The sequence below is a fragment of the Ursus maritimus genome, unplaced genomic scaffold, assembly GCF_017311325.1.
Source record: "Ursus maritimus isolate PB19 unplaced genomic scaffold, ASM1731132v1 scaffold_1, whole genome shotgun sequence".
Taxonomy (NCBI): domain Eukaryota; kingdom Metazoa; phylum Chordata; class Mammalia; order Carnivora; family Ursidae; genus Ursus; species Ursus maritimus.
Genome location: NW_024423343.1, coordinates 55,150,424 through 55,217,582, shown reverse-complemented (window position 1 = coordinate 55,217,582; position 67,159 = coordinate 55,150,424). Strand labels below are relative to the sequence as shown.

Sequence of the window (67,159 nt, the reverse complement as noted above, 5' to 3'; positions counted from 1 at the left end):
AACGGGGAGGATGGGACTAGAGAGCGCGGCAAGGGCGGCGCGGTTACCTTTGCCATTGTTTTCCTTGAGCGGCGCGGCAGCAAGGCCGCCAGGGGAGCGCAGCGCGGAGCAGCCCACCTCCACGTCGCTGCTCATGTCCGCCTGGGCGGCCGCCTCTGAATAATGACCCGGCTTTTTACGGCCTTCGGCGGCGGAGGCGATTTCGGAGGAGACGGTGCTTTCGCTGCCCGGGTGCTGCAGGTTGAACAAAGTGTCTATTTCGAATTTGCCCTTGGCAGGGAGGTCTCCCAGAGCGCCGTGCAGAGGGGCGGACGGCAGGCGCGGGCTGAGGCGAGCCGGGTGCTGCGAATTTTCCAGGGCCTCGAGCACAGCATTGCCAGCCGAATCGGACAAATTGGAGAACCGCTTGCCGGCCGTGGGGCTGTGCAGCCCCCTCTCCATCAGAATCATCTCTTTTCTTATTCTTTCCATCATCTCAGCTTTCTAAAAAATGTCACAGTGGCCCGCTGTCCCGTCCTAATGATGGGCTGCGCCTAGGGCTAATTCTCATTCAGCCCCAGCGAGCGCCTCTAAATATTATTATCTCTTTTGGAGGGAGGCGGAAAAACTGTGGGATGCCAGAGCGAGGGAATGACTGGTCAAAATGACCCATACATCCTTCCGAGCCCGAGATGTCATTCATCAAAAAGTAGCGCTCGCTCGTCATTAAGGTACGAATGACGCCGTTCGAATAATCATTTATTGTAACAGGTTTATAAGCAAATAAATACACGCTCTTGTCAGTGGGTAATGAAGGCGGCTTCGGAGCAGACAAATAGATCCAGGTAGGAGGCGAGAAGAGACAAGAAGTGAGGAGGAAGGCTCCGGTCCTTTGCCCGCTCAGAGCCGGTTCTGTTCGCCCGGGGGTTTGGCCTCGGGGGTGAAATTGACAGTCTGATTAATAGAGCGCGCCGCGGCACATTTCCCCCTTCATTTAGGGGCATCATTACGCTCTCAGTTTGCTGGGTTGCCCCTTAGGTCCTAATCATGCAGCGCCTTCCTCATTTTTCCTCGGACATAGATACATGTTAAATAATAGATAATGCTTTGATTTTCCAGAGTAGATCGTCGGGAAGGTGTTTTTTTTTTTTTTTTAACATTTACAAGCGGGAGGGGGTAAGGGAGGGGACAAGAGGGAGGATGTAGGACGAGTTGGGTAAGGAGACCTTGCGCTCCTGTCTGGATTACTTATCTTTTGAATTTCAGAACCAAATATGTATTTTATTTAACAAATAGGACGCCGAGTTTTCTCTCTCCCCACTTCTTCGCCTCAGCCTGGCTGCTCTCCTCCCACCCCAGCTGAGAGAGAGAGAGAGAGAGAGAGAGAGAGAGAGAGAAAGGGAAAGGAAATATCGTAGAGTTTTGAAAGCACTTTAGTGCTACGTGGCTGGGGAGGTGCGTTGGCCCCGCGCCTCCAAACGGAAATCATTAGGTCCTCTCTGATTTTTTTAACACCGTTTGCAGAGTGAGTTCTGAACTTGAAGTCCTGGGTTTTTTACTTTTATAACCCTGCTGATGGATAGGCTTCTCGCCTACGCATTTTCCCTGGGGGAAATGAACTCGGCTGGACGATTTCATAGTAGAATTCGACAGCTAACTTTAAACACAGTCGCGATTTACAACGCCATATGGGCTGCCCCAGATCCACTTTTTACGTTGCCAGCTTTCCCCCTCCCTCCTCAAATCCAATTATTTGTGGCAAAGTTGCCGAATTTCTAGGTCAAAGGAGGAAAGAAGGGACTTAGCCTCCTTCCCCTTCCACCCGCTGTCCTCCCTTCTCCACTCTGCTATTCTTCTCTCTTTCCTCTCCTCCCCCAACCCAACCTCTTACCTGTGGCCCTGAGTATGCCGGGTGCTGAGTCTGGGCGCGGAGAATCTCGGATCAGCCTTGCTGCTGCTTCTTGCGGCCTGAGTTTGGCGGCTGAGCCTCTTGGCGATAACTTTGATGGTCATAATGACGCCGGTGGCAACCATTTTAACGAAGATCAATCTTCACTCAAGGCCTTTGCACGTCTCCTCCCGCGCTTGCGCCCCACCCTGTCCGGACCCCCAATGCACTGTGCGGGTCCGCCAGCCAGCAGCAAAAGAGGAGAGATCCGCGGCCACAGGCGGGGACACGAGAAGATAGGGACAGGACTCAGAGGTCGGCCTGCGAGCTTCCGAAGCGGCCGAGAGACCCTGGCAATCTGGGCTCTGGGCGCGGGTCCTGCATCCTCCCCTCAGCGCCCACTCAGACCCCAACCCAGCCCCCCCCTTTCTCCCTGCCGCCACACCCAGCACGTTGGGGTGTGTTAGGGGCAAACCCAGAATCTATTTGCCCATCTCTCCGTTGGCGCTTTCCTTTTAACCTTGAACCCGTTGGGGGCGCGTCAGGAATGTAAGGAGACACGAGGTGTTAGGTATATTTATATACATTTATACACATAGTCAATGCCAAAAGTTTCTCTCCTGTTCCCCTCGGCGCCAACTTATTTCAACAACGTGAGCTTTGCTTAGAAAATCAATTCCACCTCTTTAGGTAATAAACGGAATTCTCCCCCAAGGTGAGAAATGCAAAGCTGGATAGGCACGCGGTGGCTGGAAAGGTGAGAGGGGGGACGCGGAGTGAGTTTCGGGAACCCAGAAGAGGACCTGCCCCAGCGTCCGCCTTCCACCCTGTCCCAGAGGCCACTCGACTCCGAGCACTAAGTTCCCTCCCCGAGGCGGCTTTCTGGCCATTAACGTGGTCAAAGATTAGCCTTGCGGGTGCTCCCACCTCTCCCTCTTAGCTCCACAGTCTAGGTCCCCAGCTCTACCACCCCTGGTAGGGTCGTCGGCAAAGAGGAGTCGCTGTCCCAGAAACCTGGGAAGGGTACTCCCCCCGCCCAGTCCCCCCGTCCCACTTGCTTAGGGAACTGAATGGGACACGGGTCCAGGCTCAGGTCCGTGGGTGGCCAGGGCCCTGGCGGGGGAGCGGGGGGGATCGGTCGAGGCGCGACCCAGGCGGAAGTCACTGATGCCTTTATTGCTGTCGTTTGGCGCCCCCGTCTGTTTTATTCGCGGTTTCGGCAGCTGTGAGCTACTTTCAATCGCAGAAGCCGCCGCTGGGGGCTGGGGTACGGACGGCAACCCCTTTCTCCTTCAGTCAATGCTTGTTCCCTTCCTCTGGGACCTCACGCCTCTGGTCCCAAAGCCTACGCAAACCCGGACCTCAGTCTGTTGAAAAGGTAAAACACCATTTCTAGGCGATACCTTTATTCATCAGTGGTTTTGAAAACTATTTTACACCTTTTAAATAACACTAGTATTTCGTATGCTAGCAAGTTTATTATAAAAGGTACATTGGAGATCATGTCAGGGAAACTACTCACAGTAAAAGAGGTATAATTTTTCACTGAACTGCGTTTAGCTGACAATATATCACGGGAGACAGTGAACATCCCATTACAATATTTAATTTCCTTAATTTATTTTAGATTCCACGCCTACTAGTATAGTAATATTGGCCAACTTTTATTTAGCTTTTACTTTAAAATTACAAGTGCTTTTTACATATATTATAACCTCTAAAGCTGAAGCAACTCTAGAGATGGATTCTATTATCCCTTTTACAGAGGCGGACTCCTTCCACACAGAGAGGTTGAAGGACTTGCTGATTTAAACCTACCTCTGAAAATATTCAAGTTATAAGGTATTTAAAAGCTTTGGGGAAGCATTTTTGGTTGATTTTTTTTTATTTTGCATATGTCTTCTTTAAATACAGGCCTACCTCAAAAACATTGAATCCTTATGGAGGGTAGAGAGATTAACAAACAGTTCTGTTGATGTTTATTAATGAAATACCCAAACCTTGTACCTCTCCCAAACTGTGGAGGCTGAAACTGAGAACGGGCCTGTCAGATGCCCCCAGTGTTTAGCGTAGCTACCTCTGGGCCAGATCGAGACCTCCTACCCACTACCAAAGCACAGGACTCACTCAATAGAACAAGACAAGAATCCAGCCCATGCCCCCGTGGTTTGGCAAAAATTTTAAGTGCATTGGGGGTGAGGGTGTGGGAAGGACTTTCTCCAAATGGACTGAAAAGCACTTTTAGGTCGAAAGAAGGAATTACATAAAAGAGGTCCGATATTTTATTTTATTTTATTTTATTTTATTTTATTTTATTTTATTTTATTTAGTTAGGCCTCCAGACTAAATATTTGTTTCTTGAGCAGCAGCGGGTCCTCCGAGGTGAAGTGGTAAACACTTTTGGCCTTCGACTGAAGGTAATAAAAATGTGTCCAGGCTGCCCGAGGGGAGGGGCGCGGGTGAACCTGGAGTTGTAACGGAACCCCGCGTCCGCCCGGGCCTGGCTGCGGTCTTCCGCGCGGTCGGCTCCTGGACAAGCGGGCCCAAAACCCGCGCGGGCCCGCATCCGGATGCAAGCTCGCTCGAGGACTGGGGCCGCCTGGATGTAGTGGGACAGCAGAACCGCTAAAGCCTGGGCTTCGAACCTCTGGTACATTTTCTTTAGGATAAATGCAGTCCGCACGGCTTACGGCTTGGAGGTTTCGGTTTATAAGGGAAGGAGCCGCCGCTTTGGCGACTCAGGCCTGACTCCCTCCTGGCATCTTTTTGCGGCCATCCCTAGGCTGGCGGTCCTCGCGCTGTCTCTTAGTCCCTCTGGCTGCTTCTAGTTCTCCTCCTTCCCGCTACAGTTGCGCACCCTACTAGGGACGGCCCCAGATTGGGGGGGGGGGTACTTTGTCTCTGGGCTCTGGGGCTACCCAGACCCACTGCCTGCCTGAAGCTTGTGCGCCTTCAGACGCGACAGGAAAACTTGCAGGGACATCTAGCGCCAGGCCTGAGGAACTGCGCGCTGCCCAGCCGGGAAGCTAAGACTGACCACTTGCCTCTCAACCTCACTCCCTTCGCGCCCCGCCCCCCCCCGCCCTCCATCCCCCCCACCCTCGGCCACCTTCGTGGTTAAGCATTTCTCAAGCCTTCATCCCTTCATCCACGTGTCCACACGTGGATTCCTCATAGAGACCAAGGGCTCTGCGGAATGGAGAGAGACAGAGAGATGGAGAGGGAGAGAGAGAAGGTGGGGAGAAGGAGGAACATTTACTTTCTTTCATTTCCAAAGGCCAGCAGAGTGAGCACTTTCTGGACTTCAGTTAACAATGACATTACTAGAGAAGTGTATAACAAGGACAAACCTACACCTTGAAACACTGAACAAAACAGCAGAAAATTGTTTGCAGTCCCAGCTTTTGTTTTTCGGTGGGGAGGGGGCAACAAGTTACTGATGTCCTCCAGCTCTGGGCCCACCTTCCAGCCTCCCCATCTCAGTGAGATTAGTGCTTCTCTAAGAGGGAAGACTTGCTGTGTTTAATTCCCACCAGGACTGGAGTTCTCTCCATCCCAAACAAGGGCCCGCTGCTCTGTGGGAGGCAAACCTAGGTTCGCCAAATAGCACTTTGGGTTTAGAGAGTGTTTCGTTGTTGTTGCAAACAATTTACATTTAATAAAGCCTAATTGTGTTCATCAAATTCAAATGGAATACATCTGAGATATAGAAAGTGCCTAAACTGAGGATTCCACTGTCTGGCTTTTGCTAGAGACCACTTTCTTTACCCTAGGTTTGTTGTTTTTAATTTTTAAATATATTTCCAACCTGAATGAAACTGGGTATTGCCTACAGAGGGAAAATTAGCTTCAAAGTTGGCAGGGCACAGATTTGGTTAAAACAACACTGTCCAGCCAGTCCCGTTGGATTTAAGGCTTTACTCTGGAATAAAGACTTTATTTCTACACTTCATCTTTGGCTTCTTACAAGTTAATTAGGAGGGTGTCCTGCACTTCCTGGTGTGGCCATCAAGGAAATCACTTTCAAAGGAATTCCCAGCACCCCACTCTGATAGGAGTTGGTAATTGTTCTCTGGCAGTAACCGCCACTGATTCTGTGGTTAATTGAGCTCTTTGCTGTTTTGGCAAGCAGAGGAACTTGTGTTCTTCAACAAATCTAAATCTCAGACTTCATCCACCCATTCTCCAACCCAGGACAGGGACATGATTTGAAAGACCATCTACAAGGACGACAAGAGAGGATGTGATTTTCAGAACATTACTGATTCCCAGAAAGGGTACCTATGGAGAGAGAGGAGAGCGAGTGATGGGAAAAGAGGGAGAGCTGATCTCTCTCTCCCTCTCTCCCTCTCCCTGCCCAGCCCCTTTTGAATAGGACTTCGGGCAATGGGGTTTCTCGCCCAAATCAGGAAATGTGACAAAACTGGTTTCACTGAATAACACATCAGTGTTTGGAGACATTTCTGAAAACCAAAAAGACATTTCTGTCTGGTTGCAAAAGATTTTCATTTAACAAAGATTATGTCTGTTGTTAAAGCCCCAACGTAATATACCCACACACATACACAAGGTTCAGTCTGTGCTCCTGACCACTCGAAGAAAATTATTCCCGTTGAGTTTAAACCTAAAATCAACTCGGACACAGGGTACACAAACTAAATGAAATGTTTCCGCAAATTCAGCCTCAAAATTCCTCCACTACCTACCACCCCTGGCTTGTAAACTATGTGTCTTATTAGTTCATAAACAGAGCAGCCCTGACTTTGCCTGGTACTCAGCCACAGTGCTATGATCCAATCGCAGCAGCTGCCCTGGGGTGCAGGGTTTAAGGGCCTTCATAAGGTCCAGTCTGAGCCTCTTTCCTAAGGGGAATTCCCTCCCCCAGGGCCAGGACCTTGAAGGCTGTACTGGAAGCAGATTCAGCGGCAGGAGAGGCAGGATAGCGAGAAGCAATGCTCCTTATTGTTCATAACCTCCTTCGTCTCTGAACATTCTCTAGGATGGACAGAGAAACCCCAAGTCCTGTGAGAGTCCCGCAGGGCAACTGGAGGCAGGGCCATCATTGAGAAGTGTCTTTCAACTAGAGCATTAATTCAACTTTCCTCCCAGTCCTGCACAACTTAATTTGCTGCATGGACAATTAAGCCAAAATTGAAGGGCTGTCTCAACTTGGCAAAACTTGACAAATTCTTCCTTCCTAGCTTAATTTCATTGTCTTCATCTTTTGGCATATAATCAGCTAGTAGAATGTATTTATCAGTTAGAATAGGGCACAGAGGTCTCTTAGTTTTAAAAGACTAAAAGTCCATTTGTTCCAGTTACGTCTTAGAAATTATTTCAACAAATTTGCTTTTTGAGGTCACGGGGAAAAATGTTTAACAATGTGTTTTCCCTCTCTGAGAAAAAGCAAGGGAGACAAAGGAAAAATAGGAGTGTTTTGGGGTGGCATTCCATGACCCATTTGGTACCAAAATTGTTAGGTGAAGAGGACCCAGCCAAACTCTTCCAAAAAAAATCAGCAACTCTGTCACCTGGTCCCAGCTGGTGTTTTTAAAATGCCGATTCAGCTTCCGTTACCAACTTTTGCCTCCATCTTTCAAGTAGCCAAAACTGTTCTCACCAGCAAACTTCTCTATGATTTTCTGCAAAGGCTCAAGCCCCTCTGACTCAAATTTGATCATGAACACATCTAGGACTTCAAAAAGGTCAAATTCCCCTGCTTTTCCTTTCCAGCAACCCTCTCATAACTTTCTCCTTTATTTGAGCCTTTTATGGTTACTGGGTTTTGCGTGTCAACACTCCCGACACCAGCAGCCCACCCTGCAATGCCAGGCCAGGCCCAGGAGGGCCTCCTCGGCTTTTTTACTTGCCCCATCCAGTCACGTCTTAGGTCCAGGAATGCCAGGACTGGGTGACAAGCCGACTTCACAAATCACAAGCTCAGGGGAGCGATTTTCTTGGAGATGGGCTGGGCTGGGGAGTTGATGCTACAGAACCAAATAGGCTCGCTCTGAGGGCTCCTGCACCCACCCCAGCACCGTCGACTGCTCAGATGGAATGTTGCTTCTAAGGTTGAGCCTTAAATTTACCGCAGGACACACACCAGCTCCCCACCTATGGCTAAGATGGGTGGGGGGCTGGGGCTCTGTGGCTGAGAAACGGCACAAAGGGATGAATCGAGTCAGAGTTGTGATGCTTGACACCAAGAGCCCACTCTATCCCCTGGAGGCCAGACCCAGTTGCTCCGGGCTGCTCCTATCTGGAGCCCCAACTTTGCTTGGGGGAAAAAAAACACACACACCCTCTTAATTTGCCCCTCTCAGTTCTCTGCAGTTGGCAGCTTGGAAAAGAAAGCGAAACAAAGGTCCCTGGGAAAGTGAAGTTTTCAATTAATTGGTGTGAGTAATGGGCGGGGGTGGGTGGTGGCTGCAAAATGCAAGAGGCAGTTGGGCTGCAGGGGAGGCGCAGAAGTTTCGTGGAGGGCAGCAGAGTAGCTTTCTCCAGGTGCCCTCCACAGGGTCTTTCTGCTGGCCAGGGGAATCTGCGCCGGGGTTGGGGAGCCCAGTACGGGAGGCGACTCCCGGATGGCCCGCGTGTAGAGACGAATAGTGTGGACCAGCCATCAGGAGTTTTCTCGCGGGGGCAGATCGTCAGGTTCGCCGCTCGATGGCGGAGTCTTTTCTTCTACTTGACTTACTTGTAAGTCTCTGTCCCGGCTCCGAGGATGCTTCATGGGCATTTTCCTGGTGGACGGGGTGTGTGTGTGTGTGTGTGTGTGTGTGTGTGTGTGTGTGTAGGGAGGGTTTGTTCCAGTTGGTCTTAATTCGGAGGATCCCGTATGACAACCTGTGTGAAATGCTTTTGCCCCGTAGCAGTGTTCAAGGTAGGGAAAATAAGGTCAACTAATCCAAGGGATTAAGCAACAGGATCCAAAATCAGTCTGTTTTCAGATCATTCTGACCATCTCTGTCCTTCGCCTTGGTTTAGTTGTGCCGCTCGGGGATCCGAGGAGAGGTGGCAAAAACAGCCGTGGCCGAAACAAGGCGCAGGCCTCGGCGCCCGTCTCAGTCGCAGACAGGGCCTAGGATGGGCGGTCGCGCAATCAGCTCGTGGGGGTTGGCTTCGGCGCAAACGCTTGGGTCCGGGGGAGGGCGGGAAGGGGCGGTGGGCTGCGCTAGGGGCTGGGAAGGGGTAGGGGCCGGGGTGGGTGGGTCCAGCGGGGCCCGGGCCAGGAGCCAGGCTCTCCCGCGCCCCCACCCCCACGTGGCCCCGCGCAGCCAATGGCGCGGCCCCGAGCGGGAGCCCTCGGGGAGGGAGGAGGCCCCCCGACCGGCCCAGGCCCCCTCCCAACCTGAACTTCGTTTTTATAAACGTCCCGCGATGAGCTAACCTGTTGGAGGGCGGGCGGGCGGGCGGGAGGCGGGAGGCTCGCAGAGGGAGAGAGGGCGAGAGGAAGAGGGCGGGAGCGAGAGAACGAGAGAGAAAGGAGAGGAGGGAGGAAGCGCGCTGCGCCATGGTGTCCTGCGCGGGGCCAGGGCCAGGGCCGGGGCCGGGCCGGGCCGGGCCATGAGCCGCGCCGGGAGCTGGGACATGGACGGGCTGCGGGCGGACGGTGGGGCCGCCGGGGCGGCCCCAGCCTCCTCCTCCTCCTCCTCTGTGGCGGCGGCGGCGCCGGGCCAGTGTCGCGGCTTCCTCTCGGCGCCAGTGTTCGCCGGGACACACTCCGGGCGTGCGGCGGCGGCGGCGGCGGCGGCGGCGGCGGCGGCAGCCTCGGGCTTCGCATACCCCGGGACCTCTGAGCGTGCGGGCTCCGCCTCGTCGTCGTCATCTTCGGCTGTGGTCGCAGCGCGTCCGGAGGCTCCCTCCGCCAAAGAGTGTCCGGCGCCCGGCGCGGCCGCTGCAGCGCCTCCGGGCGCCCCAGCTCTGGGCTACGGCTACCACTTCGGCAACGGCTACTATAGCTGCCGCATGTCACACGGCGTGGGCTTACAGCAAAACGCTCTCAAGTCGTCGCCGCACGCCTCGCTGGGAGGCTTCCCGGTGGAGAAGTACATGGACGTGTCGGGCCTGGCAAGCAGCAGCGTACCGGCCAACGAGGTGCCCGCGAGAGCCAAGGAGGTGTCTTTCTACCAGGGCTACACGAGCCCCTACCAGCACGTGCCTGGCTACATCGACATGGTGTCTACCTTCGGTTCCGGGGAGCCTCGGCATGAGGCGTACATCTCCATGGAGGGCTACCAGTCCTGGACGCTGGCCAACGGGTGGAACAGCCAGGTGTACTGCGCCAAGGACCAGCCACAGGGCTCCCATTTTTGGAAATCATCTTTTCCAGGTAGGAGCGGTGTGGGGGTGGGGTGGGAACGGGGAGGTCAGGAAGGAGGGAGTGGGGGGAGGGAAGAGACAGAGAACGGAAAGAAAGCACTAGGAGTGTAGGTCCCTACTTGGGAGCTGCGCTGTCCTCCTCGCCCAGGCAGGGTTAACCTGATGGAACAGTTCCTGTAGTTTGCCTGAAATTTGTAAATTTCTCCTTTGATTTAAACTGCCCCTCTCACAACCCTTTTCTTCTTGTGTGCGGGCATAAGCCTGTTTTTCTCCCACAGTTGAGGGTCTTTGCGTGCCCTTTGCTCAGGCCTTGGCCCCTCCTCCCCGAAGAAGTGTCACAGAGTTGGGTCCCACTTTTGAAGGATATGACTGCCCCAGGGTCACCACTAAAACTTCTAAGAGCTCACAAACTCCAAACACAGGAACACAAGAAATCAAAGTTTGAACAAAAAAAACCTGGATTTTTTTAAGTCTTTCGTATGTTTGTATGTGTGCAACCAGCATTTGCAGAAACTATCCTTGTAACTGTCCCCAATAACCATGCCATAAAATTGAAGCCTTGTTAAGATGCTGGTTTGAGAAACCATGATGATCCATCAAATGGCCTTCACTTTGAAGTGTAAATAATCTTTCTTTAATAATGTCTAAATAATATGTCTGTGTAAATACTAATAAAATGCAAACAACCTGGTTTTCTTTATTCCGCATACCCCTTCCAAACATACACACACAGCCCCCGGTGGTGCTCCAGAAACCCTGGTCTAATTTTTTTTATGCTGTTTTTTATACCAGGGGATGTGGCTCTAAATCAGCCAGACATGTGTGTCTACCGTCGGGGGAGGAAGAAGAGGGTGCCCTACACCAAACTGCAGCTCAAAGAACTGGAGAACGAGTATGCCATTAACAAGTTCATTAACAAGGACAAGCGGCGGCGGATTTCGGCTGCCACGAACCTATCTGAGAGACAAGTGACCATTTGGTTTCAGAACCGAAGAGTGAAAGACAAGAAAATCGTCTCCAAGCTCAAAGACACTGTCTCCTGATGTGGACCAGATTGGCCAAAGAAGAGTTTAAATGCTTTCAGTTGTCTCCAAAAGGCCTTTGGAAAGACTTGAATATGTATTTAATTTCCCCCATCTCCCTGCCAATGATGGCAAATTTTGTGAATTGTTTTTCTCTCTTCCCCTTATCTGGCTCTAAAACCTTTTGCTGCCCTACCCGACTCTGTAGTTCTGTTTCTTACTTGTTTATTATTGATTTTGTTCTTGTCTAGGTTTTTTATGATGTTTTTAATGTTCTGTTTCTCCCTCCAGGCCAGTATAAAGGACTTGAAGTATTTTTTTAATAATGCCCCCCCAAAGAATTTCAGAAGTGCCATTATGATTTTAGTGTTTTATTTTCTTAAATCACTTAATGTGCCTGTTTCCAGCACTGATTATCTTCATAATCTATTAGGGTAGAACGATTTGCAGTCATTCATATCCTGTGATTGGGCAATTTAATCATTAGCTCTCAGCAGTCACCCTGAGGCAAGTGGAAACAGCTCTGGGCAGGCCGTGCTCTAGGGTCACTGGGAAAGTCTAAAAACAGGCGGCTGGAGGTACTGTGATGGCTTTAAAAGCAGCTACCTTATTAAATAGGGTTTGTATCGATATTGGAATGAAGACAATCCTTCCCACTTCGGGTCTTTCATTTGCTGTTGTAGTTATATGTTTTTAGTATACCTTGTCGATTTGTGCTTTTATAATCTTTAATTTGAAAATAATGTGTCCTCATGGATGCCTTCATTTCCCCAGATCTAGATGCAGATATTTCAATGGCTGCAATTGTGAGAGTGATCCGTGGATGGTGTATATGCACACCTTCTCCTTGACCTTGGGTCTGTGGGACTAGAAATAAGGTGATCTCCTCAGTCCCCTGAAAGAGACTGAATCAATGTGGACATGGGTGGGAACTTTTACCCAGAACCCAATGAAGAACTTGACTGTCTGAACAAATGTATTAAGCCTCTCGTGGAGTTTTAGAACACCTAACAAATATGAAAAATGTGGAGCTCTACAGTTCAAGATTTTTAAAAAAAGATGTTTCTGAAAGTGATGACAAATAACTACTTTTAAAGTGCTGCGTATTTATACAACTGAGATTATTTTTGTAGATGCAATGTCTGTGAGCTGGGATATGTGTGCAGTGCTTCAGGCATTTAAAAATCACTTTTTTATTCCTAGGGAGATGCAAATAAACAGAACTCTCTTGTCTCTTCTGTGTCTTTATATATTTGTTTTCTTTTTCCAAGCTTGTATTACCTCTTGTGTTCTTATTTATTTTAAAATCTTGTTGTCTTGAAGATTACGATGTTCCCTATAGATGAAGGAAACTCAACCCCAGTTCTACTCTCTGAAACATCAATTTCTGCTGCCCCCTCCACCCTTTTCCCTGTGGCTTTAACATAAGTAGTGATGTCTTTAAATGAGAATATAATTTGTGGCGTCTAAAATGATATTTTTTACCAGACCAAAAAAAAAAAAGTCTCCAATAAAAATTTTACTTCTCTTTCAATATTATCACTTTATTCAAATAGTTTTATTTTTTAAAATCATTATGTATGTTGGTGTCTGGGTATAGGAAATTGTGCTCACTTGAAGGTGTTCTTCCTAGAAAGGCTGTTATAAATATCTACTCTTGGAAGGTCTTGCAATTAGACACATCCATATTTGGGAATTGAAAAAGAAACATTTCAAGCTGATCTCTTATCGCCTTCTCCGAGCAGCCTCCAAACAGCATTTGAGGACTGAAACCATAATTATACACCCTAAACCTCTGGTTGCAGTTTTTAAGCACTATGAACTTTCTTTTTGAGGCCTTTTTGCCACTCGGGGAAATGGCCGCTGAGGAACGGGTGCCTCATCGTTGTTAGCGCCTGGACACAAATCAATTTAGTGGTTGCTAACTTTTTGGTATGTAAGTTAAATACACATGTTTCAAACCTCCCACAATATGTAAACTCTTCTGGCGGGAGAGCTCCCTTATGGATCTGCCAGAGAAAGCGCAGAGACCCAAGGACCAAAGCTACTTTCGTTTTCTCTGGCCCAGCTTGGTTTATTTCGTATCTTGCACCGATGGTTGACTGTGGGCCGCCGACTTCGTTTTAACTGACAGAGAGAGAGACAGAGAGAGAGAGAGAGGGACAGAGAGCGAGAGAGAGAACGGACTACGATTCAAATTGGAGAAGAAATAACCCCTGAAAATGGGGACACATCGACCCCGACCTTCCTCTGTCAGGAAGAGTTTCTAACATTTTCTCTGTTTTCCTCACAAGATGTGCTTTCATGTGAAACGGGCCTGTTTTCCCTTCTTTTCCTTCGTCGTTTTCCCTCCTTTTTTGTACATTCCAGACTCCAGGGCCGCACTCCATTCCCAGGTCCATTTCTAAGGTTTCCTGTCGGATGGGAGGATTGCCTCGAGGTTTTCCTTTCATCTGCAGTTTGCCGGTCAGTTTCCCCCGCCTAAGAGAAATGGGGGGTTTGCTGAAGATTAAAACTGCTCGAATGCTCTCCAGTGGAATTTGAATTGATGGCTAAATCAATAACAGATGAAGACTTTGCTATTTATATGCATTCCTTTTATATTCCGAATTGAGGAGGGAGTAGAGGATCTGGTAAGTGGCCGAAGCGCTGGAAGGGAGGCCCGCGGGGAGCCAGGGCGAAGGGAGCTTCGGAGAGAGGCCTTTCCTTCGGGTGGAAACCGAGAGGCCGCAGGGAGAGCGCTTCCGAAACCGGGCAGGTTTCGAGCGCAGCTGGTGGAGACTCCAGGCCCGCGCGTCTACGCGTGAGTCAAGAGGCGAAGGACGCTTTGCAGCCGGGACGCACTGCCAAAGAGGCGGCCGCAACGCTTCCCCGTGTCTGGCAGCCTGCTGGGTGCCTCTGACTCCGCCGTCCCGGCCAGCCTTGCTGCCACGATCTCCGGCTTTCGGAGACACTTGGCGGAGCCTGGCAGCGGGCCGTGACCGCACGGGCTGGCGACCCCAGGCCGGCTGTGCCGCCCTTCACTGTTGATCTTGACCGTGCGCCGGCGCGTCGCCAGGCGTGGAGCTCGCTCGCCATCTCCTGGGCGGTCGGCGGCATTGGCAGAGCTCGCGGTTTAGCTCCGCAGCCAAATCCTCTCCCATTCCCCAGCTCACCAGCCAAGCCTCCTGCCCTTCCCCCAACCCGCCCCGCCCCCGCCGCGCAGTCTCCAGATCCCAGCTCCCAGCGTACAACTTTGCTCGCTGGACCTCGGAAATTATAAACCCAGGAGATAAGGTGGGGCGGCTGGGGCACCATTCTGAGCCAAGAAATGGACGGAGTCTAGTTGTTCTAGTCTTTCTGTTTCTCACTTAGTCCCTTTATATCTTTAGTCCCCCGGGGTAAACCGCAGCCGTGCGGCTGCCTAAGGGTCCGGAGAAGACACCCCTGGACTTGGAAATACCGGAGCATCGCTGTGTGCTGAGGCCGGAGGAGACGAGACTGCAGGGATCTCTGGAGCTGGAGCTTCGGGCCTGGGGAGGCTGTAGCTCCTGGAAAACAGGGAGAGTTTCCCAAAATGAGAGCCTGGATCCCTCAAGTCCTTAGGAACCGAGGTTGCAGCTTATGCCTACACCACCCCAACCCCCCAAGGACGGGGAGTGGAGTTCTTGTCTCTAAGTCTGAGCTCCTAAGGAAACTCTGACAGAACCCTGAAGAGCCCCTGACAACCCCATCCCCACCCCCTGCCCCCGCCCTAGAGCCGGAGGAAGACCGACGGCGTTCCCCAGAGCCGCCCAATTGGTCGCCATAACTCACACAATAAAGTCGCAGCGCGGTGGTCAGCCTTGCCCTCCGGCGGCGCCTGTGTGGTCTCCGTGCCGGAGCTGGCAGTCTAACCAATTCCAGCTTGGCTCGGGGACCGGCGAGGCGGGCTGCAGGTTGGGGCGGGCGCCAGTCACGAGGTCGCTGGGGTTCTTGGGACCAAGGCAGGAGAGGAGGACCCATAGCCCTCTGGCCAAACTCAATCGGAGGGCCTGCAGAGGGGGGCTGCCACACTGCTCCCGGCGAGGCAGAGCTGCCCCGCCCGCATCCCTGTTCGCCAGAACCCCGAACCCGTCAGCCGCCTTGGAGGCGCTGAGCCGAGGAACGCCGCTAGCCTGCTGCCTCGGGGTGCCCCGCTGTTCCCGGCCGAATGACTCTGGCTCTTCTGTCCTTCCACACCAGGTCGGGGGAGCTCCTCTTGCTCTGCCGGCTGCAGAGGAGTTGAAAAGCTTGGAGTTCTGGTTGGCACGATGCAGTCGCCAAGGTGACTCCTGGCGATAAAAGGAATGTAGCCTTTGGCCACGATTGGCCAATGCAGCTGCCCCTTCCCCGGCCAGCATTCTTCATGGACCTGGATGGCCGCAACTTTCCTGGGAGCAGAGGGCTTGGCCATGGAGAAGCACACCAGAATTGGTGTGAAACCACCTTCCTGGGAGCCAAACTTGGGCAGAGTTTGTGATGCATTTCTCCTCCATCAGCACATTTCTTGGACTGCGCCGGGTTCAGGCAGTGTGTGGGTCTTCGCTGCTAGACCACTAGTGCAGAATCCTCTCCAGAGGGACAGGGCAGGGAGGCATCATCGTAGGAGAAGCATTGCTCAGGCCTAGGGACAGAGCTGGTGGCCCCACCATACGGTGGGCTCTCCCTGCAAGCCTAGAGGTGCAGAGTACTGGAAAAGGCCTTAGCTACAACTTAAAGCCGGTGGAAGCAAGCCTGGCCCAGGCAGCCAGTGGATAAAGGGAGTGCAAAGCTAATCAAGACCAAGAAGGATCCCAAGGGACACTTGGGCAAAGGCACCCAATGTCCCCAGCTCCTGAAGCTGAGCCCAGAAACTCCCAGTGGTTTCACCTTCACTCAGCATTCCTTGGTTCTGCCTGCCAGCCTCGTCCTTTGCCATCGAATATTGCGGGTGTTATCATAATACCCTGAAGGGGGGGAAACGGGTCCGGGGATGTAGGCGGTGCTGAAATGACCGGCTTTGAAGAACCTGCAGGCAAAGTTTCGTCCAATCGTCTGAGCCTGTCCTCTTATTCCCGGTTGTAACTAAATACTGCTGCGAGCGCAGCCGAAGCCCTTTGTTGGAGATGTGTGAGCGCAGTCTCTACAGAGCGGGCTATGTGGGCTCGCTTCTGAATCTGCAGTCGCCTGACTCCTTCTACTTCTCCAACCTGCGGCCGAATGGCGGCCAGTTGGCCGCGCTCCCCCCCATCTCATACCCGCGAGGCGCGCTGCCCTGGGCCACCACGCCCGCCTCCTGCGCCCCAGCGCAGCCTGCCGGTGCCACCGCTTTCGGCAGCTTCTCGCAGCCCTACCTGGCTGGTTCCGGGCCGCTTGGCCTACAGCCCCTGGGCGCCAAGGACGGACCCGAAGAGCAGGCCAAGTTTTATGCGCCCGATGTGGCTGCCGGGCCGGAGGACCGTGGCCGTGCGCGGCCGCCCTTCGTCCCCGAGTCTAGCCTGGCCCCCGCGGCCGCTGCTCTCAAAGCCGCCAAGTACGACTACGCGGGTATGGGCCGTGCGGCAGCGGGCTCTGCAGCCCTGCTCGAGGGGACCCCCTGCGCCGCCGGCTTCAAGGACGACGCCAAGGGCCCGCTCAACTTGAACATGACAGTGCAGGCGGCAAGCGTCGCCTCTTGCCTGCGACCTTCGCTGCCCGACGGTAAACGGTGGCCATGCTCCCTGGGCCAGTTTGGGCTGGGATGGGAGGTGGGGTGCAAGGGAGAGTGTGTAGGGGGAGGGAGCCCCTGGGGGCGGGCAGACTACAAGGAGCGCCCTGCCGGGCTGACTTGGGTTGGGGCTGTGTTGCAGGCCTACCGTGGGGGGCGGCCCCAGGGAGAACCCGCAAGAAGCGGAAACCCTACACCAAGCAGCAGATTGCGGAGCTGGAGAACGAATTTCTCCTTAACGAATTCATCAACCGCCAGAAGCGCAAGGAATTGTCCAACAGGCTGAACCTCAGCGACCAGCAGGTCAAAATTTGGTTCCAGAATCGGCGTATGAAAAAGAAGCGCGTGGTCCTGCGCGAGCAGGCGCTGGCGCTATACTAGACCCCCGCGTGGTCGCGGCTGGCCAGGCCTACCTTTTAAAGCCGAGGCCTGGCGTAAAGGAAGAGCTGGGAGTAGGGGCTTTGCCTTTCGCTCCTTCTCCGCTGGTCCTAAGTACCCTTCCGTTCAGTCTGCAGCCCCAGACGTCCGCAGAGGATTTGGAGACCAGGCCAGTTGGGCCTCTACGATTCCAGCTCTCTGGGAGGGGCCTGCAGAAGTTGAAGTATAACCTTGGCCTTCAGGCTTCCTGAGTGGGGGCCTGCGGTCACCTGTCCTAGCTCTTGTCTGGGGTATTTACATGGACGCTCCCTGTAGCACCCTTGTACTTAGATTTCTGCCTCCAACTACACTCCCTTTCCTCTTCTCTCCAGACTTTTTTGAATTTAGTAGGCACCTCACTAGAGCTCAGATTGGAATTAAATTTAGGAAGTCCTTCAGGAAGGAGTAGAAAAGGGCTGCAGGCACAATTCTCTCTCCTTGCAGCCAAAGCCCCTTGTGGCAAAGCCAGAAACTTGGCTCTGGAGAAAGAAAGGGTACCGCCCCCCTCCTGTCTGCCCTGGCTGGTTCGGGAGGACAAAAGCCACCCTAGACATTCAGACTTCGGGAGGAAAGGGGAAGGGAGGGATGGTGTGGCTGGACAAATTCGAAGACACCTCGGAGTTTGGGCTGGGCTGGCCCCTCCAGCTGGACAGAACGGTGTGGATACTTTCTTCCCATGGATTCCAGGGAGGCTGAGGCCCCACAGCCAACTGCAATCTCTAGATAGGACTGGTAAAATTTTTCCTACTTCTCCTATCTCTTCACATATGTCTAGGCCAGAGCCCTGCACTCTGTAACTGGACTCAGCTCTGCAGAGGACAGCTGCTAATCTGCTCTCAGGCTGGGTTGCACTAGGAAGTGGGGGAAATATCCAGGGGGAGAAGGGAGTGAGAGAGGAGAGGGGTGTCCCACATTCCAACTGTAAATATGGCTTTCCTCTTGAGGTGTGGACATGTCTTTCTTGAATTAGGGTAATGGGCCACCAGTGGGAGAGGTGAAAGCTTCTCCATCAGTCAGGGAGTGAAGAAGGAGGTCCCTCCAATCCTTAGCCCCTGGTCGCTGCTGTTGACCAAGTAGAGAGAAGACCCCTCTTTCACCCTCTTCACCACCAGACAACTCTACCAGGGGCCTTTCTGTGCCTCAGCCACTGTGCCTTTTCTGAGGCCATGTCTGGCCTGCCTCAGTGGAGCCTGTAAAGCCCTGAGCCCTGCTGGGCTTGCTTTGTGGAGGCTGGGGTTCGGGATGCCACATGGAGTTGTTTTGCATGTGCTGGGGTGTCCTGTCTACCCTCAGTGAAACCGACCCCCCCCCCAGCTCCCTCTACCATCCCTACCTCTTTTCCCTCTCCTTCTGAGAAGTAGCGCCCCCCAACTCCTACTGAGATGTATGACAGCCAAAGAGTTGAACATTCCTTCCCCAAGTCCAGTGATTTATTTTCAGTGCAGGACTAGGCCCTAGATCTGGAATGAGCACCTCACAGAGAGCCCCAAGCCTCAGTCCAACTGACCGCAGTTTATGTTTAGACTAATCGCATTTTCTTTGCTATGTAACAGTTGTTGTGCATGTTTTATGTTGTTTTGATTTTGTCAAGAAAACCGCAATAGCTTGTATATATCAGATACATCAAAATGTTTTGAGTGGAAATAAATATCCAGGTCCCAGCCAAGCTGTCAAGGGACTGATGTCAATTTTTCAAAACCCTTTTGGATTCCCTCCTAATGATTTTAGGCCAACAAATTCGTTTTTCTTTCCTGGTTGTGGTTTCACTGCAGGTGTTGACTGTTCATTAAAGGAGAAAATGGCTTCCAAGTCAGTCAGCAAATGGTGTATAAAAGCCTATGAACAAAATGTGTATGAAACATCTAAGCGGAAGGTGAGGGGACTGTGTGCAGATTTGACGGCATTAAGTGAACTCTCAGCCTGTTGCAGGCCAGGGCTTCTGTATTTTGCCTAAATTATAAAACTTTAAGGCTTACTGTTGGGGGGGGGAGTGCTGTCAAGATATGAGGTTCCTCAGATTTCAACACAAAACATCTCTCTCTGCCATGTTTCGGTGAGGCTACTTTGGAACAGGCTATCCCCTGTGGAAATCCTGCATACTGGCGCCTCTGCCTGGAGCCCAGCAGGTTCCCTTGGGAAATGTGGCCTCTGCACCCTGCACCCCACACCCCGTAGGCCTTAGGAGCCTCTAGCCGAGGCTGGGAAATTTAAAGCCTGCTCAGTATTCACCATCCTCTTGCAAACCTCAACTCCCAGCTAGCTTTGAAATGGAAACAAGAGAATTGTTAGCTTTTAGCGAGTGGAAGAATTAGCAAAACCATCAAATCTCTAATGCCAAGTACTCATGGGCTCCAACTCCCCTTTCCTGAAGCAAATTTGATGTGTATTTTAAAAATATTTTTAAAACGGCTCCTTTAAGAAAAATACAACAGTGGGGAAAAAGAAGCAAGAGACTGCCAAAGCCCTATCTTTAGAAATGTTTTCCCACCTGATGGGGCTCAGGGAGGTAGTGGTACCCGGAGCTGGGTATCTCCCCCAAAAGAGCCGAACAAAGGCGGAGGCCACACGCAGACCTCAGGTCCAGAGAGCTGGGTAAAGGACTAGGAAACCAGACTTAGATGCAGGCCCTAGGATAACACAGAGAGACAGTTTCTTTCCAAAGTATACCATTAAATCATCGTGTTCTTTCTCTTTAGCCTGGGAGGTGGGGTGGGTGGAGAAATTCATGGAGACCACTCCCCAAAGAGATTGAAATTATTGTAAGTGTAAAATCTCGATTGTCCGTTGGGGCTTCAGCAGTGTTTTTCAAATTCATCCCCTTTACTGACCCGCAAAAATACAAAGGCGGTGGTCTCATCTCTTTTTTCCTAGCCAAGATCCTGGCAGGGATTTGGAACCACGACGAAATTCCTAAGAAACAAATGCGGAGAAAAATGATGCTGAAATCTGAGTGCTCAACATTCCCTCGCACAAAGACAAATGCGTCCTCCGAAATGCTGCAGTCCAGGCAGGCCTCTTGACCAAGAAAAAGGGTTTTAAACGAGAAAAAATGGCTTCGGCTGGCATTCAACCGGCTGCAAGCTCAGAGGGCCGACGGGGGGACTCTTAAGGCCTGGGGGCTCTCCCCAAAGGAGGCAGGCTAGGGAGGCTTCCGGGAGGCCACAGGGTGGAGGAGAAATCCAGAACCGTTGTAAATATTCATGTCTGCGGGGGGGGGGGCTCTTCACCCCGCCTCTCCCAGCTGCAATCACCCCCCCTTCGTGGGGAGGGGGGTGCACAGCGCCTGTCCGACCGTCCTTGGACAAAGGTGATCTCCCCACATTTTTGTTCTCCAGCCACTTGACTTAGGTAGCCCTTTCCGAAGGCTCTGCAGGGAAGGGACTGGCTCTGGGTGTTTTCCCCCGCGTTTCTCCTCTTCTTTCGTTTCCTAAAAGAGCATAAATAATTAAAGTTTGGCAGGGAGGAAAAGCTTTCTTGCAGAACTGTAGTGGCAATAAATGAAATGACTCAGAATCCCTTCCCCAGTCAGCTTTTACGAGGGCTGCCAGACAGTGTCTGTTCACGTTCTCCAGATACCAGGGGCGCCCTGACAAAGTTAAGGTCAAGTTAGTGTCTTATCTTGGGTGGCTCAAAATTACCGCATCGCGTCTGGGCGCTGCGCGGAAAGCTACCACTCGCGGAGCAGCTGGATGTGCCGGAAGAGTCGGATGCGCTCCTTGTGCTTCGAGTGGGGCCGCGCCGGCAAGGACAAGGCCACAACGCTGGAGTCTTCATGGTAGGTTCTCGCGGGACCCGCGGGTCAGGAGGCTGCGGTTTTCCTTAGGTTTTGGGGTGAGGATCCAGGAGGGAGCGGGGGCAAAAGGCCGAAGCGGGCTGGGCCCAAAATGAAAGCCCAAGGTTGGGTGTGGGGGCGGGGATCCGCGCTAACGCTCAGAGAGGGGTCCGCTGCCCCTTCCCCTATGCACCCGCGCGCCGCTGCAGATGGCGCACCCTCCCCCGCCAAAGCGCGGCTCCAGCCCGAGCCGCCAGCGCCATGTCGTTGAACTTGAATGGTTCCGTCCTCCCCATTTCCCTCTTCAGCGGTCAGCAGGCTCGGCTTTGGGGGCAGCGGGCTGCCTGCGCCCCACCCCCTGCAAAGAGAAGGTGCGAAAATTTTGCGCACTCCCAGACACGTAAAGACCCCCTGCAGCCGCTGCCCTGGGTCCTGAGCTGCCGCAGGGCCAGTGTGTAGTGTCTGGGGAGCCATTTTAGGAGAGAGATCCAGGGGCGTCGACCACAAGCCCGAAAGGGAGAGGCTGGGGTGGGGGGCGATGGAGATGGGAGGCAGATAAGTGTGCTGGCGGAATGGACCGAGGAGAAAGGGGCGAGCGGGAATCTGGGCGAGGGTGCCAGCTGGGAGGAGGGTGCACAAAAGGATGGGCAGTTCTGGGGCGGAGGGAGCCTCCTTGCCCTCCAGTCGCCACAGACCTGTTTGCGCAGTGTTCGGAGGAAAGCAGAGGTGGGAGGGGGGCGGAGGAAGAAGAGTGGGAGGGAGAAAAGGAGGGAGGAGAAAAAGAGGAAGGGGGGGGACAACGGCCAGAAAATAGATATGAGTTCCGATCACCCGCCTTTTCTCTGTCTGTCGGCATGGTGGGCAGAGCTCGCCACACGGGCACTGCGGCGGCCGGGGCCAGGGAGGGAACCAGCTTCACAGCCTGCACCGCCTGCCCTGGGCGTAGGGCAGAGGCCCAGAACCCAGTGCTGGGATTGCCTGGGCTGAAGAATCTTGGGGAGAGGGGCAACTTCCTGCCCTCGGTTCTGGGATTTGGGTTTGGGGAGCTTCTTTGTGAGAGACCGATTTTACCTTTGGAAAACGCTGGCTCTCCTGGAGGCCAGGCCTCGCCTGGACCCCCGGACTAGGAAAAGGGACCCGGCTGCCGTGGAGGAAAGTGAGGTCTTGGGGCAAATGGATGGGGGGGCTCTCAGGGCCAAGTGCTGCAGAGAGGCTCAAGCAAGGAGGGAAAAGCTGCTGAGAGCATTCCGCCTCCCTCCCCAGAGCCAACGGACCTCCAGGGGGCTTCCCCCGCAGTGACCATGCCGGCCCAAGGGCACCGCAGGAGCCTGGGGGAAACCGGGCGGCGTGGATGCGTAGGCCTTGGCGGGTCTCCGACGCAGGGAAGGGGCTGGTTGTGAGGCGGACTGGTCCTAGTCCAGGCCAAAAAGCAGAGAGGGTGAGGAGGGTAGAGGCGCCCGTGGTTTGTCTCCGTTTGGTGGGGAGTGGGAGGCCAGGCACCTTTAGAGTAGGACTCCAGATCCTTTTGTTCACCAGACCCCCCAGCTTCTAGAGGGCCACGGGCGTCTCCGCTGCCTGAACTTCCTCCTTGCTTTAGCATTGGGAGAGCAAAGGCAGAGAGGCGACAGGGAGAGCACAGAGATGGTGACACACAGCTAGGGGAAAGGAAGAGATAGGATCAGGGGACAGAGAGGAGAGGAAACGAGGAAAGTAAGAAGGACGAAAGCAGGAGGGAACAAGTGAAGGGAGTGGGAAAAGAGAGGACAGGAGAGAAAGAAGTGAGAAGACTGAAGGGAGACGAGGAAGGAGAAAGGGAGACAGAATAGAGGAGGAGAGAGGGCGAGAGATCCGAGTGGGCACCGAGGCCCTGGCCTGGGTGAGCTCCTGGTAGGGTTTTGGTGTGGTTTTTTTTTCTTTTTTGTGGTTTTTTTTGGTGCTTTAATGGCTTAAGATGTTGCACATTTTTTTTTTAACCTATGCAGTTCAATTTTTTTCTAGGAATAGTATTTGTTGAACAGTAACACTTTATACATATATATGCATGTTTATTTTGTCCTCCTCGGAGGGATGCTTTTAGTCTTGTTTGCAAAAGGGCAGTTTTCTTTTTCCTTTGCTGCAATTGTCTTTTTTGCAGAATATTAGTGTGTGCAAATTTGTGAGCAAATGAAACATGCAGGTTCAATCCATTGATTTTGAATTTCATATCTATATCTATGCCGGAATCTGTATTTCACGTAAGTTATTTATTTTAAATGGATATAGTGAATTCACAGCTCTCATTTCGACCTTTACAATAAACAAACCACTAGGCTCTATATCAGGGAGCGCCCGGGGAGTGCTGGCTGGAGAGGAAGACTGATCCGCCCCCAGCGCGCGCGTGTCTCAGCGCCAGGAGCCGTCCCGGGGCGTGTTGGCGAGAGCTGATATAGATATAAGGACATTTCTCTCCATGGCGTCACGTGACATAATTACCACCAGAATCAATCAAGATGAATTGCACGTCAGCGCCCGGTGGGGATTTTTGCTTAGTTGATCCTGGCCCAAGCCTCTTGTGCAATCGATGGCTCAGGTTGGCGGCGCGGGGAGCGGCCCGGGGCTCGCCGGCGCGCACGCCGCGGAGCCATGAACGACTTTGATGAGTGCGGCCCGAGCGCAGCCAGCATGTACCTGCCCGGCTGCGCGTACTATGTGGCCCCGTCGGACTTCGCCAGCAAGCCGTCGTTCCTATCGCAACCGTCGTCCTGCCAGATGACTTTCCCCTACTCTTCCAACCTGGCGCCGCACGTCCAGCCCGTGCGCGAAGTGGCCTTCCGCGACTACGGCCTGGAGCGCGCCAAGTGGCCATACCGCGGCGGCAGCGGCGGCGGCGCGGGGGGCGGCCGGCGGGGCGGCTCCCGGCGGCGGCGGGGCGGGGGCCGGGGCGCTCTTACTACGCGGGCGCGGCGGCGGCGGCAGCGGCGGCAGCGGCTGAGGAGGCGGCCATGCAGCGCGAGCTGCTCCCTCCCGCGGGCCGCCGGCCAGACGTGCTCTTCAAGGCGCCAGAGCCGGTGTGCGCCGCGCCGGGGCCGCCACACGGCCCCGCGGGCGCCGCCTCCAACTTCTACAGCGCCGTGGGCCGAAACGGCATCCTGCCGCAGGGTTTCGATCAGTTCTACGAGGCTGCGCCCGGGCCCCAGTTCGCCGGGCCGCAGCCCCCTCCACCTCCTGCGCCGCCGCAGCCCGAGGGCGCTGCCGACAAGGGCGACCCCAAGACGGGGGCCGGTGGCGGCGGGGGAAGTCCCTGCGCCAAGGCGACCCCCGGCTCGGAGCCCAAGGGAGCGGCAGAAGGCGGCGGCGGCGATGGCGAGGGCCCCCCGGGGGAGGCGGGGGCTGAGAAGAGTGGCGGCACAGGTAGGCACCCGGTGCGGGGTGGGCGGCTGGGCCGGGGGGCCGCGGGCGCGGGGGGGCGGCGGGGGCCTCCCTCTGCTTGCGCCGTTTTATGTGCTACTTTATAAGCGTTCGAAGGGGTTTATACATCCTATAAGATTTCCCGGGCCGTTGTAAAGTGTGTTTACGATAGGAAACCAATTTAGGTGGGCTTAAGGTAGACTTCGAAGGGGACATTAATCGCTGCAGAGAGCTTTTCCCCAGTTTGGGGGTGGTGCTAGAGACCATGGAGTGTGGGGGGGTAGATTTCAAGCCACTTTGTGAGTGTGGACACTCGAGCCTCCTGCTTTTAAGGGGGGTGGGGTGGGGAGATCCTTGAACTGGACTTTATCCAAGCCTCTGGCTGACGCGCGCTGCTGGCTGGAGTAGAGCAGATGCCTGGCGCGCTCGTGTTTCTCTCCCTTCGGGTTCCAACTCAGAGCCGGCCTTGCCCTCTGCTTCTCCACCTCCGTGCCAGTGTGTGTGTGTGTGTGTGTGTGTGTGTGTGTGTGTGTCCGGGCGTGAACACAGGCCCACACCCACACTCTCTCCTGTGCCCGCCCATATATCATCTCCCACGACGCAGGCAGGGCCTTTCAGTGGCGGCGGGGGACGTCCCCAACGGGCCGAGGCCTGGCCCTCGCGCGGGCCTGGGCCGGCGGGCGGGCGGGGGTGGACAGCCAGCGGTCTCTCTCACCTCTTGGTTTCTTTGCCTTGCAGTGGCCCCCCAGCGGTCCCGGAAAAAGCGCTGTCCCTACACCAAGTACCAGATCCGCGAACTGGAACGCGAGTTTTTCTTTAACGTGTACATAAACAAAGAGAAAAGACTCCAACTCTCTCGGATGCTCAACCTCACTGACCGGCAAGTCAAAATCTGGTTCCAGAATCGCAGAATGAAAGAAAAGAAACTGAACAGAGACCGTCTGCAATATTTCACTGGAAACCCCTTATTTTGAGAGCTCCAGGAAGCACCCCTCTTCCCGAGCCCCACTCGCCCACCCACTTCCCCACCAGCCTGCCCTCGGCAGGCCCAATGTCCTTGGGTTTAATGACGCCTCTTCTCTGTGGAACACCACGATTCCTTCCCACGGTCAACTCGGGACCTCCCAGCGACCACTGCTGCCTGCGGACGAGGCCGGGGACTTGGCCGAATGGATCCTAATAAGGGGAAAATGGTAAATGAAAACGTCCCTTTACAATTTTACCGCCAATGTGCTGTTGTTCTCCCTCCCTCTCTCCAGTCCCCGTGGGGACGCTGTGAGATCTGTAGAGAGTTAGGCCGCGGGGCTGGAAGGCTCTTGTTTTTGTTCTGAGTTTAAGGGACCCGACCATCCCCCTTGGTGAATGCAGATTATTTAAACTCTGGGAAATGTATCTTCGGTCTGTCGGTCTGTCCTATTGAGGCGTAAGTCACTGTGTTTTGTGTGAATAAATGGTTTCTGGTAAAATGGAGGTTACAGCTTCAACACACTATATGATTTTTTTCCTCTTTAAAGAAGTTTAGTGTCTGATTAGGGGATTTTAGTGGCCAGAACCTTCTCCCATATGCAAATGAAAATCAAGTGAAATTCTTTTTAATCCCACTGAAATAAGAGTAGCTCTCTCCCACCCTGTCTAGGCTACCCTGGTTTTAAAATCACTTTAGGGATGAATTTCTGAATTGAGGATGTGACCCAGCCATTCTGGTGCTGCTTTCTCCAGGCAATGAGGCTGGGGCAGCAGGAACCTAAGAAGGAAGTCTCCTCCCCCCATTCCCAGTTTAGTGAACTTGGAATTTCTGAAAAGACAAAAACCATTTAAAAAAAGTTGTTAGAAAATCTAAATGTACTCTTAACAAGGTGTCAAGGAGCCAGGGTCCCTTAAAAAAAGAAATCAAAATCAGAAACCTTCATTGAAAAAAAAATAGTTTGCTAAAAGGAAGTTACCAGTGGTGGAGAGGGCTTGGGATCCTTGCTAATGTCACAGCAGGCATAGGGTAGAGAAGGTAAGACCTCTCGCTGGAATAGGGCCTGAGGCTGCAGACCCACTTCTCATTGCATTTATCGCTGCAAGTTAAAGAATGTGGTGGGGGCTGAACTGCACTTTATGTTGCAGGGCCAGGCCAGGCTGTTTACAAAACCTTGAACTGTCTAGACAACACCATAAAAGCCAAAGTTCTAAACAGCTTAATTGGGTTATATTATACACCTTCTGGTGGGCCCAAAAGAGATTTCCGCAATGTGCAATAAACTGTAGGAGTGAGAAAAGCATCTCTTTCTCTGAAAAAAGTAAAGTGAATCATGACTCTTAACCTCTCCTAAGCCCAAAGTAAAGAAAAACAAATCCATAAGATGTACAGTACCCCATGCACCTTCAGAGGGGGTATGCATTTCCAAATACACAATTTTTTTAATTGCCAAAGTTTGGTGGTGGGGCGGGAGGAAAAACATAAGTGCATAAGTGTATGCCTTTGAACTTCCAAAATGTCAAGGTCATCACCTTTAACCTTTCTGAATAATTAGGCGCCTTAAGGTTCTTCTGTGATATTCAGCCGCCACCCACTCACACACACATGCTTACACACATCCAGACCCCCACATACATTTATGACCACACAGCATCATATCAGAGGCTCACCATAAATCTAAGCAAATGCCTAATTTCAGGATCAATAACTTTAATTTCCCTTCAAACATTTGTGTAATTCAATAGCAGTTGACTTCTTTTTAAAATACTGGTTAGATTTAAGTGTCTACCAGCATGTTTTTTAATACAGCTAGTATATAGTGAGGTGGGTTTTTTTGGGGGGTCATAGACAGCAGTCCCCTTTGCTCTAATGAAGAACCACAGCTTTCAAAGCAGGCATTTGAAAGAGGAAGCTTTAGTCAGATTTACACCTTTGCTATATTTGAAAAAAAAAAAAAACAACTGTTGTACCGTCAGTTAAGTTATTGTACTTTCTATGATATGGAACAAAACTAAAAATATTTATATTGTTTTCCAAAGTGTCCCTCAACCGTTGGTGAAAATTGCAAGAGAAACAAAGCCTACAATTGAATAATTTCGTCCGGAAGGGGATTCCTTTGTGTGGAATTCTGGGTGTCTGTTAAAATGTCAGTGCCCTAGTAGTATGATCATTGCAGGAGCTTAAAACTGTTTTATTTCTTTCTCTCTCCATCTATCTTTTTTTTTTTTTTTTAACTGCATCTAAATGTAGCAAGCTTGTGTGTCCACCACCTTAGGTAAGCCGAGCCTAAGGATACCATTTCCCGTTTGCATGGCCTTGGAGAGCCACACGGGGGCGTGCTCACGTTCCAGAAGCCGCGTTTGGCGCTGAGGCCACAGTACCGTATCTTTCCAATACTGATTCTAATAGACAATCTCAACCCGTTAGAAACAGGCGGCCACTAAGGTATTTGTTTGCTGTTTGTTTGTTCTAAGCAGCCACGAGGTGTGGAAAGTTGCATAAAGACAGAGAAAACGGAGCTACCCAGATTCCTGAAACAGATAATCACCTAATCGTTGTCTCCTGAAAGATAACGCTGTTGCAAAGAATACTTTGGCATAACCTGGTGGTGTCAAGGAGAGATTTTTTAAAGACAAATATGTACATTTCAAAATAGGTCATGCCACTGAGAGTTAATTAAATTAGAGAAATTAATTTTCTTGTTGGTTTGAGTACGGAGACCGATAAGAGGGTAGGATCAACTCCTCCCAAAAACAGCGTCCGCCTTGTACGCTCTCCGACCGCCTGGGATGATTAAAAGGCTTTTGTTTAAGACAGATCGGGGCGCCGGCAACTTAGCTGAATGTGGTCTCAGAGAAAATGAGACGCGTTGGGACTGAGGGGCTCGTTCTGGGCGAAGGAATGCCCTCCAACCAGGCCATGCCCGGCACCCAGGGCTACTGGTAGCGAGAAGTGCAAGTGGAACTATGAGTTGCGGCGTCTGGGCCAGGCTGGGCTGATGCGGCTGCGGGAAGCCGCAGGCTGTCCAGGGAAACATTTATACTACGAGGCAAGGCGGCATAGAATGGGGATTGCATTTGAAGCAAACGAGCTTTGCGTTTGACGGAACCCTGGACACTCTTCGCAGCCGCCTGCTGGCCTTGAGCATGGAGTTTGATTTTTGCACCAGCTCTTGGAAGCAGTCTTCTTGCTGCATGCCCTCCTAGTCCCCCACCCCCGTTTTGCAAAGCCCCTGACTTTGGGGAGGGCCTGTGTCGCTATCCTCTGTCCAAAAGGGAGGGCTCCAGGACATGCATGGTCTATTCTAAGGGAGGGTGACTGTTCCTTCTTTCCCGAAGTTCATTGTGAAGCTCCTGCAGCCCCCAGAATTAGTGCTGGCCTCCTCAGCTCGGCTGTCTCTGTCTCCTTTCTCCAAAGCCTGGACCAAAGACCCTGGGTCCACCCCTGGGAGCTGGCATCAGCTTCAAAGGAGGCTGGGGCGCCGTAAGCCCCCCAGTGAGGCGCCTGCCAGAGGCATAGGTGTTCCCCACGGGCACCCCCGGCTCCCGCCTGTCTGACTGCCGGTCCTGCTTAGCTATTGTGAAGCGACATTTCTCAGAGCCTAACCTGGGTGTCAGTCCAGGTGGGGAGAGAACCCTCCTCCCCAAATGTCGTGTTCCTCTTTAGGCGGCTCCAGCAGGGGTGCATGTGGCCTTTCAGGGCCCCTTGGCCTTGGCTGGCAGCCTTCCTCAGACAACGGGTGCTCAGCAGTCTGCAGTTCCTTTCCTACCAGCAGCGCCCAAGATGGGCCTAAGAAAGGGCAAAGGATTGGACCAGGACTTCTGGGGGCTGCAGATCCGACCCCTCCTGGTTGTTCAGAGCCTGTAGGGCTCGTGGAGTGTGGCCATGTATCTTGAGTCACCGAGATCTCAGATGCTGAAGTGGAGGGAAAGTGCGCCAAGTAGGAGTCTTTTGTGTCTGTAACGGAAAGAGGCTCCCCGGCCGCCAGCCCTTTTGCACAGTCTCCACAGACTCTTCATTGAGTTGGTGGTGGCTTCCACAGCCTGCCCATTTGTCCCCTGATTTCTTTTCACATTGGCTGGAAGGTGCACAGTGCAACCCGGAGGGGTTCCCTGGGGAAGCAGCCTTTAAAATTTGTCTCCATCCGCTCTGCCCCCAAAGAATGGCACAGCCCTGAGGCCACTCAGGGCCCAAATTCAGAGTGAACCTAGGAGTCCCCAGGTCTACTCAGGCCCAGAGTCACTGTTCTTCCTGGTGACAGAAGAGCGCAGATGCAAGCCGCTTCTTGATTACAAATGCTAATTTCTTGCTAAAGCGACCCTATTAATTTTTCTCTGGAAAGAGCTGTGCCAGGGAGAAGGATGTCTTGGTACAAATATGGATATTCATCTCCTTTATCGTGCAATATTGATTTATTATTAATGGTAACTGCTCCAACTGAGATCTAAAGATGATCGAAAACAGCGGCTGTGCAGCTACATTAAATACTCCAAAGCAAAATGCAGGCTGGCCTTGAAAGCCACTGCCCTTTCATCCCATTTGCTTCATCTCAGCCTTAGAGTCTTAGCCAAAGTTTCCATCCTCCCAGGTCCAGATCATTCTCTTGTATTATTTCTATTTTGCTCCATTTTTATTATAAAATCCCTCTGAAATATTGGAGTCTCTGGCCTCAAGGAACTGGTCTGAAGACAGATATTTGAGAAAGAACAAAATAGAATTTTGTGATAATAGATTCAAAATTATAGCTGATACACATATTTGCTGTGAATGAAGGAGAACTATTTCAGGCCAAATCTAATGTGGGGGTGACTTAGAGCCTGAAGCCCCTGAGAGTTGAAACAGAAAGGCCCCCAAATTCGGAAGGCAGATCCTGCTTGTGCTGGCTCACCGAAGACCTACTCGCTCCGCGAGGAATTGCTGGGTTTTAGCCTGAATGTTTTCTTCATGTATAAATAAAGATTATGAAAGGGCATTTGATGGGCATAAAATTCCCGATTAGATTGAACAGTCTTGCCTCACGAGTGGGGTAGGGAGAATTGGACAACCGAGTTCCAGGCAGTTCCCTTGGCTGAGATGCAAAGGGACGACAGTCCTGGAGCGCCAGGGTGGCGTCAGGGCGCCTGCCGAGAGCGCGTGCAGCGGGCACTTTGTCCAGCCCTGGGCACGCTTAACTGGCCGGGATCATGATCTCCACCTTCGGATAAAACAATTTTTGGGGTGCTGGTCCGTGGCTGTTAGCTTTGAACAGGAGCGGTAGCAGACTAGAGTCGAAAGTTGGATTTTTTTTTTCCTGCCTTCCTCACGCCCCCCCCCTCACCCATCCTCAAGCTTAAAAACAGCCACCCCTACGGAAAGGTAATGTTTAAACTCGGGCTTCGCCGCCGGCATCCCGCAGCCGGAGCAGTTAGAGGCGTCAGGCTTTTAACCTGACAATGATGTTGTATTTGAACAGCTGCGTAAAGGTTTAAAAGGTCTGTCTCATTGCCACCGCGGAGTTTTTTAAAAGGGGTTATTGTTTGGGCGAGGGCACTTCGAGGGGACAGGCAAAGTGGTCCCAAGGCCGAAAATAATGTTCAGTGCCTGTTTCCACCAGGCCAGGGGAGATTCCTTTTGGGGAGGGGGGACAGAGGGTTTGTTGGAAAAGGTTTTTGTAAAGGAGTGAGCAGACTCGTAGTTCCCCCCCAGAATGCTGAGGCGCTTTAATGAGCATTGGGCTCCAAAGAAATGTTCTGCTGAGGCGGAAACCCAATTTGCTCACAAGTTCAGTCTCTGGGCCTGAAATCCAAGGCCAGCGCATGACAGGGTGAGTGTGGGGAGAAGAAAACACAGACGCCTTTCCGGACAGAGAACTGGTTCACAATCAGGGTTTCTGGGGCCTTTTTCCTCTCTCCGATGCAGGGAAGGGGATCTGGGAAGCCCGAGGACAGCTCCTGTGCCCTGGCCTGGCCCCTCGACCAGGGCAAGCCTTTGGAAATCAAGGTTAAAGCTCCCGCTGCTTCCCCGAGGCCGGGTTTCCGAAGGGCGGCTCACCCGCCTGCAGCCAGAGAACAAGAAAGGAAGTTGTTGGAGAAGTTTCTCGTAAAACTCTGAATTTCCATGGTGGTGATGGTGGTTATTCTTTAATGAGCTCGACCACAACCCCAGACCAAATCCTCTTTATAGAACTTTCCGTCACCAAAGGAAACAGAGGACCAAGGTTCTCTCACCTCCTTTTTTTTCTCCCTCCCCTTACCCAAGCAAAACAGTGTCAAATAATTTTAGGAATTGTCCAAAACTATAAAACTCAACTTCTGACAAAAGTATAGCTTTTAATATTTGACGATTTGTGTTAAAACAAAAATTGACCTTCTTGGTTAGTAGCGAAGGGGAAAAATCAATAGTATAATTTTCAATAATTCATAAAGCGAACGCCATTATGCTAAATCTTAACTATTAATCTTATCCTTTACAAAGTCTCGATTGATTTGTTAATAAAATATCTTCCCGTGTGTGGCAACAGCGGGTATAACTCTTTAAAAACCTTCAGAAGCAAGAAAATTACCAAGTAGCCCAAGAATGTAGATGAGAATTTTATTGATCGCCCTGATTCTTCTTAATATGTATTAATAAATTCCACAACCTTTTGTACCTTGCACTTGTCAGAAACCAATGCTTTTACAAAATCCATAAAAGGAAAACATATTTTTCTTTGCAGAAGAAGCAAATGACACCTTTGCTTCTCTCTCTCTTCTACTCGGCCCAGTCAGTTTTCTAAAACTTCTGGCGTCTGAGGGCTAGAGTTTTCCCCTTTCCTTGAAAAAATTATCTTCTTTCTCTCTTCCTTCCTTCCTTCCTCTTTGCTCATTATTGTCAGGGTGTGTAGGGAGGGAAACCTCGGTTTAGTTCTCCCGCTGGGAACCGGAGGGACGCTTTCGAGGATAGCCAACTGCTGGCGAGGGATTGTCTCCGGGCTGAAAGCTCCCAGCGGCCCGGCCGCAGAGGTCGGGGTGTGGTTCCTCCGAGAGAACCGAAGGCTCGGATAGCCCACCGGGGCGCCGAGGCGCCGGGATCCCGCATCTCCCTCGGGCTGGAGGAGAGAATGGACAGCGCCAGGGCGGGCCAGTCCTCCGGGCTCAGGGCCGGCCAGCTGCTTGGCCTCTTAGCCCTCGCGGCCCTTCTCGCCTCCGCTCCCCACGATAACTTGGCCACGTCTTTGCGTGAGAGATCTTTACTGTGGACCCCTGGGGTGGGATGTCTCAGAGCCCAGAGAATCCGACTCACCTTCCCAGGCTGCCCGGGAGAAAATTAACCAGCCGGGCCCCCGCCCCCCGCCCGTGCCCCGGCTCTCGGGCGCGTTCTGCCTGGGTGTGTGCGGGGAATGCTTCTGTGTGCTGGCGCCACGGCACTCTGGCTTCCCTCCCCGCGCGTGTCCTCCCGGACGCCCCTCTGGCCGAGACTTTCCTTCCGCCAGCGGGGCCCGGAGGCCGGAGCGGGGGACGCGAGTGGGGCCGGCGGGCTGAGCGAGCCCCGGGGAGGCTGGCGGGCGACGGAGAGTGCTGGACCGGTTGTCTACAGCGCGCACTATCGCGGGCGCGTAGTAGATGTCGCTGTTGTCCGTGCTTACGCGGCCGGCCGGCCGGGCTCTGGAGCACGTGACCTGCGAGGAGGCTGCGGCTCAAGGCCATTTTCAAATCTCATTGGCTTGGTTGTCATGTGGTCGGCAGAGGCATCCACAATTACACGGGGAATGTTTTCCTAGAGATGTCAGCCTACAAAGGACACAATCTCTCTTCTTCAAATTCCTCCCCAAAATGTCCTTTCCCAACAGCTCTCCTGCTGCTAATACTTTTTTAGTAGATTCCTTGATCAGTGCCTGCAGGAGTGACAGTTTTTATTCGAGCAGCGCCAGCATGTACATGCCACCACCTAGCGCAGACATGGGGACCTATGGAATGCAAACCTGTGGACTGCTCCCGTCTCTGGCCAAAAGAGAAGTGAACCACCAAAATATGGGTATGAATGTGCATCCTTATATACCTCAAGTAGACAGTTGGACAGACCCGAACAGATCTTGTCGAATAGAGCAACCTGTTACACAGCAAGTCCCCACTTGCTCCTTCACCACCAACATTAAGGAAGAATCCAATTGCTGCATGTATTCTGATAAGCGCAACAAACTCATTTCTGCTGAGGTCCCTTCGTACCAGAGGCTGGTCCCTGAGTCCTGTCCCGTTGAGAACCCCGAGGTTCCTGTCCCTGGATATTTTAGACTGAGTCAGACCTACGCCACCGGGAAAACCCAAGAGTACAATAACAGCCCCGAAGGCAGCTCCACAGTCATGCTCCAGCTCAACCCTCGCGGCGCGGCCAAGCCGCAGCTCTCGGCCGCCCAGCTGCAGATGGAAAAGAAGATGAACGAGCCCGTGAGCGGCCAAGAGCCCACCAAAGTCTCCCAGGTGGGGAGCCCCGAGGCCAAGGGCGGCCTTCCGGAAGAAAGGAGCTGCCTGGCTGAGGTCTCCGTGTCCAGTCCCGAAGTACAGGAGAAGGAAAGCAAAGGTCGGTATGAGCAAGTTGCCACCCCAGCGGGGCGTGCAGCCCGGGAACCCGGCAGAGAGGGAGCGCCTGGGTGCCCAGCGTCGAGCTCGGGCAGCTGAGGCGGGGCCGACTGGCAGGTGCTGCTCCTTCTGGCTTTTAGAGGGGCAGTCTCAGTCTCGAGATGGTCCCCGCTTCTCCCCGGCTGTCCTGGCCCTCCTGGCTAGTCCTGGCCCCACGCTGATGGCGCCTGGGCAGAGGAAGGGCTTGCCGGGTTTATTTTTCCTGAGCTAGACCTGAAATGCAACAAAAGAGAGCAAATGAGACCTGCGGCTCCTAAACACGGCCCCAGAACCTCCTTTCTCCTGCTCAGATTTGCAGTCCCAGCTTTGCCTTTCACCCAGTGATGATTTTAAGGCGGTCCAAGGCACCGTGGTCGTGTTCAAGTGTATGCACCCCGCATCCTGCGAGCTTGGGGGAGGCACTGGGAACGAAATGAATGGGCTGGTTGGCGCTTGGGCTGGGGAACAGGGCTCCCAGCCTCTGCGGGGTTAAGTAACCTTGGCTTTGTCTGGGGAAAGTGCCGCAAGCTTTGCAATCCATTTGCAAAGAGGGCAAAAGCTGAAGAAGGGGAGAATGGAATCTGCAGGGCCCACCCGGCAGGGTCAGCCTTAGGGCTGGGCTGGGGCAAAGAGCCAGGGGTTCTGGCTATTTGAGAAGAAACCCTAGCCCTAAGCCTCTCCCCCAGTGTCCAGAGGTGGGCCACAGTAAGAAGCCACATTTCTGGGAGGAGGGGATGCTTTTGTGTGGGGACAAGAAGGCATGAGAATGCGAGAAATTCTGAGGGGTACAACAATGCCCAGGCAGGTCGGAGAAGGTGTACTCGCTTCCTTGATTATCTTTTGAAAGAGAAGGGCCACTATAAACCTGGTTGTGGGGCTCCGCCCGGGCAGGAAAAGTGGGGAAGAAGTGGCAGACTTGGGGATGTGAGGCAGCAATGGTGTTGGTAGTCTTGTTCCGGCTGTGGTTTGCTTCTTCCACTCCAGCCCAATTATGAGCTGCCCACTTAGAATGTTGCTGGGGAGATCCTGAAAGTTTACTATTGTACGAATGTTTCGTGCAGGTCAGAAAGTTGAGAGAGAAAAAGAGAGAGAACCCTGACACCTAGGGCAAGAGTACCCGCCCATCGTGTCATTTTGGGCATTTAAACTAATCTGGCATCAATTACAAATCCCTTCCAGGGCCCACCTCATATGAGTAATGTTTAATACCAGCATTTCCCAAAGCGGCCTGGCTGCCAGCGGGGTCATGGCCAAGGGTACATTTGAAAAGACTGAGAGAGAAAAAAAAAATTCTTGATTTTTTTTCTTCTTCTCCCTTTAATTTTGTTAGAGGAAATCAAGTCTGATACTCCAACCAGTAATTGGCTCACTGCAAAGAGTGGCAGAAAGAAGAGGTGCCCTTACACGAAGCACCAAACGCTGGAATTAGAAAAAGAGTTCTTGTTCAATATGTACCTCACCCGCGAGCGCCGCCTAGAGATCAGTAAGAGCGTTAACCTCACCGACAGGCAGGTCAAGATTTGGTTTCAAAACCGCCGAATGAAACTTAAGAAGATGAGCCGAGAGAACCGGATCCGAGAACTGACCGCCAACCTCACCTTCTCTTAGGTCCCAGGCCCGTCGGAGGCCAGGATCGGAGAGGGAGCACCGCGTTCCAGGGCCCAGGGCTGGAGGACTGGGAAGGCGGAAACAAAACCTTCGTTGCTCTTTGTTTTTTTGTTTTGTTTTGTTTTGTTTCCTGCTAGAATGTGACTTTGGGGTCATTCTGTTCGTGCTGCAAGTGATCTGTAATCCCTATGAGTATATATATATTAAAAAACTAGCACGTGTAATTTATTATTTTTTCATCGTAATGCAGGGTAACTATTACTGCGCATTTTCATTTGGGTCTTAACTTATTGGGACTGTACAGCATCCATCAGTTCATTCATCTGTCCAGCAATGTGACTTTTTCATGTTTTTCCTAACGCAAAAGGTCTGTGTGTGGTTAGTCCATGATCTCATGGCGTTTTGAACACATTCAGTACTTAAAAGTACTTAAGTTACATATATATTTAAAAAAGATTAAGAAAACCCACAAGCTTTGGGGGGAGGGGGACTAAAAAAGCACATTACAATGTATCTTTTTGCAAATGAATTTAGCAATTGTCCTTGGTGAGATGGAATACTGACGACTTATGCCTTGTAGCCTTCCCTTGTGGTGCATCTGTGGTTTGGTAGGAGTACAACAGCAACCTGTCCTTTCTGTGCATGTTCTGGTCGCATGTATAATGCAATAAACTCTGGAAACGAGTGCGCTCCCTCTGCTTTCTGAAATGGACATACACCTTACGGTGGAAATGAAAGCCTTTGGTGAGATTATCTTCCTGTTAAACTGCTTGTTTGGGGCAGTTGGGGGTGGCGATAGCAGGAGAAGGAAAATGGGAGAAGCTGGAGGAGGCCTAGGGTGCTAAAATTTGGCAGTGGGGCGGGGAGTGATAATCCAGCCTGGATGTGCTGTTTTCCTAGTTGGGAAGAAGAGGAGTCTTCTCCCCCTCCCACCTCCCCAAGATAGTAGCACAATTGAATTCTAGATGGGTGTGAGTTTCCCTCTAACCAGAGCCTGGTAAGTAAGACTGTGCCCACGCTGCTTTTTCCCTCACAGCTCCCCATTTGTGTGTTTTCCTGTCTTTGGTTTTGGTTGTGTTATTTTTTAATACTTTCAGTGGGGTCTTGGTGATTTCTGGCTGGCGTGCCATCGTCAGGGGCTAGGTTGAAACCAGTCCGGCCCACCTGGAAGCTGCCTGGGCCTCCAGTGCAGGAACAAGGACAACCAGCAGCTAGCACTGCAACGGATCCAGTTCTGCCTGCCCCCCCTTTCCCTTACTCCCACCCCTATCCCAAGCACAGGACAAGCCAGGCCACAGCGAAGCCGAGGATGGGTGAGTTTTCCCATCCCACTTTGCCCTGGTTTCCTTGTGGAAGGATTTCATGCTCAGTCATTAGCTTTTAGTGGCCCACATGAAATTTTCTTAAAATTTTCTGAAAAGATTTTCCCCCAGGTAATGCTCCATTTAATTATAAAATGCTGGTTGGAGCCACTGTATCTGGGAGGCAAGAAAATGTACAAAAGATGACTGAAAGGGACTTTGCAAATGAACGTGACTTCCCATGAAGTCCAATGTTCCAGCTGCCGACACTGCTCGGAAAACTCCAGCCAGCCTGCACCGATAGAGTCCAGGCTTATCTGGTCCTACGTGGGAGAAAGGAGAAGAGGCCCCAGAGGAAAGAATTGACAAAGAATTCGTTTTCTCAGGCTGTGCTGTGGTTTCAAAAGGTCTCCGCCAGCTTCAAGTAGCTTCACAAAACACATCCTTTTCATTTTTTCTTTTTCTCCCCATGAAACTGTCTATTCAGGGGCTCTGAGCCTTACAGTTCTCATTCCAGGGAGTCTTTGGGAAATTCAGTATTTATTCAGAGTTTTAAACTTCCTTCTGAAAACGAAGAACCTTCCCCAGTTCCAAGACAGAACCCTTTAGGGGAGCCATTTCCTAGGGGTGGGAGAGAGAAGGCTCGGAATCAATGCCAGGTTGGAAACACTGGAGTAGATTCGCCCAGACCTCCATTGGTTGGGCAGGAGAAGGAGGGCAATTTTAACTTATCCGTTTCCTCCCTGCGATGTGGGGCGCGCCATTAGGTGTTGACAGGGGGCCATGTCTCAGAGGAAAACCCGGTGCTACAGGCAAAGACATCTCCTCTGGAACAAAATCAGAAAGCCATTGGCAAAGGCAATCAATCAGGCCATAAGTAGCCATTTACCCCTTTCCTTTCCGGGGCTCGAGGTGGGCTGGGATCCCTCCACGGGTGCTCTGAGCAACTTGTAGAGTGAGGGATAGATCCTCTGCCGCCTGCTCCCGGGCTGCTTTTGTCTCGGCGCCCAGCCGAGCTGCCAAGGCTTTGTACCATGGATTTGGGAGTGACAATGGGCATTTCCCTCAGATTCAAGGCTGCCCAGCCTTACTTCTGGAGGGAAAAGAAAGAATTCGGAAGACAGTGGTCCAAGAACAAGCGCCAAGAAGCGGCCCGGCCCCGGGAGACGCGGTTCCCTCCGGCCTCCTTGAGGCAGGCTTGGGGCGGTGGGCGGGAGCGGGCCTGCGCTTGCATTTGGGTTCTGCCCTATGGCGTGTTCTCTTCCAGGGCCTTTCCAGCAGCCCCGGAGAAGACAGTCATCCTGGCCGCCACTGTCCCCGCTTTGCCTACTCTACAGCCTGCCAGCAATTCCGAGGGCACTCAGAAGCCCCAGCGGTGGCCGCCGCAGCACCCAGTCGGCGGGCCGGGCTGCCCCAGCTCACCCCTCGGGCCGCGGCGTGTGCTTCGCCTCACGTCGGGGGTGTGTGTGGCTGCGCGGGCGTGTGTGAGTGTGGTAGGGGGAGGAGGCCCTCCGAGCTGCTCCATCCGTCCGTTTTATTAGGGACACATTAATCTATAATCAAATACACCTCATAAAATTTTTATTGAAAGGCATAATATCATTACAGAGGTCTTCCACCTGTTTTAAACAACACGACAAGCTGTGAGAGAGCGTGTGTGGGTATGTGTAGGGAGGGGTGGGTTTGGGTAGGGAGAGAGGCACAGGGAAAAAAACTCCCCTCGGGCGCCAGGGGGCCGCCTCTGAAGGCCGGCCTGCCTCGGGCCGCATCCCGCCCTGCGTGCCCCGGGCTGCTCCAGCCTCTCGCCCAGCGCTCCGTGCGCTCAGGACACGCGGCCGCTGGCTCCGAGTCCAGGGGCTGGAGAGGCAGCGCCTAGGTCTGAACTGCAAGACCGAGGGCGGCAAGAGGAGACGAACAAATAGTCCCCAGCGCCTCCTCCGGCCACGGTCGGGCGTAGTGGTTCCAGCCACCGCCAGACTGTCCGAGCCAGGCCGGACCGAGCTGGGCGCACGGACCGGGCTCTTGGGCTCTAATTGCGGCGCTTATGTTGATGATGATTTTTTTAAATCACAGCAGCCCCCAGTTTAGCGGACTGATTTACTCTCGGTATTGGTAAATATGATCACGTGGGCCGCGCGACCAATGGTGGAAGCTGCAGTCTGCGAACTAGTCGGCGGCTCGGGCGCCGGCGGGGAGCGGCGCCGCGGCGGGCAGTGTAACCTTGGGTGGGAGCGCACGGCGCCTCAAAATGTCCTCCAGTGGCACCCTCAGCAACTACTACGTGGACTCGCTCATAGGCCATGAGGGCGACGAGGTGTTCGCCGCGCGCTTTGGACCGCCGGGGCCCGGCGTGCAGGGCAGGCCCACAGGTGTGGCCGACAGCCCGGCCGCCGCCGCCGCCGAGTTTGCCTCGTGTAGTTTTGCCCCCAAATCGGCTGTGTTCTCCGCCTCGTGGTCCGCGGTGCCCGCCCAGCCCCCGGCGGCGGCGGCGATGAGCGGCCTCTACCACCCGTACGTGCCCCCGCCGCCCCTGGCCGCCGCCGCCTCCGAGCCCGGCCGCTACATGCGCTCCTGGATGGAGCCGCTGCCCGGTTTTGCGGGCGGCGCGGGCGGCGGCGGGAGCGGCGGGGGCGGAGGTGGCCCGGGCCCTGGTCCCAGCCCCGGCCCCAGCGGCCCACCCAACGGGCGCCACTACGGGATTAAGCCTGAAACCGGAGGGGCCCCGACCCCTGTCGCCGCCACCTCCACCTCCTCCTCCACTTCCACGTCTTCCTCTTCCAAACGGACTGAGTGCTCCGCGGCCCGGGAGTCCCAGGGGAGCGGCGGCCCCGAGTTCTCCTGCAACTCGTTCCTACGGGACAAGGCGGCAGCGGCGGCTGGGGGAACCGGGCCCGGGGCAGGGATCGGGTCCGGGTCCGGGGCAGGCGGCTCGTCGGAGCCCTCGGCTTGCAGCGACCACCCGAGCCCAGGCTGCCCACTGAAGGAGGAGGAGAAGCAGCATCCGCAGCCGCCGCAGCAGCAACTTGACCCAAGTAAGTGCAAAAGAAATTGCCCCCTGATTTATTGCTGAAACCTGTAAGGCTCGAATGTGCAAAACTGATAGTTTTACTAACCTATAAAAACGTCTAGACGCCTACTCCAGCCTAGGCGAGCAACACGCATCCATAAAAAGCTTCCCATAACCACCTACCCTAGGCGCGCGGTTTGTACGGTAAACAGAGCGCGGGCATTAAGGCTTTTTATGATAATTCCCCCCAAGTTGTGAAAAGCGGCCATCCTTGGTGAAATTAATTTAACGACCTCTCTCCCCCACCCTGTCGTCTCTCCTTGCCTCCCCTCCGCCCTTCGATCCCTTTCTTCAAACCCCCCTCTTCATAGACAACCCTGCAGCAAACTGGATCCACGCTCGCTCCACCCGGAAAAAGCGCTGTCCCTACACCAAATACCAGACGCTTGAGCTGGAGAAGGAGTTCCTCTTTAACATGTACCTCACCCGGGACCGGCGCTACGAGGTGGCAAGGATTCTGAACCTCACAGAGAGACAGGTCAAAATCTGGTTCCAGAATCGTAGAATGAAAATGAAAAAGATGAGCAAGGAGAAATGCCCCAAAGGAGACTGACCCGGCGCGGCGCCGGCGGGACCACTGTGCGCTGCAAAGGCAGTGGGGTTTTTGTTTGTGGGTGCTTGATTTCCAGAAACTCTCCAGCTATTCGGACATTTCCTCCCCCCTTCCCTTTTTAGGTAGAAGTGACTGTGTGGTTGGTCTCTGTGAGGTGTTTGGGGGACTCTGTATTTGCTCGCTTATGTGTTGGAGAAATGAAGTGGCTTTGGGGTTTTGCCTTTTCCCGCTCCCTCCCTTTCCTGAACCGTTGGTTCCATAGGAAATGCTATATTTTGTGAGTGCACGCTGGATTGAGGAGCCGTCCCCTGTGTAAATGTCCCCTATGTTTCTGAAAAGTGCAGTAGTTTAGCCCCCAGTGCTGCTCAAGCAGGGGCCAAGTGCACCCCACTTCTGAGAATGAAGGCAGAGCGACAACAGCGGGAGGCCCACCCGGGTTGCCTACCAGTTACGAAAGTCCCCTTTCCTCAGGGAGCCCGTGGGCCCTTCACTGGGACCTGAAATGAGGCCGAGAGGGGAGCCCAGGGCCTCTGGTGGGTGGGGGGGGGTGTATTCTCAGTGCACTGAAGGAGCCGCTCTCTCCTGGGGAGGGCTCGGCTTGCGTAGTCGGCGCGGGTGTAGGCCCTGTGGGTCCCTGCCTAAGGACCAGTTGTAAATGTTACCGCTTCCTACCAATAAATGCTGACCTGATCAAATGGAGCCCAGACGCTGGCCCTGAACAGTGTGTGCCTGCTTTCTCTTGTCTCTTTCTTTGCAAAATACCACACCCACAGGACTTCTCTTCCATCCCTGGGAGAGAGACACTGCTAAAAATCTGGGGCCCTTCCACCTGAGCGGTCTTTCTGACGTGCCTCTGAGTCTCCCTTTGTGTGGGCAGACCCAGTCAGAGCACAGCCCCTGGGGGGCCCTTGGCTGCTCTGTCCTTCCCCCAGCCTGCTTTCAGCTTCTCAGCGAACTCTGGGCCCTAGGCCCAGTGTCAGCCTTGCAGCAGTGCCCAGTGGAGCCCATGGGCCCCAGAAGCCAGACACCCTCTCGCTGGGGCATTGGCACATCGCACCCCATGTCTCCCTCTGCTCATGGAGTACCAGCCATCCACTCCCCTCTCTAAAGGAGGGAAAGGCCAACTCTGCACTCTGGAGCAACTCCCCCACCGCGTCAGGGTGGCTGGTTCCGGGAGGGCTGAGCCAGTTAGGCTGTGAGCTTCCGCCCTCCATACAAGAGCCCCAAAGTGACCTTAGCAGATCGAAATGGTCAAGGCTCTCCTTCGCAGCCACCCCCACCCCATCTCATCGCCCCTTCCCCGCCAACTCAATTCCAGTGCGTGTTTAGCCCCCAGCTTGGCCCTCTGAAGGCCGCATTCAGGGGCTAAAATGAAGGTCATTGTAAGTGAGGGTTCAGGCCCAGCACAGCCTTTGCAGGCCCGAGAGTGGGTGGCGCCGGGTGGCCTGGGCTGGGTGAAGGGAGGGGTTGATCGAAGAGTTTGGGGGGATCCTGATGAAAGAGGGGACTTGAAGGAAAAGCAGAGGGGGGCTGGGAGGGAAAGCCAAGGCCCAGATCCGGCAGAAGGTGCAGTGTACCCCCGCCCCTGCAGCCAACCCGATACCTAGGGCTCTTTGAAAACAGGAAGAGCCAAGGTGTCATAAAGCCATCGAGCCGGCGAGACGTCTGGAGGTAATGAGTTTACGACAGGCTCGGCGCTTCGCTTTGAAACCATCTCATTTTGATGTTGTGTTTGTGGGAGGAAGGGAAAAATGCAGAAAAAACTGGGTCTTAAAATCTGGACAATAAAATATAAACAAGACTGTGTTGGATCAAGAAGGCAGGGGCTTGGGAGCCCCCGGTTAGGTGTGAGCACCTAGGAAATAAAAATGGGGGAGGGCAGGAAAGAGGAGATGATGTATTTCTGATTTTTAAAAATGGGCTGGTATTAGGATTAGCCTATGGTGGGTGGCTCTTTATAATATTTCACTATGGCCGCAGTCTAGCTCGTTCTTTTCTTTCTTTCTTTTAAATTGGCCTGTTATTTGTGGGTGGGAGAAGTTAGTGATCTTGAGTCATTGACTCAAGCTGAGGGTCTCCCAGCCGCATTGTCGCAGGTCGGCAGGAAAAAATGAAGTTATTTAAATACCCTATCATAAAAGTACCTGACCCTCCATTCCAAACTTTGCAGCAAAAGTATTGTTGTAAATTCTATTTGCTTGTAGAAAATGTAATCGTTACAGCTGAATTAGAAGAAAACATTTTTAAAATTGAGAAAAAAGACTAACCTCGAAAGAAACACCTAAGCTGATTAAAGTCTTTGCTTTAACAAAAATTCAAGTGGAATGCTTAGTCAATTTATTTCACTCTGTGACTTTTGATATAAATTTAAAATCTCACTTATTGTGTATAGAAATGTCAGTAAACAGCCCAACAGGGCCTTTCCAGAGAGCCGCTCAGAGATCCAACAAAAAGCTTTTAATTTGGTTTCTATTTCTGCCTTCCCCTGCCCCCAGATTGCCCAGTGAAATGGGCCTGAAGGATTAAAAATAAAAAGTTAAAATAGCAAATATTCAGGATTTAATGCTAAGTAAAGAAAATATTAATAAAATGAACTTCTATCATTTCTTTGTTTTAGTAGTGCCTGGCTCCTCTGACAAAGAAGCCTGTTGTTGTTGATATTTAGAAAGTTGTAATTTTTGTTCAATCCAGCCCGTTCTGTAGTTGTGGGCGATTAGGGAATGGGGACCTACTGTGTCTGGCAAAAGAAAGGCTGGAAGCTTTTGAAAAAGACACTATTGGAAGCTCTCGGGAGTACAAATATCTTTGGCATTCAGGAGCCCCCGGTTGCTGCACTTGACTTGTTGACAATCAAAGGGATGAAGCATTATTAGTGTCAGCGATCCAAGCCCCAGTCAAAATAAAGAACAAGATTAGAACTGGTCTGAGTCGAATAAAGGGAAGTTAAACTCAGTCTACTGGAGGCGGCATTTTGCCACTAGAGGGCGCTGTTGCTCCACTTTGTGATCTCATAAAGCTGGCGTTGCGGCGAGGAAGGTTTTGATTTAAGATATTTACAATCTTATTTTTAATTCTAAATTAGGATAAGTTTAACCAGAAAGGCTCAGTGTACACTATTAAATTCTCCGGGCGTGTTTGTTAGGTATAAAATTTTGGATTAGTCAGGATTTCAGAAAATTTGGACTATGGCACAGCTGAAACTATAAAATGTTATGGTTAAGTTAATGCATTCTATCAAAACAAACGTGTAAAAAGCATAGATCTTTATTTACAAAGTTAATCGCGCTCTTTTCCCATTCAAATTATAAACAAAATGCTTGGGGTGGGGGCGAAGGGGAACTAAGTGTTTTGTCCCAAGAGGAAATGTTGTGTTGTAATGCTTTGTTAATTAGGCCAGAATGTGTAGAAATGAATTTCGTAGTATTTGTGTTTCTTTTCTGCCCCCCAGAAATCACACAGTTCTGGAAGGTGCCTTGTATTATTGAGATCTGGGTTCACTCTTCTTTTCCCCCATTCTGTTCCAAAACCCACTCATTGATCCAGAGTTTAAATACTTAGAAGCGCACAAGCCAAACACTGAAATTTAAAAAGCCACAATTACAAAGTTGGTTCCAAGGCTTTATTGAGAATAATTCTCTTTTAATTGGGTATTTGCAAGACTGAAGTACAAATCGTTAACTATCGGAATCGGTTTGTCCGCCTTCGGATTTCAAGGAAGTTTTACCTGGCGATATCCGGCAGAGAACAACAACAACCCCGCCCCCCCTCCCGCCCCCAGTATCCTCTACTCCCTACTAATTTAAAAAATAAAGCATGCTTTTATCATCTGGAAATTCATTAACAGTCATTTACCTTGACCGTTTCCAGCCATTCCCTGTAGAAACAATTGAAAGAGTGTTAGACATTATCTTGTTATGCCTTTCCTTGTCGATCTCATTTTCTCTATTTGCGAAATATGATTCAGTCCACACGGACTGACCTCAGGATCGCACTCAGAGACTGGACCAACCCACAAAGAGTGGGGGGTAGTTGAAATGACTCGCTCGCTGCGCCTTTGGGGGCCGTCTCGGGTTTTTAGGTATTTGCATTAGGCGTGAAATGCCGGGGTGGTGTGTTTTAGCTTTAACGGGAGCGCCCTCCGTGGGTTCGGGGCATGTTTCCGCGATCGGTTCTCAAGGCTGGAATGGGCCTGGTGCTCTCGCAACAATGGATTATCCCTCAGGAAAAGGGGCCCGGTCATCTAAAAAGCCCATGAAAAAGGCCGAGTAGGCAAGGGAAAACGCACTCAGCATAGACTTATTATGTTCATTGGACGTTAATACGGGAGTAGAGGAGAAAAAAAAAAGGTCTGAGGGAGAGAAGACGGTGGTGTAACGGCGAGCGGGCTTCTAAAATCAGGAATATTTTGCCGATTCACACTCGACTTGCCCACATGACACGGGACGTTTCTCTTCCTCATCGCTCAAGCTAGGATGGGCCTTCTCTTTCTTTTGGAAAAATTAGTAACTTTTTAAGCTGAGTCCAGCGCCCGCTCTCAGCAGTAAGTTCACAGGCTTGGCAGATGAACTAGAATCATTAGCAGACGATGGGCGCCGCCTTCAGCTGCTTCGAACCGGCGCGATCCGAACACCCGCCCGGAGGCTCGAAGTGGGGACTCGCAGGCGTCGGCCCCCCGTGCTCCGCCCGGGGCCACCGCCTGCCCTGGTCCGCTCGGTGCCGGGGCTGAGACCCGGGAGCCGCGCGTCCTGCTCGAGGAAATACTACCCACCCCAGCGTGAGTTCTCCTTCCCGCCTTGGAACATTTCTGTCGCTTTTCTATTTACTCCCTCAGCAATGTTAATCTGCCCCCCCGCCGCCCCCACATTCTTCTTTTCCCCTGCCCCTGGTGCTGACGTCTATCAAGGGTGAAATGATGGAAACTATATTCATGGGCATGATTTCCATTAAATATCAATTAACCTGGGAGCCTCAGCCAGGCGTGCAGTGCGTCAAGGGTAAATGTACATCTCATTTCAGAAGGCCTGCCAGCCCGGAAAAGAAGGGCCTAGATTCGCTTTGATAATGCCTGGCTTGGGGATCACCCTTATGGCCTTTAATCAAACCACCCAGGACCCAACCCAAATGTATGCGGTCCAGTCTGTCTACACTACTTGGCCCTTGTTCCCTGGGCTGCGCCCGCATGTTCAGAAGCGCAAAAGCCACGGCCAACCTCTGAGGGGCTGCTCTTGGGGCCAGGGGAGGGTCATTTGCTTCCATAGCCTCCTGGGAGTGGCCTCCCTGCCTCCCCCCAAGTGTAAGGTTCTCTCGCGCCCCCGCCACGCCAGCCGCGAGCCAGATTCCCTGGGCCCCGGGGGGCAAGTCGAGCCCTTGGCAGTGCGGCTTTATGGGCCCCCTTTAAGGCCGGCGGAGGCATCTCCCGGCCAGCGTGAGGAGTCCCGTCGGGAGCAACGGTGTCGCCTCCGCGCGGATCCCTCCGCGCGGTTATCTCGCCCCCATCTTCTCCACACAGTGGCGTGGTGCGAAAATGCCTCGCCTGGGCGCACCGGGGCGGCAGCCTCGGCGGCGGCGGCGAGAGCGGTGGGAGGGGGCCGCGGGGGGGGCCGAGGTGAGAGGTGGTGGCGGGTAGAGGGTGTTTTTTTCTCTTCCCTCCACAGCGGAGGTTTGTAAACCGAAGCCAAAGAGTGTCCCTGTGGGCCGGGCGCACTTTTTTTTCTTGTCCCGGTGCGCTCAGGGCCGCCTGGTGCCTGAGAGGAAACAGTGGAGGCAGCGGGGCAGGTCACCCGGGGCGTCGGCGATTATATTGCGGCCGAGCCGGCGCGCGCCGGGAGAGGCCGGGCGGGCGGTGAGCGCGGGGGCTGGGCGAGGCCCCGCGACCCGCGAGGGAGGCGGTGCGAGGCTGAGGCGGCGGGCGCGAGAGCCGGGCATGAGCGCCCAGTAGCCAAGTGCCCGCGGCTGCCGGGCCTCAAAGGCGACGCGCGCGCGGGCGGGTGGCAGCACAACGTAGCCCCGCGGCCCCGGCGGCGCGAGCAGCCGCCCCAGAGGCCCCCGCGGCAGTGCGGCCGCGCTGAGGCGCGCTCCCTGCCTGCTCTGCACCGCCCGCCCGGGGCCGCCGTACCTCGGCCCCTGGCCACTGCCGCCGCCGCTCCGATGAGCTCTTACTTCGTGAACCCGCTGTACTCCAAGTACAAGGCGGCGGCGGCCGCAGCGGCGGCGGCGGCGGCGGCGGCCGCGGCGGGCGAGGCCATCAATCCCACTTACTACGACTGTCACTTCGCGCCCGAGGTCGGCAGCCGCCACGCCGCCGCCGCCGCCCTGCAGCTCTATGGCAACAGCGCCGCCGGCTTCCCGCACGCGCCCCCGCAGGCGCACGCGCACCCGCATCCGTCGCCGCCGCCCGCCGGTCCGGGTTGCGGTGGTGGGGGCGGCCCGGGCCCCGGCCAGGACTACTTCCACCCCGGCGGGGGCAGCCCGGCCGCAGCCTACCAGGCCGCCCCCCCTCCTCCTCCGCATCCTCCGCCTCCGCCGCCGCCTCCCCCCTGCGGCGGGATTGCCTGTCACGGGGAGCCCGCGAAGTTTTACGGATACGATAACTTACAGAGACAGCCGATTTTTACGACCCAGCAAGAGGCCGAGCTGGTACAATATCCTGACTGTAAATCGTCCAGTGGTAATATTGGCGAGGACCCAGACCACTTAAATCAGAGCTCGTCTCCTTCTCAAATGTTTCCCTGGATGAGACCACAAGGTTGGGATGCATTTTTTTTTTTTTTAATGCGGGGAGAGGGGGAGAAATTTGCTTTCATCTCACGTTCTAGCTTTAAAACTACCTTTTCCTCTCCCTCTCCTTTTCCTTCTTGTGTAGCTATAGTGGGTCTTATTCATAAAGTAATACTTTTTTTTTCGTAAAGTAGAAACCGCGTAAAGATAATGGGGACAGAGTAATTGTGAAGACCTTCCCTCTGTACCTCTAGCCTGCATATCCTATCTATCTATCTATCTATCTATCTATCTATCTATCTATCTATCTATCTATCTGAGAGCTAAAGAGACCTGTGTATATTTCATCCCTTAGACCCGTTCCAGAAAGCTCCAGCAACCTGCAGAGGCACCATTACATTTCTAAAACGCTTGTTTTCCTTTTTTTTTTTTTTTTTTTAAATCAGCAGCTCCTGGTAGACGAAGAGGAAGACAAACCTACAGTCGTTTCCAAACCCTAGAGCTGGAAAAAGAATTCCTGTTTAACCCTTATCTGACCAGGAAGAGAAGAATTGAGGTTTCCCACGCCCTAGCCCTCACGGAGAGACAGGTAAAAATCTGGTTCCAGAACAGGAGAATGAAATGGAAAAAAGAGAACAACAAGGACAAATTCCCAATTTCCCGACAGGAGGCAAAGGATGGGGAAACCAAAAAGGAAGCCCAAGAGCTGGAGGAAGACAGAGCTGAAGGCCTGACAAATTAACTTCTACCTTTAAAATTTTAGCACAGACTATTAAAACTAATGATCAACACATGCTGTTGGACACCATCTATTTTCTTTGTTGGAAAGGACTTTACCTGTATTTCAAGCTACCTTCATGTCACTGCTCTTGAGGTTACTGCGCTTTGAGAGGGGTTTGAGTGTTAAAAGTTTTTAGTATTGCATAGAAGCAGCCCTTGAGCTGTCCTATGTAAGGGTAATTTGATACTGACCTTGTTGCTATATTTTTATAATGGTAGTTTTTAATGTCTGAGCTGATGATTTGCCTCAACAACATAAACTTCCTAATGATTAGCACTAAATAATTGAATATAAATGCTTTATTAATCAAACAAGTGCACTTGAACACTTAAAATCATTTCTTTATGGTGAGTAAATTAAAAGAGATCTATTAATTTTTTAAAAATTATGCCTGCAGAATATTTACTTTATGTCATTTGATTAAAATGTATTATTTATGTTTTCTTTTTCTGCTTTTATCATGAATGGTTCGGGTGCCTTTTGTTTACTCCTAAAAGGTTTCTTTGAGTATTTTGTAAATGTAATATCTCTGGGAAAAGTCTGGGCCAAATATTCATAAAGCACATGTTAGCTGAAGAGTGTAATGTGTAGTCCAGCTCTGCAGCTTCCTTAAACTTGGGGAAAATGTTGGGCCAATGACAAAAGTTTCAGGAAAATGTCATAGTTGACGCTTAACAATTTTCTATAGTCTATACAAATTATGACAATTTCATCATCTAAAGTGAATGAATACTTGAAAAGCCAATTATAAGATTTTCACTCATTAACTTTTCACTCTGGCAAGTCGCCTTGTGGAATGCCTCTCATTTCTCAGCTTGCTTTCGTTTTGAACTGCGCTTGGTATCGCCTGAAATCGCTAGGTCTCTATGCTGTGGCCGCTGCTGTGATTCCGTTTTTTAAATAGGTGCCATATTTATTTGTATTCCCTTCGCTCTGTTTGCACGCCCATTTTGAGCCAACTGTGTGCGTCTCAGATGTCGGTTGGTACGTCCTCTGCTGTTCTCCAGGAAGGCCTCACCTATTGAAACAAGCCCTGAGAGCAAATGCAGAAAAATCTGAGTGTAAACAACCGCTCCAGAACATAGCTAGCTCCTTAATAAAGAAATGAATCTTTTCTAGAGCTAGTGTGTTTGAGCGCCGCACATAACCCTTTCCCTGAGTCAGGAACCACCACCTGGGCTACTAGAAGGCAACGTTTCACTAAAGTTTCTATTTGATTAAAAAAAAAAAAAAGGAGTGGGGGTTCCAAGCACTGCGTTGTAAAAATAAATAAATGCAGGGGAGGGGTCTTTTTTTCATTACAGAGAGGGCTGGCTGGCTAGGCTATCCTAGCTGCGTCTTGCTCTAAATAACCTTGCTAAGATACTGTGAAAGCTTTGAACTTCGCAAAGGACTCAAGTTGTGGGTCCAGTGGGGAAGACCCAGAGTCCAGGTTACACCACAGATTATTCCGTTGAGCCTGTGCTGATGCTGGGGTTTGGGATCCGTTATTAACGAGATATCCATTTTCCATTGGAGGCTGCTCCTGCAGCTGCCATTTTATGAGGGAAAAGGAGGGGGAAGAGGGGGAGTAGAGAAATTCAAGTAAACTAATATTTCTCCCCCCAAAATGGAATGCATCTCATCAGGTAGACATTGAAGAGCTCTTTGCTTTTCCTAGATGCTTTTATTTTTAAAGAGGTACCTTTTAATTCCAGAGTGGTTTTTATTGCACAGGTAAGACAATGGAATCTGTCTTAGGCCTGAATCAGCCCCTAGGCATTGGTAGGCTATTTGCCTGCCACTTCAAGGACCTGGGAAATGTTGGCACTGGTGGGGCCAGAAGTGAAACACCACCTAGCTTTCTTTTTTTTTTTTATTAAAGATTTTATTTATTTATTTGACAGAGAGAGAGACAGCCAGCGAGAGAGAGAACACAAGCAGGGGGAGTGGGAGAGGAAGAAGCAGGCTCATAGCGGAGGAGCCTGATGTGGGGCTCGATCCCATAACGCCAGGATCACGCCCTGAGCCGAAGGCAGACGCTTAACTGCTGTGCCACCCAGGCGCCCCACCACCTAGCTTTCTATCCAGGGAAGAGGCTGTGGCTGTGGCATTCGCTGACCTGAGCCAGGAAAGACAATTTTAAGTCACGGTGGCCTGCGGCTTAAGAAACATTTGCACTAGAGGAAACAGCTGCAATTGTGCATGCTGGATTTGGAAACGTTCTGCTCCGTGTGCTGCTTGAGACACTGCCGTTGGCTTCTACAGAGCAAAGATGCCAAGCGCCTGAAAGCATGGCTAGGGAACAGCCTGTGGGGTGGTGGTGGTGGCGGTGGGGGTTGGTGGAGGTGGTGGTAGAAGTGGCAATGGCGGTGGCGGTGGTAGCCGCAAGCTAGCTGGAGGTTCTTACTGGCTAAACTCCAGCTGCCTTCCATTTAAGTGATTCCTCTATTAGCAAAATTCGCTGTCTCCCACTGAAAACTGCTCCCTAAATTCCAGTTTTAGAGCCACTGATTTGGGGCAAGACTCAGGGGACCTGGTGGTGCATGAATGGATGTGGAAATCAAGAAATGAAGGGGAGGTAGCAATGTGCTTATTTCCTCTATATTCTGTGTTGCTGTGGAAGCGTTGTACCTTCTTGACTCATCGCCCCCAACCTATAGTAAAACTGGAGCTCTTGTACAGAAAACTCTGTTGTAATACCTGGTGCATTGCAGAGTATTTGTTCATCTACAAATTTGGTATTCTGGGTATATATTTGGTGTATTTGTACTTACACATAGATTACACATTGCAGAAAGTGTTGGTCATAAATAAATGTAGGTATATATGTTTCTTTTTGTAGCTGGGAAAATCATAGATCTGCCTTCAAATAAAGAGCTTGGGAATTACACCCCCCCCCCGTCACACACACACCACCTTCTTTTAGTGGCTAGAAACCCCCATCATGGTGTTTTATGCAGACAAACTCAAGGTGACAAGCACAGAAGATACCCTTCTAACTGGCTCAAATCTGTAAACATCGGAGGGTTGCAGCTAAGGGAGCAAACATTTTTGCTGCAGAAATGTGCATAAACCTTCAGAGAATCCTTTGAAAATCTAGGCGATGCTTTTTGGCCCTGGATTACTTAGAGTCTGCTTAGAGAGGTCTGTAAACCGTTTAGAGAAAAATAGGACCCTCCAATGTTAACACTGAATGAAAGAACCAAGCCTTCCAAGTGATTTAGGTTCTCTGTTTGCGAGGACTAGAAACACACAAAAGAGGGTGTGGGTCTCAATGGTTTCTAGAGAAAAGTCAGTTCGGAGACTGCCATTTTGTGAGGTTCCACAAAGCCCAGCACATCGCCTGGATTACCTCTGCACAGGGGAAAAAGTGCAAATATGGCTGCCTTTTCAAAAGTGCAAAGTCTTCTCCCAGCCCCCCTTCCCCAGGCTGAAAAGGAGGGTCATAAAGCTCCGCTTTTATGTGGGTAGACAAAAATCGGCAATTGAGATCATGTCTTAGAAAATTTTAGAAGGGAGCAATCTCTGTTCAGTTCCGTATGTACAGATAAATGTAAAGTGTTCTAGCTTGGAACCGCCCCAAAATTTGCTGCACATTTTCTTACATATTTTCTTTCGTAATTAAAAACATTGTTTTATTATTCTTCAGTGCATAAGATGTTGCTATTTCACATCCAAGCTTGTGTCCTCTGCTTCCCTGGTGTTTCCTGATTCTTCGGGCATCTGGGGGTGGACAGGGAAATAGAGCATTTTAATGGACCTTGGATACTGCTGTGGTTCCCTCCAGCAAAGTTAGAGCACACTGTTTCTAGAAGGAATATGACTTTTGCTGACAGATGGCAACAGAATTCCTTTAATAAAAAACATCCAAGGTCATCGGAACCTTTTCAAGGGATACAAATGGCCTGCTTCAGAGGGTGCTGTGTGTTTCCTGCTTAAGTCTATGTTCACTTAGGTACTACTGGATGTGAGGATGTTAATAGCAGAAAACCTACCCATAGATATCCAATGCAAATATTTATAAATGCATTACTAGAAGTCCAAAGACAGTGCCCTTGAAAGGATGGGGGGGATGGGTTACCTCTTTCAGGCAGGTTCTGAAGGCTGGATGACCATGCCCATGCATTAATGATGAGGAGAATGCTGGGGCCCTCAAGGACATTTACTTTCAGCTGGTGTTCTCTGGAGCAGCTCCTATCAGAACTGCAAAAGGAATGTGACTCCTGCCTTTGAAGAAAAAGGACTATTTTCCCCCAAGGCTGAAACTGAGGGTCCGCTCTTTTCCCGGACAAATGGAGCCCCTCTCCTCTTCAATGTTGCATTGAGCAGGCTTTTTGATGGACAGTTTGGGGGCAGTGGAAGAAGGGGAAACTGGAATTAAATTGCATAGAAATAGGAATTGCACTTAAGGGAGAAATAGCAAGGGGTTTCATAGGGGATCCAGAAAGACTGCTTCCCCTTGAATCCAGTACTGTCCAGGAGGGTATTTCTGCCACGATAAATGCCAAGCATTGGGAGTTCAAACTGTTAGTTTGGAGAAGTTGACAAGTACCTAAAACCATTTCCAGGCTTTGAGCTGGTCGGTGACTCTCCTACCCCCAGAAACCCCAAGAAATGGGAGGGACCCCAATTCCTGTTGGAGAGGTGTTAGGGGGAGGGCGGGCTTTCGTGGCCTGCAGAGCCCAGGTTTACTGCGCAAGATCGCCGGGACTGGCTTGCCTGGAGATGAGGGGCAAAAACCGAAAGTGCCTGACTGCCGCTCTGGAGAGGGCCTTTCTGTGAGGGGAGGGGAGGAGAAGCCAAGTGACCCGCGCAAGGAGAGTCGGAGGGGGGTGACTGCCAGGATCACCTCCCCGAGCGCCTGTGCAGTACACCGCATTCATCTCCCCTCTAACACAACGGTCTATTCAGCAGAGGTTTCGAGCCAAACCAAAAAAGAGCAAAAGAAATACTTCCTAGAAAAGGTGAGAGTCAGGAACCATGGAGGAAAGAGACGCAGAGAGCAGAGAGGAGCTGAGAGGAAGAAAGACAGGAGGAAGGAAGGAAAAGGAGGAGGAACAGAGAGGGAGAGAACAGAAGATAGCGGAGAGAGAAAGAGGAAAAAACATGGCGCTTGCGAGCTGGATGTGCAAAATCCGCAAGGAATTGCAGCAAATTCCTTTTTGTTTGAAGAAAATTTACAACTTGGTAATAGACCTTTTTATGACCTATTTGCGGTCGTCATTGGCTGCGGCTGGTCATGTGCAGGCGCCGCTCGCCTTCACGGCCTTTTTCCTGATTTCCCAGGCGAATTTCCCCCCGCATTCTGCCTTCCTGGAGCCTCACCCCCTCTTTTTCTAACCTTTGTCTCTGCAGAGGTGGGATCCAGTCGCCGGCTGCGGGATTGCGGGGTCCGCCGCGGCCTCCGCTCCCGCCCGGCGCCCAACGTGGCCCCACCGCCGCTTCGCTAGGGCCGCGCCGCTGCAGCCTCCGGAGCCGGTGGGGAGCCCGGCGGGCGGGAGAGCCCGGAAGGAGCCCCGGGCGCCGAGGCCCCCGCCGGCGCCGACGCCGCCCGCCAGGAGCAGCCGGCCTGCTCCGGGTGACTGCAGCCGCGCGGTTCCGAGGCGACTCCTTCTCCAACATGAGCGGATCCCTGCCGCCCCCAGTGCGCGTAGCCCGGCAGCGCCTAATGGATTACTGCAGCCGCCCTGGCCGACCGCCGCCTCCTGCTCGGCAGCCTCCGGGTAAGAGTCGCCCCTCCCCGCGCCCCAGCACTGCCGCCAAGGAGCTCCAGGCGCCCACCCTCTTGGGCAGCCCGGTGAGCTTGGCCAGACTCCCTACACTTCTCCGGTACCTCGGGGTGGCTGCCTGCGCTCCCTGCTGCCTAATCACTCCATCTCTGAGCAGGCGTCCCCTGGGGCCCCGGGTGGGGTCCGGCTGAGCTCAGAAGTCTACGGGAAGCCTCCTTTCCCCCTCGAGATTCCGAGAGGTGGAGACCGGCAAATAGGACCCCACTGGATCGAGAGCCCCTTAATCCCCACCCTGGGAAGAATCTGTAAATGGTTCCTGGACGTCTTAGCTGTGCTGTGGGTCACTAAAGGCACTCGGTAGTATAGAGCAGTGTTTGCGGCTTGTCTGTGGTCAGAGATATCTGGGAGGCTAACAGGTGTTTTTTGAGGGTTGAGGGTTGGGGCTGGGGTGGGGGTGGGGTGGATTCTGTGTACCCAGGATGTGTTTGGTTTGTTAATCTAGGCTTTGGTGAGTGATGCTGGCTAATTTCTAGGGTTTATGGTTTATTGGGCCTTATGTATGAGATGGAATTTTAAATATTTTTAACCGTTTATCTAGTTCTTAGAGAATTTTTGTAGCAATTTAAGAAAGGTTCCTCCCACATCTAATAATCTATCAGGTGAATTTGGATTATTTTACGTCACAAAATGGATACATGTTTTGGGAGGTAATGGGATCAGAAAATCCGGTGCAGGTCTTGGGTAAAAATCAATAGATATTTAAGAAATTCAAAGCATGTCTAAATTCAAATATCGCGTGTGTTTCTTATTTGCCAGAATAGGAAAAGAGTAGGTATTTTGCTCTCTAAATGCACTGTCGTGGGTTTTTGCCTACAAATAAACGTTATATAGCAACATTTTACCCTCTTCTTCAAAATTACTGAACTGAAACATTATGCATCAAAAGAAAATCCTTTGCAGAAAAAAAAAAAAAGAATGATCTTTTATCCCACCGATTTTGAGCAGCACTTGAGGATGCATCCCTCAAATCCTCTGGACTATTCCCTCATGAACACCTTGTGAAATATTAAAACCTGTGGACAATCTGCCGCATTGCGCATGGGGTGGACCTGCGCACTGCTGAATATCGTCTCCAAAGCGCTCAGCGGCAAATCCTAATATTCCAAAGATTCCTTTGTAATAGTTTTGGCCATAAAAGTGTTCCTAAACAGTAAATGACATCTGTGTAGAAAGGTATTTTAGTAATTAACGATGGAATCACGCTGGTTTCAAAATGGAGGGCCACTATTTGTGGCCATTTGCCATCTTATGAATTGTGGTGGATCACTATGATCTCACAAATAAGAAACAGTGATATTTTTTATTTGGAATGTCTGTATTTTGTAACTATTTCGCCACTACGGTACAATGGCTGTTGAGATCATTGTTTCATATTGGTAAAAAGCATTACCTATTGAAAAGCAGGCCCCTGGTCAGAGGCACGTGGGCCTGTCGCCTGGCAGCTCCAAAGCCTAAGGAGCTCCCTAGGTGGGCTGGGGCAAGTGTGGGGGTGGGGAGGAGTTGTGGCCGTGATGGCCAAGCCCTAGTGTTCAGAGCTTCAGTCGCTTTTCCCTGGGTTGGGTGGCTGAGTGCGCCCAAGTGACTAAGAACCTAGGCGGGATGCAGGTCCTATTACGATGCAGCAGAGGGTGAGGTCATGCGGAGATATGGAGGACAGAAGGGTTCTTTGTAAGTCCTGTGGTGGCATTAAGAGCTTATTGGAACTTAATGGTCGATTGCATTTAAAGGAATAAATAATCTGCAAATCACATTTGAACTCAGGCCAGGAGGAGACTAGTTAACGCTTTTGCTACTGCCGGAAATGCCCCCATTGTCCCTGTTAACCCAATTTAAAAATTAAACTCAATTTTTAAAGATTAAGTAAGAAACACTTGGACTCTAAGAGCTCAAAAGCCTGGAAGTGTAGCTGCCAGCGTCCTCAGCCCAACCTCTATTCGTTTACAGTTCAGGGAGCCACTGACATGTCGGTGCCTCGGTGTTTTAAGGGACAGGCTGTGAGCTGGGCTTGCACTCATGGGGGCCAGGGAAAAGAGCAAAACTCGTTATTATAAATGTGGCCAAGCACCAAGGCTGAAAACCAAACGTATTTTCCTGTGAGATGTTCCTTCAAATAAGTGTATTTCGCCAGAATTCTGTTTTCTGAGCTAGAGAAGCAGGGGAAATCGGAACAAAGACAGTATTTCACTCTGGGCAGGCAGGCAGCTGTTAGAGGTATTTACGGCCTTGCCGCAGTGCGGCCGCGGGGCAGGGCACGCGGGGGCACCGGAAGCTAGGGAGAAGCCACCAAGAACTCGGAATTCCGATTTAAGTCCAATTTAGGGCCACTCTTCCGGAATTGGTGTGAATAGATACCCTCTTTCTAGGAATGAGTCCCTTAGACTTGATGGTCGTGCAGAATGAGGGGTAAGTTGTGCTTTCTGAACGCCCGGTGATTTATTCCCCGCCTTGATCAACGACTCAAGAGAAGCCCTGTACTAGATGTGAAATTGGTGATGCAAATGACAACCTTGAGAGTGTTCTTTGGCAACATGGCGATTTTGCTGGTTTGGTGGAACAGGGCTTGCAAATCAGAAAGGACGGCTGGGAGTTTTAATACAGATTTTCCTGGAAAAAAAAAATTAAAGAAAAGAGAAAGTACGATTCCTGCTTCTCTGAGATGGGGCGTCCAAGCTCCTCTGCAGGTAAGCACGCAAGCAGTGCGCGGTGGCGCACACCGCAGAGCGCTGCGCAAGCTGTTCTTACAGTTCAGTGCCCTAAGCGCCTGCCACGCACGCTCGTTTGGCGTCTGGCGCATGTGCAGTGAAATAGCCCTGCCCGGGCATCCAACCATAAGGCACGGATGGGGGAGGGGGCGAGTGGACTCAGAGCAGGAAGATATAACCCGATCTCTCCACTCCTCCCTCCCTCAGTTTTCGCTGCTCGTCTTTCCTTTATTCCAGCCTTCAATCTAAATATAGCCCAACATGTTGTCCTTGACTACGTTATTTTCAATCATCTTGACTCACCACCTCATCCCAATTTAAATCTGTACTTTAGAAACAGTCTGCAAATACGAGCTAGTGGCCAAAGGGAAGCCAAATCTTCTTTCAAGGCGTTAAAGGAAACACACACACACACACACACACACACACTTTTAACACCTTAAAAGAAAATTTTTATGTGTGCTCCTCTGGGAATTGTATAGATTTTTTTCAGCCTGGTGCTTCTGCTTTAGGAAAAGGCCTTTCCTCCTGGCGTCTGCTCAAGCCGCCAAGCTTCGGGCCAGCCCTTCCTCCGTACCATTTTCAGATTTTGTTACGCCAGTGCAGCACGTTCGAGGGCTCTGCGGGGTCCAGCGACTCAGCAGAGAACGGTCAAATAAATAAATAAACGGACAAACTGGAGGGACTATCCGCCTGGACTCGCCTAATTAATGGGGGATGCACGCTCCTGGGCCGAGAACCTGTGGGAGTGGGACGGGAGGACGTCTCAGGATCCTCTCGATTTCTGGCCGCCCCAGGGGACACTGAGGGGCCGGCTCGCAGCCTCTGGTGCCGGAAGACCTCCACCCGCGCGAAGAAGCCTCAGCCTCGGGTTTTCCGGGCCGGCTCAGTCCCCCTGCTCGGCTGTCTGGCGCCTCGTCCAGGAGGAGGCGCTGTAGGACAAGCGTCTTGCCCGCTGCGGCGGCGCATGAGATGCCCCGGGCGCGGGCGGGGTAGGGGAGGACACGTGACTCCCCTCCCTTGTCCTCTGGTCGCAAAGTGCTTTCGGCCTCTGTGGATGGTCGGAGGTGTTGCGCCCACCCCCAGAGGGCTGCTTCCCGGGATGGACAATTTAGGCAGACCCAAGGCCGCGGAGCCTGAAGGCAGATTCGAGAGTGGCGGGCCACCTCATTTCCTCCGCTTTCCCGGAGGTGGCGCGATTTCCGCGCGCTGGGCTCATAAAAGCAGGAAACTAGGGTCCTGCGGTAGGACAAGATGTGTTTAACCATCCCCCTCAGGCCGGGCTGCTGTTCTTGTTACTTTGTCTTACTGCGATCCTGGTATCCAGGATCGGCAGCCTTGAAAAGCACAACGCTCAGCGCCTCCCGGGGCAGGCGGAGCAGCCTCACCCTGACTCTCCTACCACAGGGCCTGGGTTCCAGGATTTCCCCTGGGCTTCCAGAATTTCCCCTGGGCTTCCTTGAGGCTCTGAGAGGGCGGGCGAATCTCTTTGACTTTGCAGCTTGAGAACACTGCAGACGCTCTTTCCAGCTCTTTTCCACACCACCAACACACACTTCTTTCACTCTTGCACCCATTTCAGGACCTTGGTGGGCTCCACGGGTCGTTTCTTGCACTGCTGTGACACGCGACTTCGACAATCAACCCTCATCCAACCCCACTGATCCACCATTGTCTGTTGGCAATGCAGTCTTTTTCTTCCCTCTTTTCCGTACTTAAGGGCAATGATTCTTAATAAAGACCTGAGTTCAAATTGTTTATAATTCAGGTTCCTGGGTCTCAGGCTAGACTTATTAAATCAGAATATCTAGGACCTGCATTTTGTAAACACTCTCCCAAAAGGCAATTAAGAAGCATGCCTGTATTTGCAAACTACTGGTCAAGTGTCTCTCCTGCTTCTTCTATGGTTCTTTGGTGTCCAGGGGCCAAGTTCCCTTTACCACTAAGCACCCCCCTATACTTCCCTCCCTAATTGAGTTTTCAAATGTCACTACCCCATAGGCTGATTAATTGCTCGCATTTAGGGAAGGGAACATTGATTTCTTGCTAACTCGGAGATTTTTAAGAGGTGAGCATGTTCTCAGTTCAGACTGCCTTGGTTCAAATCTTTACCACTTACCTGCTATGTAACCTTAGGCAAGTAGGGCAAATTTCCTCGTTTGAAAAGTAGGAATAAGAGTACCTTCAAGAGTTGTTACGAAGATTTTTTTTTACATAGCAATACGTGTGCCGTGCAGTATTCTAACTACCTTACATACATTAACTCACTGGTTAAGTATACTTGAAACAGTGTTTTGGCACATAACAAGCATTCAATACATGTTGCTTATCCTCATTATCTCTTTTTTGCTCAACATCATGCCTAGACTTTTAGAGGTGAAAGAGACCTGGTTCACTCACCCAATTCATGAAATCTACAGAGGAGAAGACAGACCAAGGCTTGGTCACACAGAAAGTGACAGACCCAGAAGAACACAGTTCTGGGACGCTTCCTCTTGCTGTAGTGGTCCTCGTAGGCCCTGCCCCTTCGGGTCTCTGGTGTCAGTTATCTGCCTGTGGGTAGACTTCAGGACCACATCCAGAAGGAAGGTGTCCCTAGCCCCTCAGTGGGCAGGTGGGCAGATTGAGGTGGTCTTGCCCCCACACAGGCACATCCATGACTCCTACAGAAGGCTTCCTGCCTTTCCCGAGGGCAGGCCTTTCCTGAGAGAGTCACCTCCACCACCACCTATCAGTCACGCCCACATCCCCTTTTTAGCCTCTTGAAATCTGGAGCAGGGTTAAAAAGCAAAAGGCAACAGCAGAGGATGCCAGAAATGTCCCATTCCCTCTTAATCTGCTTGTGTTCCAAGATCTAGGCTCCAGGGCCATGGCTGAGCCATAGCTTCCAACTTGGGCCACAGTGATGTCAAGGGATATCTTGGAGAGGCCTTATCCCTCCAAATCTCCATCAGCCTTTCCAAATTTTTGAGACTCTTTCTATCTTTTAAAGAGCTATGTAAATACTATTTCATGCTACAACCCACATATATGCACAGACCCCTTGCAACCAGGTTCCAACCCCTCATCCTGGCTTCCGTGACTTGTGCTTATAGACTTTCCTAACAAGGCCTCCGCAGCCCTTTGCCAAGCTACTTCTCTTGGCTTAACCAGGAGTTCACCTGCGTCAGTTTTTCTCTTAAAACACATTTAGTCTCTTTATCTACCAACCATGCCAGACAAAGTTTGGCCTATGGCATAGGGCAGTGCTGCTATCCCCAGCCATCCCCAACTCCTGTGCCATCTAGGCCTCCACTCTTGTTTCTCAAAGTACTAAGATGGCCATCCCAGACTCTATGCTTCTTGGGACCACTGGAGACTTTTCTAGCCCTCAGGTCCATCATCAAAGGCCCTGTCTCAGGGTCTATTCATTTGGATCCCATCTCTCACTTTAGAATTTCACTCTAGGGTCACCTTTTCTTTCCAGAGGACACCAAGCCAGAGCTCCAATGAGCAGACTCCATTGTAGGAGGTAGGGTTGAGGGTGGTGGGAGAAGTGTTCCTTTTTCAGTGATAGAGTATAGTGACAGGAATGTGAGATCATATTTCTCTCCTTCTTGGGACTCCCTGCTCAGCCCCTCTCTGGCTCTACCCCCATCCTGTGTTCCCAAGTGCCAGGCCTAGGTAGTCTTCTTCCATCTGCCCCCCACTTAGGGAGTTCATTCAAAGTCCTATCCCTACCTATCCTGGTTATGCAGACACTTAGTTTAAGAGGAGAGCTCAATACCACCTCTGGGCAAGAGGCCTCTTAAAAGTCAATATCAGACTATTCTTCCCTGGGGCCACATAGCAAGGGCCCTTAGGGTGGATAGAGAGCAGACCTCATCACATTTGGAGTGTAGCTGATACCTGCTGATGCCCCTTTACTATCTCCTCCTTTCTGGGAGCTGCTCTGGCTTCTAGGTTGGTGGAGCCCTACATGGGACCCTACCTCATGGGAGCTCTCTGGGCAGGAATTCTCAGGACTGACCCTTTCCAGCCAAATGGAGAGGTATAGTGCCCAGAGTCCCGCTTCTCCCCAAAACGAATTGATTATAGGTTTTAAAGAAGGCTTCAACCTCTCCTTCCACACCTCTTCTTCTGTTACTACCACCACCACCATGGAAACTCCCTGAGAAAACTCCAACAAATTGGCCCAAGTTAGTATGCTGATCCCCCTGATGCTCAGCCTTCTTATTAGACCAAGTTTGTTCTTTTCTTATCCCCACTCCCTCATTCATTCACAGAAGCCCAGGACACTGGGGGCTCGGGGGCAAGGGAAGCCTGTAGGAAGGTGGACACTCTCTCCTTAATCATGCCGCCTGGCTGCCCTAAGATTAGAAAGTAATTGAAGATGTCTGCCTCAGTGTCTTCCTTTCCTCCTTTTTCCTCTGCGTGGCTAGTTACTTTCCTGTTATTATCTCAATATACAGAGTAGGCTGTGTCATTTTATTCATCTTGTTGTGTGAGCCACAGTGAAGACTGCAAGCAAGCCCAGTCACCATCCTTCATCGCGCCATTCATTTAAAAAGTATCTACTGAGCCCAGATCAGGCACCGGGCATTGTTTCAAACAACCACCTCCTCAGCCCAGTCTCCTCCTTTTTCCCCACCCCCCATGGAAAGCTCACACAAGTGCCTAGAAAGTCACACATGCTTTGATTAATTCTGTTTTATTAACTTAAGGAAAAATAAAGAAAGCTTGTCTCAATCTCTCAAATTCTAATTATTTTTTTTTACGGTGGATTAACTGGGACTAATTTTGTAGCTGCTCACCTGGTCCTAACAGAATCAGAAATCGTTTTTTTAAAGGATTGATCTTTACTCATATTTTGAAAACGGATGCTACCAACTGTAAAAGAAAAGGTCCTCCTGAGTGGCTGGTGGGGGAGGGGAAGAAATAAATGCCGTAGAGTGAGCTAACAGCTCCCCGCTTTCAGCTAATGAAAGTTTAGAAATACACAGGGTTTAGAAATATACAGAGAATGGGTGGAAGTTAGAACGCAAAGAGATCTTTGTACAGAGGGATCTCTTTCGTGGGCTTGGTAAGACTTGCTGATGAGAACTTCGGCAACTGAATTTGATTTAGAAATCATGTATGTGCGTGTGCTCTACAAACCTACACATAACCCCCATTCTTTTCATCAGAATAGTCAAAATTACACGTTTTCACATTGATTGGTAGAAACTCTGGTGGGCTGTGGAAGGGTGCTGGGGGTCAATTCTCTTTCTATTTACCCCCCTTGGTGGGAGCTGGGGGCATCTTTCCCACCCCCACCTCGCCCAGCATAGCATCACTCGGGCCCAGGCTCCTTTTCTCGGCTTTCTCCGCAGGCGAGCGCACTCCTTCCTTCTCTCTTAGGCTCACCCCCTAGTGGGAGTGGCGGTGTGGGCGTGTAGCATTTCACTCAGGTTTGGGCGCAGGGACCATGAGCCCCTAGCCCTGTGGGAGTAGGGACATCTGACTTCCTGGGCTTGGGCTCCTTGAGAACCTCATTTGCTTCCTCACACCCCGTCCCCTTCACACCAGGGCTGTTTTATTGTTTTATAACCTTCTTTAGAGCTTCAGTTGCCAAAGATCCCGATGGGGCTATCCTCCAGTTTCTCACTTTACCAAACCCCAAGTCTTGCTGTTTTAAGCAGTTTGGTCACTTGCAAAGGCTCCCCTTTCAGAGCTAAGCAAATTATAGAAACATCTAGGCATGTGGCTACCTTCACCTTTCTCACTGAGCCCATCCACAGCAATACAGAGCCAAGTGTTAACTCCCAACTGCCACCCCCACCCCAAGCCCACCCAGCCTCTCCCTAACCACCTTTTTTTCTGTTGAAGTTTGAACAAAATCTCAAATAATTCCTGGTATAAGCAAGTATGAAGTAGCCTTTGACTTTCCTCTTTATTTATTTACCACATCTAGAGCTAGAAAATGATTGAAATAAAGGAGTTGATGGTACTCACAGTGAATGCAGCCAAAGAATCATAAGACAAGCCCACCAACCAGTCTTTCGAAATAGCACTATCTCCCAACTTAAACAGACTTCTCTGAAAAGATGCTATTTGAAAAGCCCAGGGTATTGATATGAATATGACCCCCCTTGCATCCTGAATATTTGGAACTATTTAAATGTGAGAGAACAGTTGCAGTGAACCTTTATTTAGTGAATAAAAGTTTAAAGCCGAAGGTTATTTATGGTTGTGCAGAGATGAGACCTGAGTGGCTATTTACGAGCACGTGATTCCAATAAACTTTGTTTTATGGCTTGAGAGTTGACAAGCCAAAATATAATTCCCACCATAAATTAGGTTAAGAGCATACAAGTGCAGATGCTTGGTTCTTGGAGCAGCGATAGGGAAGTGAGAGGCTCCAGCTAGCGCCAGGCTCAGAAGGAGACAGTTCTACTCCCAGTTCCCCTGCCCACTAGGATTGAAAACCAGTAAGTCACTTATTACTTTTTCCAGGACAACTCCAGGGGTGGGGGATTTCTCTGCCTTGTCTTTCCTGCCTGGGGAGAGCAGAAGTCCCAGCGAAGTTAATTTTCATTTTAGCCTAAACCTAAATGAACAAATAGAAGGGGAATCCCGGTTTCCTCCCCTCCCTTCTGGACATAGAAGTTAGGAACTGAGGGCTCCTACCTCACAAAAGGGACTTACTGTTTCTGTCCTCCTTGTAATGGAGCATGTGTCTCAGACGTGGAATTAAACAGTGGTAGTCTAGGTGGAGAGAGTGAGAGAGTGGGGGAGAGAGGGGGAGGGAGAGAAAGGATGAGGATGGAGATGGCTTTGCCTCTGAGATTTCTCAGGGAAGACTCCCATCCTAGAATAGATGAAAACGTAAAGCTGGACCCCAGCCCCTATGAGGATCACTGCTTTGTAAGATTGCTTTGTGGGCTCTCCAGAAGCAATGCTGACAAAATGCTGTCACATCCATAGAGCCGCATGACAATCTAAAGCATTGCCATTTACCTTCAAACCCATCGATTTTCCTCCTCCTTTGGTTATCATTTGGGTCCTCATTTCCCTTGGAAATTGCTCTTTGTTTTGAATTGGAGCAGAAGTGGGAAGGCAAGTCCCAGTCATGCCTGGCCCTTCTTTGGAAAGGAGAAGACAGGTTTTGGGGGCGCTAATTGGGGCTGGGGAATTTGAAACCAATCTGACACTGGTAAAGGGGGTTGAATTGCTGGGGCAGCGCGAGGCAGCCGGGGAGCTGGGGCAGGGGACAGATGCAGCGGCTGCCCCCTCCCCAGTGGACTTGCGCCCACCCGGCCGATTGTGCAGAAGGAAACACACAAAGGCCCATTTTCTCCTCGCTTCCCGTTTTCCCACTGGGGAAACCCTGTTACTGGCAGCCTGAGTCGGGCCAAGCAACCAGTAAGGTTTTGCCCAAGGGTGCATGGAATGGAGGAGGTGATGGGGGCCACACTCTCCTACTCCCCGGGTCTGCCCTTGAGGACTGCGGTCTCCCGCTCCGCGGAGAACTTGGCGCAGTTCCTGGGGGCGGCACCCGAAGCGGGGAGGTCTGGGTATTGGTGGGGTGTCTGGGCCTTGTCATTTTTGTGTGTATCCTCTATCTCTGCTTTATTATGCTGTGGAATTTAAGTGACCCCCGTTTCCATTGCAACAGGTTCGGGACCATGAGAGACTGCCGCTGTAAGTACCTTCCCGTTTCCTCCGAATTGCGAAGAGGCGGTATTGATAACTGGGGAGGTGTAGGCGGAAGGGCCGCGCCAGAAGAGTGGGCGGGTGGAAGACCGGCCCTGGCTGCCCCGGCCTGGCGGTACGAGGGAAGCTCTCTGGGAGTGGAGGCTCTAAGTGCTCCTGGATAGATTTTCTGGGGCCTAGTTCACAGTCACGCAACCAAGAGAACACACCGCAGGCTCTCACCCTTGTCTCCTTGGGCCTCTCCAGGCCTCCCCAGCTCGCACAGGTGCAGCTCCGCTGCCGCCCACGCTTCTGTTAACAGCTTGCAGCTAATTAGCAGCCCGCCCTATTAACAAGTTTCGGCGAGCATCGCTTTCTGCTGGAACCAACCTGCTAAACACCAAAGCAAACGCGGTTCTCCTCCGCAGCCCAGCCTAGCTTAACCCGGTCCAGCCTGGCCCAACCCTCTCTTCTCTTGTTTTGTTTTGTTTTTAATAAAAAGAAGAAAGAAAAACGTAACCCTCTATGGCTGCGAGTGTGTGGAGTTGGTCCGCTTCCGGGAAGGGCTGCGAATTCTGAGCTTTACGTGGAAATCCCTCCTTGCCCCTCCCCCGGTCCCAGCCCCAGAGGTTTGGGCTCTGGGCTGGGGACACGGGCTGAGCAAGGAGGGAGGGATACGATCCTTCTGGTTCACCTCTGCTTCTCTGGAACTGCAGTTTGAGAATTTTCGCGCCAGAGCCGCTAGTGTTGCAGGCAAACATCGTGGTGCTGCTGATGGTCGTGGTGGTAGGGCTGTTGTGGGGGGGAGCAGAGATTCTTGGGGGTCCTGGGCTCAGAAGTTTGGATCTTTCTGAGTTGCATGTGCGGTGGAAGACAGGTACAGTTCTGAGGAGGCCTGTGAAATTTCCAGGCAGACTATCTCATTAAGGTGATGGTAGTGGCAGGAGAACTAAGGAAGAAACAGTGACCCCCTCCCTCACGGCAAAATGGAGATTATTTTATTTTAATAGGAGATGGAATGTAAGGGGGTGATAGAAGCCAGGCACCCTTCCTCTCTGGTTAGACACGCTTTCTCCAGGGTGGAAGAAGCTAGGGCTTGGCTCTGGGCCAGGTTTCTTTGCCCTACAGGGTGGGCAGCCTAGTTGGCTGCCTGGGGGCTGTGTCCTCCCGCCCAAGAAGTGGAGATTCCGTCCAGTTCATAGTTCCCCTCTATTAATCAGGCTGGCCCAAATGTAACCAGCTCTGGGCTCCAGGCTGCAAAATCTGGTGTCCCCAGGACACCCTGGTTTTGCTCCCTTTCCTGCGGCTGCCCCTGTTCCGGGTGCTTATCTCTGCCAATGGTCCTTGCTTGCAAACCCACATTCGGCACCCTGTAGCTGAACACAGCACAAAAAAGCCCGAGAGATCAAAAGCATTTGTATGGGCAGTTGAGCGGGAGGTGAATATTTAACGCTTTTGTTCATCAATAACTCGTTGGCTTTGACCTGTCTGAACAAGTGGAGCAATAAGGTGAAATGCAGGTCACAGCGTCTAACAAATATGAAAATGTGTACCCTCACCCGGGTCCCCACCCAGCCCAGCAGGCTCCCCCAATTTGTCTGGATAAAGCCTAGGCCCAGTGTCCCCAGGCAGGTGGGTGTGTGGGAGCACTTGGCAATAGGGTAAGTTGGGGGGAACCCCCCACCAAGGAGGGAATTTGGTGTGGGGCAGCCTCGGACTCTGCTTAGATTTGGCATTCAGGAAATCCCTACAAAATAGCCAAAGCACTGGAACCAAAGGATGGGGGTAGGGTGAGGAGTGTCCAAAGTGCAGAATAGAAGCAGGGAGCCAATTTTGCCAGGCTGGGGGGCAGAGGGGAGTTTCCCTGCTCTACCCCCCCATCCAGGATAAGGCTGAAACTAATTTTTGAATCATAAGGGAGAAAATCAAAACAATCAAAAAAAATTTTAACACCTCTGGCCCATGGTCAGAGATCTAAAAGTCCCTCTTGAGCCCGGGCATCCTTCTGCCCCTGAAATCCATCCGGGCCCTGAGTGTGTCTGTGTTCTTCACGTGCCCCAAACCGAGGGGTGAGCCCTAGACGGCGCTGAGGCGCTGGGGCGGGTGCAATTCATGAACTTTTGTACTCTTGTGTGCTGCTGTCGGCAAAGCAAAAATAATGAAACTTTGTGATATGTTTGTAAATGATTTCGAATGACCCCTCGCCCTGCCCTTCACCATTAGCACGCCGACCCTCGCCCAGGGCAGCTTGGTGCCTGCAAGCAGTGCCTTCCGCGGGGTCTGCTGCAGCAGGACGGAGAGGCTAGCTCGGCACAGGGCCCAGGAAGGTAAATGTGAGACTTCCGGGAGAACTAGCTTTGTCAGCCAACCTGGCTCGCCTCCGCACTGGGAAAAAGAATGGGTGGAGAATATTCCCCTCTTGCATCTTTTCTTCTGCCACTGAGGGCATTTGCTCCTTTTAGGAAAATACCACTTGATGGGGGGGTGTTATTTTCATCTGGCAAGGGGGGTAATAAAGCCGCCGTTTCCGGGATGGATTATTTTTTTCTTTTCTTTTCTTTCTTTCTTAAGTAGACTGTCCCGTCTCTTTGGCTGCTCGGTCACTCCAGCCCTGGTACAAGGATGGGGAACTCGTTGCTGCAAATTTTCACCAGGCTCTTCAAGCTACCTGAACCCTCTCTGAAAGTGCGAGTGGCTGCGTCGGGCCGGTGATGGCTCGGAGGAAGAGGCCGGGGCTGGCAGCGGTCCTGGGTACCCACTCTGGGTGGAACCCCGAGCTAGTAACGTTGTCTATATATACCCTGTAGAACCGAATTTGTGTGGTATCCACATATTCACAGATTCGATTCTAGGGGAATATATGGTCGATGCAAAAACTTCACGTTTCTCCGAAATAGCCACAGTCGGAAGCAGAGGCCAGAGGCAGCCGGGCGCGGGTCAGTTTTCTTTCTGTTTCATTACCTTAGACTCCGGGAAGATGGACTGAGCCTGGTGAC

The 67,159-nt window shown here is 51.8% G+C and overlaps 8 protein-coding genes across 10 annotated transcripts in view; 7 read left to right on the top strand and 1 right to left on the bottom strand.

Moving 5' to 3' along the window:
- Positions 1 to 474, bottom strand: part of EVX2 (even-skipped homeobox 2) — a 3,676-nt gene extending 3,202 nt beyond the window's left edge. The window contains exon 1 of the mRNA XM_008687514.2: positions 48 to 474. Within this exon, the coding sequence (XP_008685736.2) occupies positions 48 to 474 (427 nt within the window). The remainder of the gene's footprint in view (positions 1 to 47) is intronic.
- Positions 475 to 9,433: 8,959 nt separating this feature from the next.
- HOXD13 (homeobox D13) lies at positions 9,434 to 12,688 on the top strand. The gene is made up of 2 exons (XM_040637512.1): positions 9,434 to 10,199; positions 10,982 to 12,688. Exons 1-2 carry the CDS (start codon positions 9,434 to 9,436, stop codon positions 11,230 to 11,232), a joined length of 1,017 nt encoding a protein of 338 aa, XP_040493446.1. The 3' UTR covers positions 11,233 to 12,688.
- Positions 12,689 to 16,220: 3,532 nt separating this feature from the next.
- HOXD12 (homeobox D12) lies at positions 16,221 to 17,278 on the top strand. Its single transcript, XM_040637505.1, has 2 exons — positions 16,221 to 16,890; positions 17,040 to 17,278. The coding sequence occupies exons 1-2, from the start codon at positions 16,317 to 16,319 to the stop codon at positions 17,276 to 17,278; spliced, it is 813 nt and encodes a 270-aa protein (XP_040493439.1). The 5' UTR covers positions 16,221 to 16,316.
- Positions 17,279 to 23,708: 6,430 nt separating this feature from the next.
- Positions 23,709 to 25,943, top strand: HOXD11 (homeobox D11). Its single transcript, XM_040637498.1, is given in 4 exon segments — positions 23,709 to 23,977; positions 23,979 to 24,011; positions 24,013 to 24,476; positions 25,212 to 25,943. Coding segments are annotated over 4 exon segments (1,002 nt in total). The 3' UTR covers positions 25,448 to 25,943.
- Positions 25,944 to 33,126: 7,183 nt separating this feature from the next.
- Positions 33,127 to 36,011, top strand: HOXD10 (homeobox D10). The gene is made up of 2 exons (XM_008687167.2): positions 33,127 to 33,972; positions 35,341 to 36,011. The coding sequence occupies exons 1-2, from the start codon at positions 33,228 to 33,230 to the stop codon at positions 35,616 to 35,618; spliced, it is 1,023 nt and encodes a 340-aa protein (XP_008685389.1). The 5' UTR covers positions 33,127 to 33,227; the 3' UTR covers positions 35,619 to 36,011.
- Positions 36,012 to 38,982: 2,971 nt separating this feature from the next.
- Positions 38,983 to 41,263, top strand: HOXD9 (homeobox D9). The gene is made up of 2 exons (XM_008687518.2): positions 38,983 to 39,951; positions 40,298 to 41,263. Exons 1-2 carry the CDS (start codon positions 39,168 to 39,170, stop codon positions 40,537 to 40,539), a joined length of 1,026 nt encoding a protein of 341 aa, XP_008685740.2. The 5' UTR covers positions 38,983 to 39,167; the 3' UTR covers positions 40,540 to 41,263.
- Positions 41,264 to 44,372: 3,109 nt separating this feature from the next.
- Positions 44,373 to 49,151, top strand: HOXD8 (homeobox D8). Of its 3 annotated transcripts, XM_008687168.2 has the most exons (3): positions 44,373 to 45,313; positions 47,137 to 47,284; positions 47,703 to 49,151. In XM_008687168.2, the coding sequence occupies exons 2-3, from the start codon at positions 47,260 to 47,262 to the stop codon at positions 47,996 to 47,998; spliced, it is 321 nt and encodes a 106-aa protein (XP_008685390.1). In that variant the 5' UTR covers positions 44,373 to 45,313; positions 47,137 to 47,259; the 3' UTR covers positions 47,999 to 49,151. The 3 variants fall into 3 exon arrangements, with proteins under 3 accessions (XP_008685390.1, XP_040499506.1, XP_040499503.1); XM_040643572.1 differs by lacking the exon at positions 44,373 to 45,313 and having other exon boundaries at positions 46,143 to 47,284; positions 47,706 to 49,151; XM_040643569.1 differs by lacking the exon at positions 44,373 to 45,313 and having other exon boundaries at positions 46,143 to 47,284.
- Positions 49,152 to 66,889: 17,738 nt separating this feature from the next.
- Positions 66,890 to 67,159, top strand: part of HOXD4 (homeobox D4) — a 5,796-nt gene continuing 5,526 nt past the window's right edge. Inside the window, exon 1 of the mRNA XM_040643567.1 lies at positions 66,890 to 67,159. This exon is cut by the window's right edge and continues 1,465 nt beyond it. The gene's annotated coding sequence lies outside the window, so the exon portion shown is untranslated.

Bases quoted from the DNA above. Each gene is read 5' to 3' on its own strand.
- HOXD13 (XM_040637512.1), top strand. From the start codon at position 9,434: ATGAGCCGCGCCGGGAGCTGGGACATGGACGGGCTGCGGGCGGACGGT. The intron at 10,200-10,981 runs GTAGGAGCGGTG...TTTTTATACCAG, and splicing joins TTGGAAATCATCTTTTCCAG to GGGATGTGGCTCTAAATCAG.
- HOXD12 (XM_040637505.1), top strand. From the start codon at position 16,317: ATGTGTGAGCGCAGTCTCTACAGAGCGGGCTATGTGGGCTCGCTTCTG. The intron at 16,891-17,039 runs GTAAACGGTGGC...GCTGTGTTGCAG, and splicing joins GCGACCTTCGCTGCCCGACG to GCCTACCGTGGGGGGCGGCC.
- HOXD10 (XM_008687167.2), top strand. From the start codon at position 33,228: ATGTCCTTTCCCAACAGCTCTCCTGCTGCTAATACTTTTTTAGTAGAT. The intron at 33,973-35,340 runs GTCGGTATGAGC...TAATTTTGTTAG, and splicing joins ACAGGAGAAGGAAAGCAAAG to AGGAAATCAAGTCTGATACT.
- HOXD9 (XM_008687518.2), top strand. From the start codon at position 39,168: ATGTCCTCCAGTGGCACCCTCAGCAACTACTACGTGGACTCGCTCATA. The intron at 39,952-40,297 runs GTAAGTGCAAAA...CCCTCTTCATAG, and splicing joins GCAGCAGCAACTTGACCCAA to ACAACCCTGCAGCAAACTGG.
- HOXD8 (XM_040643569.1), top strand. From the start codon at position 46,687: ATGAGCTCTTACTTCGTGAACCCGCTGTACTCCAAGTACAAGGCGGCG. The intron at 47,285-47,702 runs GTTGGGATGCAT...TTTTTAAATCAG, and splicing joins TCCCTGGATGAGACCACAAG to CAGCTCCTGGTAGACGAAGA.